General features: G+C 45.2%; 1 long non-coding RNA gene across 1 annotated transcript; it reads left to right on the top strand.

Moving 5' to 3' along the window:
• The first annotated feature begins 50,280 nt into the window (after positions 1-50,280).
• Positions 50,281-60,344, top strand: LOC137221391 (uncharacterized). Its single transcript, XR_010941987.1, has 3 exons — positions 50,281-50,582; positions 51,957-52,138; positions 56,554-60,344. It is a non-coding gene; the product is annotated as an uncharacterized lncRNA (long non-coding RNA).
• The last annotated feature ends 11,745 nt before the right edge of the window (positions 60,345-72,089 follow it).

Genomic DNA, 72,089 nt, shown 5'->3' with positions numbered 1-72,089 from the left:
GCACCCTTCAAGGCCATATGGTTTTTGGCTGCATGGGGCCTCATTCTTTGTTCCGCCCATGATCCTGTAACTGAATATCAGTTAATAACTCTTCATAAGAATGTAGCTTGGATCAGCTTCGAGGTCCAGAGCTCTGTCTTTTCCAGACTCCTGCTGCCTCTCTGGCGCACCTGCTGGGAGAGGCGGGGGTAGGGGGCCCGTGGCGGTCCCCAGGGCAATAACAACAGCCCCGCTCATGGAGGGCCAGCTGCAGGCCAGCAGGTGGAGAGGCCAGGGCACAGAGCTCACTCTTCTGCAGTAACTTGTCTCCCTCGGGATCTGCCAGGAGGGTTGGGGTCCTGTGACGTAAAAAAGAAAGGGGCAGAACTTTTGACTGGAAAATGTTTTAAGGCAGTTTCCAACACACAGGCAGTGTCTGGCTTACGTGAGTTGATTTGCAGGCAGTCCTGAGAGGCTGGAGATCACTTGGGATCTTGAGAATGGCTGGGGCAGCCCTGTGACCAAAGGCATTCTCCACCCTCCCCATCAGCTGTGGGATTTCCTCCTCTATCTTCCTCCCCATGTACCCCACCATCTGCTTAAAGGGGTCCTGCCACCTTTCCTGCTGTCCCCTCTCCCCGGTGGCCTTGACCGAGGGGACGGACGGGAGGAAGGCCCTCGCGGCTGTGGTCTGCCTGGCTTCACTCTGCGCACACCTGTGGTGGTGGTGTCCTCGGACTGCAGGGCCCAGCGGTCTCAGGGAGCTGGGCGTCCCTCTGAGCCTACTAGAATCTGTCTGATCATCAGAATCGCCAGGGATCTTCTGAAAAATGCTTTTGCCTGGGCCTCATTGCAGACCCACCGCAGCTTGGCGGGGGTGAGGGCAATGAGGAGAAGGCTTTCGTGAGCCTGGGAGTGTGCCCTTTTTGTTGTTACCAAGCAGAAAAACATCTCTTGAACACTGCCTGCCAGAGACAGGGGAGTGAGGGGAAGCAGGAGACTCTGTTTAACTTGACAATCACCCAGGAAGGGAGAGGTGGGCCTAGACTAAGCAACAGGGAGATGGGCAGATGCACCCGGAAGCCCTGAGTAGGAAACAAAGTGATGGAGAGTCAGTCTAGGACATAGAGGTGTCCAGGAGCTGGCCTGACAGAAGGTCCTCACCCCTTAAATGTTCTCATCCACTCGCCTGGACCCGTACCAACCAGACATCCCTGCACCCAAGGCCTGAGAGGCAGCAGAGCAAGGGAGAGGGTTTTGATTTTTCATCTTCGCTCACACCATATCCCAGCACCCAGCACAGTGCCTGGCCATGCTCAATCAATACTTGTTGAATATTAAAGTATCAAAATCCTTTAAGTATTTACAGTGACTTAGGAACCATGCTAACCATTTTACTCGTGGTATCTCATTTAATCTGCACAATGACCCGAGGTGGTCGATCCTATTATTATCCTCATTTTAGGGATAAAGCTGGGACAGAGTGAGATCAGGTTTTGGGACCAGGGTCTCACTGCTAACAAGCAAAGAGCTGGGGTTAGAACCCAGGCCATGGTGGTCCTGCTTTCACTCTGTCCTGTCCATGTGGCTGGCAGGTTTTGTTCCAAGAGTCAGCCTCCAAGCTAAAAAGCATCCCAAATTACATAGGCTTTTGTGTGTCCTCGGCACCTGACCCTAACATATGACACCATCCCTATGGAAAAATGTCCTCATCATTCCAAACATGAGGCTTAGGAGAATCCAACTGGAGCCTGGCCAAATGGAAGAAGGGCAGAGCACAATTTGGGGTTCTCCGGATTCCTAAATGCTATGGTCTCAGATGACAATCCTGAGAAATAAAGCCAAAAAAACAAAAAGCTTTGATTAAATACTGTGCTGATTCTTAGAATATCTGCCCTCCATCCCTCCCCACCTGCCGCCCTTCTCTCTCCTTGAGATAACTGTAGGAGCAGCTCAGAGGTTGGATGGGTTCTGGCTAAGAACTGGGTGTGCTAGGACAGAGGTCAAAGGGAGACTGCCCCCTGCCAGCCCTGGCAGCTCTGCTATTTCCTGAATGATCCAGCCACCTTTGGGGCTGAGTTTCCCCCAACTGGCCTCTTAGACCCTTCCAGTGGGGGTCCAGATCCTCACGGAGGCACTGGATCCGGCCAGCACCATTGCCTTGGGGCCCTTCCAATAGGGACATGGGAGCATCCGCCATGATTCTTGCGGACCTGGGAAAAGTTGGCGGGCCAATGCCAGAGGGAGAAGATTGTCCGCCTTGCTCCTTCCCAACTCATCCATCTTCTTCATTCTCCTCCGGGCCAGTGGGAGGGAGACACCCTGGAGAAACCACTAACCAAGCGCTGCTCTTAAGCAAACTGACTTGACAGACATATTGTAAGGGAGGGATGGCTCAGCCTTCAGAAATATTTTACAGCAGGATGTGAGAGGGAGTGAATCCAAAAGTGTGTATGTGGCGTGGGGGAGTAGAGATTCAGGAAGGCGCTGAACCATCTTCACGGTCAGCAGGGGCGACCTTTTGCTCCCTAAGAAGCATAACACAAGCTGAAGAAACAGTGACTCCCTGGCGACACTCTTCTCCTCTTATATTCACCTAAAACCATTTCTCTGTTCTCGTTAGTAACTATGAGTGAATGTTGATTGGTCCCAGGGCTATCCACTAGCTTAAAAATGTTGGAAGAGTCATTGGTTTATGACGGAGACAAATAGAATCTTCAAATGAGAAGCAAGTGTGTGCGTGTGCAGTGTGTATGGTGTGGTGTGGCATGTGTGTAGCATGGGCTGGGGTAGGGGTGGTGGTGATGGTGGTGAATGTGTGTGTGGCGCATGTGTGTATGTGGTGTGACAGTAGGTATTGTGAACATCATGGAGGGAAAACTTCTCGCTTCCACTTAACCAAGTGAAACAGCCCCTTACAGGTGAATAGCGAGCATCCCTCCTGATACACATTTTCCATCACAGATGAAATCCAGCAGACATCCTAAGTTGAAGAAAGAAACTGCTAGATGACACAGGTTCTTGGGATTTATTTGTAAGGAAACAATGAGTGTGTTCATTATGGTTCCGTGGAGACACAATTGGCCTTTTGTGCAGGCAGGATCGTGTAGTGTTACGTAACTGATCTGTGGGAGGGGACACTGTCGGGGGCTGGCCAGCACGCCTGTGCTGGCTCTTCTCCATTTCCGTCAGCTACCCCGCGATGTTGCCGTGGTGCTGCCCCGTCACCCCCAACGGATGCAGCTGGCATTGGGCTGAGGTTGACGCTTCTTGTCCCACAGGGGCAGTAAGGTAGGCATTGAGCTGCCCAAGGCAAAGTGGGATCACAGAAAGAGCAAACACTAGGATTCCTGCCCTGTGGGTGATTCCCAGTCTCTCTGCCAAATCCTCAGTCCAGACCCAACCATCGTGTACCTCTCCACGGGTTTCTCTTTGGTTTTATGTTAGGCTCTGGGGTCCTGGATTTTCCTGTCACTTCCCAGCATTTTCCAGAATTGAGTTTACTTTGCCATATTGTCCAGAACAGGAAAAGATATTTTTTTTTTTTTTTGCGGTACGTGGGCCTCTCACTGTTGTGGCCTCTCCCATTGTGGAGCACAGCCTCCGGACGCGCAGGCTCAGCGGCCATGGCTCACGGGCCCAGCCGCTCCGCGGCATGCGGGATCTTCCCGGATCAGGGCACGAACCTGCGTCCCCTGCATCGGCAGGCGGACTCTCAACCACTGCGCCACCAGGGAAGCCCAAGATATTTATTTTTGATGATTCATTTTGTAAGCAACCACATTATCAAGTTACCCTATTTGTTCTAATTATTTGTCAGAATTCAGAGCCTTTATATGACTCTCTTAACGTTTGTGGTTTAGTACTACAGGAAACTCTGATACTCTAATTTATTTTGAAGGTAATTTATTTTTTATAGCTATGTATACATTTGTGGGTTTCCATAGTTTTTAAATTCAAAGTTTGAGTGTTTACAACGTCACCAGGGTACGCCTATGTGTGGATCTTCTTTTCCCAAATAATTTGTAACCTTTTGATTAGAAGTCTCAAGTCATTCTGCAGGAACATGATTACTGTTCTTTCCTGGACAAAAATTTTCTTCCTCCACTTCTCCTCTGTGTCTCTTATAGGTGGCCCAATGTGTAATTTTCTTTATCCTTTCCCTGTGAATAGTGGACAAATTGCTCCTAATTCTCAGTTATTATTTCAGTATCTGGGTGGCTGTGTATTACCTCTGTTGCCTCCACTGCATCTGAATTTGCTAATTTTTGAAAATCCATAAGCACTTCTTAATCTCAGACTATGTCTTCTCAGATCTCTGCCTAGGGGTCTCATATTTTTTCCAAGTGCTTCCCAGTTTCTTGGAGATGGGGGTCGTCTTTGCTCTGAATCTAAGAACAGCCGTTTTTTTTTGTTTTGTTTTGCAGCACGCGGGCCTCTCACTGTTGTGGCCTCTCCCATTGCGGAGCACAGGCTCCAGACGCGCAGGCTCAGCGGCCATGGCTCACGGGCCCAGCCACTCCGCGGCATGTGGGATCTTCCCGGACCGGGGCACGAACCCGCGTCCCCTGCATCGGCAGGCGGACTTTCAACCACTGCGCCGCCAGGGAAGCCCCACTCCTTGGCTTTAGATGGCCGTCTCCTCCCTGTGTCTTCATGATCTTCCTTCTGTGCATGTGTCCTAATCTCCTCTTCTTACAAGGACACCAGTCATATTGGATTAGGTACTGCAGGTTAGGGCTTCAACATAGTAATTTTGAGGAGACACAGTTCAGCCCATAACACACACCTATCCTAAAAAGGTGTTTTGAGATATTGTAAAATAAAATTCCTGGTACACAGTACAGATGCTAAAAATGTTAGCTCTCGTTCTTCCTTCTCTCAATTCGAGATTCCTTTGTCCTTGGTAGAAAGGAATGTATTTCCTTTACCCTCAATTTAACTTTCCCTCTTTTTCTTCCCAGGAAATTATTTGTGAGAAATCATGGGAAGATGATCTATCTTAATGTTTTTCTTTTTCAAAGATACTACTTCATTAGTCGCAAAAGGAATTCCAACAATTTTCTTCCTCTCTTCTGGAATGTCAACATGATGACTGGAATGAGACTAGGAGATGACCTTGACGTTGGAAGCCCCATATAAGGTAAAGGTGTGAGAAACAGAAGACACCCAGGGCATGGGTGACATTACGTGGATGCCCATCAGCTTTAGATTGCCTACCTCAGGACTTCATGTTACATGAGAGAGAAAAAACCCTGTATATTATTTATGCTCCTGTTATTTTAGCCCCAAATAATTCCTAACTGGTGTGGAATTTGAGATCAGTTGCAAAATTTAACATGTATGTTCATAAACTAATGAGTTTCAAAATAAATTGGCTTCCTGTCCTTCAAAGCTTACATTTCGTGTCTTACCACTGACTGCAGTTGAGAACACTGCTGTGTGGGCACATGCACATAAATCTGTTCCAGAAAGTAGGAGGGGAAGAGTGGACAGGACTGGAGCGAGCATGGAGGCAAGTGCTATGAGATAAAGTCAGACGAGTAGGTAGGAGTTGGCTCATGCCCAGTTTAGCAATTCACTGTAAGAATTTGGGAATTATTCTAAGTGAAATAGGGAGCCATGATCTGCTCTGCATTTTTAAAATCCTGGTGTTGCTTAAAGAGAGGATTGTAGAGGTAGCAGCAAGTGTAGAAGAAGAAAGCCCATTTGGGGACAACGGATTTAGTAAAGGAAGGAGTGACTGGGCTGAAGGGGGTGGCAGTGGTGGTAGAGAGGCAAGAAAGACATATTTTGGAAAGAGGACCAACAAGGTTTGTTGCTTGTTTGGATGTACAGGGTGAGGGGTGGGAGGAGTCAGGGATGTCATGCAATCATCTGGTTTTAATAACTGAGCCGATGGGTGGTGGTGATTAAGGAAATGGGGATGGCAGAGGGAGATCTGGTATTTTGGAGAGAGGAGATGGGATTAAGAGGTCTGTTTTAGATATGGAAAGTTTGAGATGGCTGAGATATACAAGTGTTAATATCAGTTAAGAGGTTGGCTATCGGAGTCCAGACTTCGGAGGAAAAGTTCAAGGCAGAAACATAAATTTTGGAGCCACTTAAAACGGCATCAGAAGCCATGAGATTAGATGAGAACACCTAAGGAAATAAACATGGGTAGACGAGATGTTCTGAGGTGAACCCCAAGGAACGCTATTCTTTAAAAGGCAGATGGAGAAGAAAGATTCAGGAAAGCAGCCTGGTAAGGAGTGGCCAGTGAGGTAAGAGGAAAAACAGGAGACTGGTGCCCTGGAAGCCAAGGAAAGACACAAAAGGGAGTGGCTAACCACGTGCAATGCTGTTGAGAGTTTAAAAACAGGAATGTAAAGAGCTCGTTGGACTTGGAGAGATGGCGTTCACGTTGACAGGAGAGAGCAAGTGAATTCATGGGAGGCGAGGACGTGAAGGGAGTGGGTGGGGATAATTCTTTTGAGTTTCCCTCTGAAGGGAAGCAGAGGAATGGAGTTGTAGCAGATGGAGATGTGGGGACAAAAAAGGATTTAAAAATTCGAGAGATACTGAGCGTATTGGTATGCTGATGGGATATATCCACTGGAGAGAGACTGATGATAAAGGAGAGAGAGAGAATAATCGAAGCAATGAAAGCCCCAGGGAGTTGGGCCAGTGTAAGTTCTAGAGCACAGGTGAACTGTGATGGGAGAAGAGACGGGGTGTTTTGTTTTTGTTTTTTTTGTTTTAATTCTACTGCAGATACTGCTGCACAGATCACCTATTTATATCAATATCTTCCCACATCTCTAGCATGTTCTTAGGACAGAGTTGCCAAGGTCAAGACCATGGACATTTTTTAAGGCTCTTGACACATTTGGAAAGCTACATCCAGAAAAGTTATATCAATTAACATATCTCATTTTCATCTTATGTACGTTCCTTTGAATATTTTAATATATTTTTCAGTCATTATAATTTTTCTTTTGGGAATGTTCTACCACTCTTTTAAAAATTGGAACATTAATGATTTTTAAAAATATGCGTAAGTTTTTAATATGTTAATAACTGTTCCTTTTGCTATATTTGCTGCATATCTATTTCTCAGTTTGCTGTTTGCCTTTTAAATGTTTTGCACGATGCTTTTCTATCAATTTTTCCTTTGTGATTCCTTCTGTTCGTTTTATGCTTAAAAAGTATTTTTTTCTCCCAAGAAACAATACTTTAAAGAATGGTTTGGAAAGCACGAGAATGTTGTGATCAAGGTTGCCCTGGCCCTCAGTACTATGAACACATGGCTCAGAAATGGAGCAGTTCCCCTAAGCCCGCTGCACTTCCAGCGCCAGGAAATGAAACATTCCCCGAGAAAATGCATCATATTTCATGTCTGCTAAACAGCAAACAACAAAACTCAAGTAATCTACATCAAAACAGTTGCCCATAGAAACGTTCACAAATGAAAATTTTGCAACATCGGAAGCTAAGCCGGGTAGTAACCAACCCACCACACAAAGCCCAAAATGCTGCATCAAGTTACCAATTGTCTGTGTAATCTTGCTTTTCAGTTGTTTATCTAATGAAATGCTCCTTTGTCTCACCCAGAGAAACTTCTGGTCTGTGATCATAACTTCCTTCCTCCCTTGCCCCCAGTGTGCAGTATAGGAAATTATTATGGATCTACAGTTATCATCACAGGAAAATTAGGTGTCCCTAGTCTCTGAGAAGTAATGGAGGTGGGGGAATAAAACACGAATCAGGCACGGGCACTCACTTTTCTCCACGGTGTGGGTGGTTCCTTCAGTCTAGAGGAAGACTCGTAGCTTGATACCCAGAAGAATACCTGGTCCCTCATATATGGGTAACAGTAAAAGCCACTTTTTGAGGGATGTCTTCTAAGTCTTTATCACCTGCTATTTCCTCCCTTCTCCCTCCTCTTTCCTCTCTGTCACATCCTTAGCCCTGAGCAAGACGGCCCCTGTCCTGGTCCCATGCTTCCAGGGACCTGCTATTGTTTTCCTACCCCTCCCCAAGGGATGAAGAATTCACCAGCCAAGGGGTCACGCACACCTAGAGCCTGCACTTCAAGACCTGGCTCTAAGAAGTCAGGCAGAATTCTCTGCCCCAAAGACCCTGAGTCTTTCCAGAGCCCTTATGGGCATCTTCCCTGGATCCAGCCTCTGTTGCTGAGGTGCTCCCCTTAGGTGGGAGTGGTAGCCAAGAAGAGCTATTTACAGGGGGGTGTGGATGGGGCCAGGACTCACTGGCAGCTTATCTGTGTGTATGAATGAAGCCCCTGGTGGTCTGGGGACTGAGCCAGGATGGGAAGAGAAAGGGAGTGGAGTCGTGGACCAGAGGCCAGGATGGGCACCCATTCTCCTTGCATGATTGCATTCGAGAGCTCTGAAGAATCCAAGAATACTGAATTTACCAGCCCTGGGCTTTCAGTTTGCTAAGAAGACATGTCTGTCAAAGTAGGAGGATATTACATGTTTTACTTAATAGTCTGTTCACTTGATATACAATTAATTTATAACTTTCAAAAATTCAGACGTACAGTGTATGAATCTCTGTTTGTCCTTTGGCCCCTGGCCCTGCCGTGTTGGGGTGGGATCGTTCACATGCAGTCCTCTTTCTATTTTATTTCTGTGCTCCTCTTCCCTTTTCAGCCCATCTTCTCTTCTCCTCTGAACCGTATCACTGGGATTTGCTGGCTTCTGGTACTGACCTCCAGGACTGGTGGTGTCGATGATCTCTCTGCTTCCTTGCCTGTCCTGGATCATTTCCCCACCTTGCTAGTTTGAGAATCCTGTGCATGACGATGGCTATTTCTGAAGGATAAACAGAACCCTTTAATATGCCACTGAAAAGATTAATTAATAAATGAGCAACTGAAAACAGACACTAACCACCACTCACATAGGCTCAGGTGTGTCCCCCTCGTCTATTTGCTCTGTTCAAAACGTCTCCTACCTCCACATGCCTCTCCTTTCTTATATCATTATGGGGGAAATGGTAGGTGGGAATTAGTACAGGCATACCTGTCTCGCCACACTTTGGTTCTCATAACACTCTAGAATGGTTTGCTTCACTCCCATCGCCGGGGTTTGCAGAAGCCGGTGGTTCTCAACTATAACATGTGTCAGAATCACCTGGAGGGCTTTCTAAACCACTTCTGGGGCCGAATCCTCAGAGTTTCTCAGTCAGTAGACGGGAATGGGGTGGGGTCCAAGAATTGGCTTGCTAACCCTTTCCCGGGTAATGCCAGCGCCACGAGTCCAGGTGGGACTCTGAGAACGGCTGCTACAGGTCATCAGGTTTTATTGGATTTTCCCTCTTTGAATCTCTGTTGCTAATGTGAAATCACTTTCAACTTCGGGTCCACGAGCAGACTCTGGCTGTGCTCAGAACATCGCGCAGAGGCCAGAAAAGTGACTTGGGACTCTAGCGCCCCATTCCACACCCCCTGCCCCGTGGACAGGCAGCTGGCTTGGTTAGCAACGGCAGGGGAATTCTCCCACAGGGGCAACTCGAGCCTCAACTTGGCAGAATATGAAACAGCCTTGGCCATCCCCTTCTCTGTGAGTTTATCTTTAATTGCAGAAACCTGGGTGGCCTTCACACGAGTTGTTTGTACAGCCAAGGAGAAGAGATAAGTTTGGTAACCTTGGAGAACCGAATCCCTTTTTTTCCCAGCCTCCTGAGAAGCAATGCTCAGAGGAACAAACACTGTGTGTGGGAAACCAGACAGGGGCTCTGGAAGGGGGACGGGAGAGGCCAAAGAGGGGGTGGCTTTTCTTAAGAGTAAATGTCTCCCTATCTGTCTAAACCGTGTCCTGCTGGGTGAGAGTTCGTTAGCTGGAATTCCATAAATGACAACAGTCTAAATCTCCTCAGCTAGACTCCAGGCCATGATTCTTTTTACTGAGCTATCATCACACAGAAAAACAATCTTGGCTCCAAATGCTGTGTTACAGCAGCCAGTCCAAAAATGACTCTTAAAGGGAACCTCTTGGGGATTTGCATCTTATAGGGACAAGGAATTCTCTTCTCTGTCAACAGTGAACCACATGGGCTTCGGGGCACTGACTCAGGCAGCGTGAGCTCAGTCACCAGCCAGGGTGCCCAGGAACTAGTCATTACTTGTCCACTTTCTCTTGTGCAAATCTCTAGGCCAATCGTTGGCTTTGTTTTCCAACCCCACCTTCTCCAAGTGACTTTTGTTGTGGGTTGCTCTGAGTCTATCCCTGATCGTCATGCTGTGAGAGGCTCCTCGGCAGTGACACGGTTTCAGTTCCATAATAATAACAGCAATAATAGATGCTACTTAGTGAGCATGAATTCTACGTCAGGATCCATGCCAAACATTCTGTGTCCGGGGCCTCACATAATGCCCACGATAATCCTAGGAAATGGGGCTTATCGTCCCAATCTATAGGTGAGGAAACCAAGCCTCGGGAGTTAAGTAACTTCCCCCAAGATCATGCAGCCAACAACATGTACAGCCTTGATGGAAACCCAAGCTTGTGCCAACGCCCAAGCTTTTGTATTTTGTACTTGATAAATGTTTATTAATTTAAGTCAATCTATATGTCTGCATATGCATAAAGGAGATTTCAGACACAGGTTCTAACCTCTTAAATGATTTAGAAAGAGGAAACTCACTTAACCAATGGTTCCATCTTCCAGCCAGATCAGTTAACTGAATTGTTATTGTGCAATCAGTACTCAATCACCACTCAGTTACTTGCGTCATAGGAGGTAGCATGAGTGGAGATGGAAACTGTGGACAATCCAGCTGTGTCTGTGATGAAATTCTGCTGCCAGGTACATGGCAATTTGGTGTAAAGAACATGATGGCCTACCTGAGGACTGTGGCAGGTAAAGGGCAAAAGTCCCCTCTTTCTAGGAGTGTCTGTGGCTCCTGTTTTTTCCTGCAGCCTGTTTCTGCAGACATTCCAGGTTGCGTGACAAGCTTCACTTCTTCCCAAAGCAAAGCCCATGCTCATAACATCGTCTTATTGGCTTTGCCCTGGGGATGTGTGTGTTTATGTTCACCGGCAGATGGGGGGAGATGATCTGTATATGAGAATCAGCACCTGCACGAAGTGATTCCTTCTTGCTATGGCCAGAAAGGACATGGGGATTACCAGGCTGGGCTAGACCCCTGTTCACACAGCTGCCTCCAATGCCAGGTTCAGAAGGTCAGGAGCAGCCTCTAGAATATCCTAATTGACTGCAGAGTTTCATTCCGTGCGGTTTTCTAAAACCTTCTCAAATGTATGGTTTTAACTTATAATAGCTTTGGGGCGTAATCATTCCATGAGTTTACTTCTATTCTTTGTTAAAATTCACTTTGGCTAGGTCTTTCAACCTCGTTGAGATGCTCTGGAAGAAATGTGTTAAAATAAAAAATTACCCCTGGTTTTAGGTTCAGGATACCTAGGTTTGAAACCCAGCTTTGTCGCTTATTAGATGACAAGGGCTTTCAATGAAGACGGTACACTGAGCTTACATGGGAATCCTCCGTCCCATTCTGAATGCATACAAATGCTTTAAAACTTAAGGAATTTAACATACCTGGTTGAATTCAAAAGCAAGAGAGGGGAATGTCAAGAAGCCGTGATAAAGAAGGAACCATAGTGGGGAAAGAGCTGAGGCCACATGGCCTGTGGTGACACACACAGCAGATATGTGGCTCAGAGGAAAAGGTTTTATAACTGACATGGGAACGGCGATTGTTTGGTCTCATGAGTCAGAGGGAGACAGGACTGGCTTCTCTGGACAAAGCTGAGAACCATTAAGATTCTCTTGAATGGGGACAAGAAAGTCTCCACCCCATCCCAAGAATGGTACAGACTTGGGCTCCTTGCCCCGGACCATGGGTGGAAACGGAGTTAACTGAGAGAGAGTCATACCCCAGTTCTGTGGCGCATGATGACCCCTGGGGCCTGAATGCTTGTGTCACGTGTAGTGTGGAAATCCTAGAGTGTGGGAACCCAGAGACCCACCTAAAAACCTGTCCTGGACTGGCGAACTCTGTGAGTTCCAGGCACAGAAACCATAGGGACCCTTCTAAATCATCCACTGATTAGCTCAGGGACCAGTGGGAGAGCACCCTCTCCCAGTCTTGCTCCGCCACTGCATAAACTCACAGGTGCTTTGGGGGAAGCCTGCAGGGTCTATGGAGATGTGTAGCCTCTGAGGTCTTGGATCGCTACCCACCCTCCTTCCCCATCCCTCCCTCCACGGCCCCCACCCCTGCCCGGCCATGCCCAGGAAAATGGCCACAGCCCACTAGTCATCCCCATTTCTCCTGATAGTAACACATTTCCTATTCTCTTTCCTAGATGTGGGAACAAGTATATTCAGATACCCAATCCTTTGTTCCCAGAGTTGCTATGACCACAGAGACATATGCTGTGGAATGACCACGTCCAGCTTCCTCTGGTGTCAGTCACTGGAGGCGCTCTGCCCCAAGGTTCTATAGTCCGCAATCCCCCTACTTTGCCCCCAAATATTCCTTTGGTTCTGCTCTTTTTATTTATTTATTTATTTTTGCGGTACGCGGGCCTCTCACTGTTGCGGCCTCTCCCGTTGCGGAGCACAGGCTCCGGACGCGCAGGCTCAGTGGCCATGGTTCACGGGCCCAGCCGCTCCGCAGCATGTGGGATCCTCCTGGACCGGGGCACGAACCCGCGTCGCCTGCATTGGCAGGCAGACTCCCAACCACTGCGCCACCAGGGAAGCCCTGGTTCTGCTCTTTATCATGATATCCTCCTTGTTTATTTCCCATATGGAAGTAGTATTTTCCTCCTCCAAGGTCCCACGCCTCTTTGTCCTCCCCTTAGAACATTTGACATTTTCCTGTTGTGTGGTTCTCTTTATGCCCTTGTCTCTTCCTCTTCCTAAAAAGAAGCTTCTTGACTCCAAGTCCGAGGAAAAGGAAAGCTACTGCCCCATACTCTGTCTTCAAGTCTTCAAATTCTGTAGAGGTATGAAAACGACACAAACAAAAACCACAGCTTTTTTCCCTTTCCACTTTGAAATCACCCTCTTCCTTCTCTTTGGTGCCCTAGGTCCCTTTTGGGGTGGTATTTATTCATGAATGCTTCTGTTTATTCTTTAGGGAAGACTTTATTAATTACCTACTGTGGTTAAACACCATAGAGATTTGTTATCTAGTCAAGCAAAGAAAATAATATGTGTGTGTGTGTGTGTGTGTATACACATGGGGGTCGATTGCTGTCAGTCTTCCTCTCAGAATAAAGGAACGGGGCCGGGTCATAGGAACTCCTTTAGTTCTTACTCCAAATGTTATGGAAACAACCAAAGACCTACACAAGGCAGATATGAAAAGACAACCTACATTTCAAAGGCCGTTGCGGTGCCCCATCTTCTTGTTTAGGGCAGGACAGAACTTTGATCTTCTCTTCAGTGCTACTCACTGTTTACATAAGTTTCTGTGTCTGCCGCCTTCCTGTTTCTCATCAACAACCAGCACAGCTTCTACCGGTTGGGCACTCCCTAAGCTGAAAAGTTATTGACGCCTCTGGGAGACTAGGGCAGGGAGATGCTTAGTTCAAAATAACCTGCCAGAGTGGCTAGAGAATGTTTTAGCCAGGGTGCTTTTGGTTTCTGGGAATTGAAATCCTTTCAAGGAAGCTCAAGTGAATAGGAGGTTTATTACAGGATGCAAAGGAATCCTACAGAAACACATGTATAGGAAGGACAGCCGGGCCTCCTAGGAATAGGAAAATCACTGGAAGATTGCATCTTTTTTTCCTTGTCTTCTCCTGTTCATTTCATCTTCTCTATCTGCAGACCCTTTTTCTGGTTCACTCATCAACTTAGAGGCAGTTACCATGGCCACCGGCAATAGCCGCCTCATTCTCTGAATCTATTTGATCTTCTACTTCCTGTCCCCGTAGCTAATTGGCCCAATCTCTAGGTCCCAACTCCAAGCCCCTGGAAGAGCAGATCTGATCTACTCGCTTGGATCAAGTGTCATCCTGGTCTAATACTGTGGCCACAGTTGGGAGCTGGGAAGATGAGAGAGGGGAGGAGAAATCTATGATGTGTATGCGTTGGAAAATCTCTTTAGAAAGACATAGATGGGAAAAATTTTTGAGTATAGGTGGAAAGATACAAGTCCAGAAAGCACTCTGGACCAGTTTGGATATGAATCAAAATCACACCTCCATTTGAACCCAGTATGGCCAGCCTGTCAATGATCCTGACTGGCCCGGGACAGTGTCTGTGTTGAGTGATGAGCCACTGGGAATAGACTGAGAAGGACAACGTCTTTGGAATGACCCTGTCAGCAACCTATTGAAGATGGTCACTACATCAAGGGTCTTTGCCTTGAAAGGAAGCAACTCATTCCTGTGCATGATTCACAGATCCTCCATCTGGAAATGTTTTGAATTACAGTTTCTTACTCAGTTTAGGTTTAAGAAAACACTTTGCGTTTCTGAGCACCCTCCCTTCTCAAAGCGTATCTCTTGAGGTTTAACAGCTGTTCTCTTAGTCTTTAGGGACTAGTAACAGGAGAATGGAATTGAGGACTTTTGACCACACAAAATATGAGAAAGAAAGTCTTGCAGCGTTTGTGTGTTCCTGACTGGTTTTCTGGACCATGGTCCCTTTTAGAGCAGTGATTCTGTCTTGCCCTATGACATCCTCCCAAAGAACCTGAATCATTGCATGCACCATACTGCTGGGTGGCTTAGGTGACTGAATGAGGGCTGTGAGGTGATTACAATAGACGGAGAAATAGTAGTAAAATAGCAACCACAACCATTTCAGTGGCTACTTAGGAGAACTCTATATCATTTTCTATCCATTACCTTATTTAATCCTCCCTACAAAAGCCTGAGTATGGCATCATTTTATTACACAGAGAAAAACTTAGATGATTTGATTATCTTTATTCTTTCATCCTAACAAGACAGTGGACTTAGGTTTTATCTATACAATGCCCAGTGGCTAGTTAAATCAAAGCAATTTGGGAGTCTTACGTATGTAAAGTTGGTCACAGAACTAGTTTTCATCTGTGTTAGAGTGTCTTTGCTTAAATATTCCAGTGGTTATTTTTCACTGTCATTATTTACAAATGGGCATCTTCCCACCTCTGCTCAAAATAGAGACTTTAATATGAGCCTTGTTGTGGAGGAGGTACCCTACCAGCTACTTCAAAAAAATACATAACATTTAGTCCATTAAACTACAGGCATGATCAGTGTCCCATAAAAGCAAGAAAAGAAGAAAAATACTTTGTGGCTAGTTATACATAAAAATCAATGTGTGAGTTCCAGTGAGTTGCATAAAAAGAGTAATAGTGAGGCCATTTCTTCCTCCACACGGTGTACCCTTTAAGACCAGCGTTCCAAAGTGCTCAAGTCATTCTTTAATGGATTTAAATAATAAAAGAAATTTCTCACTACTAATAAAAATATTATTTATGATTGCCCATTCATCGAAGCTGCATTATTGATCACTGTATTCTAGTAAATACTTTACATTTCATTAATATTTACGGTGGCACTAACAGCGTTCTCCATTTGAGACTTGAGTTAAGAATACTTTCATTGAGCATTACACTCACCTTGTTTAAAATTTTCCAAGTCTATTGTTCACATCAGATCTCTGCAAAATGTTTAAATCGATATGACAAAAGAAAGTTGGGAACTTAGAGTTTTGAGTTTTTATTGATGTCACTTGGGACTTCTAGTAGAACCTTAATCTTCTGTGCTTTGGGTGTCTATAGCTTTGAAATGGAACTAAAACTTGTTTTCTAAATACTGAATTTGTTCTCCTTCCCTCTTAATGCTAGTGTTAATGGCAATCTCATTGTACAGGAAACGTTTCTTCCCTTACTTCAGAGTAAGGGATGCTACAGAAAGCACAAGGACTTTGGGGTCAAATAGAACTGGCTTTAAATCTGGGGTCCATCACTTCCTAGTTTGTGACCTTGGTCAAAACACTTAATCTCTTTGAGCTTCAATTTCCTCATCTATGCAATAGAGATAACAATAATCTCCCCGGGAATTGATGAGAAATAAAGTAATCTAAGCAAAATGCCTGGCATAACAGGCTCTCAGGAAATAGTTTTCCTTCCCTACTATACTATGTAAAATGTTGTTATCAACAGTTTCTGAGGGGTTGGAGAAAAAAAATCTACGCTGTTTCATGGAAATATTTCAAGAACATACAAAAGATTATTGCTTTCTTTGTTCATGCATAGTGACTAGAGTGATTCTTTTTATATTTCCTATGTTTCTTCTATTCACTCTTTAATTTCTTCACTAGACATATATTGATTGCCCATTAAGTTTTAGGAAGAGTTGAGAAAAACTGATGCAGGGAGATAGGTGGGGATGAGAGTATCTCTTGATGCTGTAATAACATCAGGGAATTTAGCTTTTCCTTTATTAAATAAACATGAAAGTAAATATAAATTTTAAATGTCTAGGCAACACTGGCACAAATCTGGGCAGGTGACCTGGATTGTTGGGGGGAGGGCAGGTGCATTAGCTTAAAACCCTCACTTTCAAGAATGAGTTTTGTTACCTTTGGTCCGTTATCAGTGTTCTTTGAATCTTTGAATTCCTGGTTGGTGGGAAATTTTTGGTGCTGAGTGTCAAATTTTAAAAAGTGGTTAGAGCAAAGAGTAGGGAAGGAGAGTCTGTTATGACCACTGCAGCAGCTGCCAGTGTTAATTATCAGGACAGTAACTTCCTATAATTCCTAAGTCGTCGTTAGAATAAACGTGATCCCTCCAGCTATAGAACCGTGTCATTTAACTTATTAATTAATACTCTGGAGTGCTGTTGAGTCATTTTGAAGATGACCCTACTGAAATTGATCAAGGCTTGTTTTGGGAGAATGGCTGAAATGGCCAATGAGAAACAAAAGTCACCAGGGTGCACAGGTAAAACTGGTCCTTAGCTACACATCTGTAACCACTGTTCCTGAGTGTTGGAAATGATCTAATAGAAGAAATCCTTAGGATTAGAAGGGAGTAGAAGAAGGACTTTATTTGTTATTTATTGCTGTCTGCTGTCCTCTCAAGCCAAGCCCTTGGTTGTCAAGTTTTTAGGTCAGAGAAGGGCCAACAGAGCCTTTGCTTAAGCCTTTAAGAATGTCCCAGCCGCCCTCTTTTGTACTCTGAAGAAACAGCTTCAAGGCATCTATGTTTAAAAGGACAGATCAGTTCTCCCATAACTGAGAACATGCTTAGAACCATTCAAGTCACAGGGCCAATTTTGGCTGAGATGTGAGACAAAACAATCCTCTCTGTGGGAACCAGTTCTGTTGTCCTTCTTGCCTTTTAGGGTCATGAATAGCACACTAAGCAATTTGGAATGTCCTACCAGGGATTCAGCTAGGTTTTATTGTTTTGTTTATACACTTCAGTTCCAGAAAAACAAACTAGAAAAAGTTTCCTTAATTTGAGCAAGATCCATCTGACCATTTGTCTATATACTTGCCTATCTGTAAGTGGGCATGTTTCTGTACGTTGGGTCACACACACTCCACTGAACTTGGAGGTGGATCACTCCCCAAGCAGACAGACATTATATTAGAAATGACAGGAAACATGGGAAAGAGTCCACAACCTTTAAAGTTTTGATATCTGTCTTTGGTTCCTGAGTGTTAGGATCTATCAAACCATCAGGATGGGACAAACTGGTTGGGCATGAGTGATGGTGAGGAATACAAGTCAAGGCGGAAAAAGCAGGACTTAAGTCTTAAGGACTAGCCGGCCGGGAGGCCCAGGTCCTGAGCTCAGCACTGCCATTAATTATCAGGGTGAACAGGAACGCATCGCTTCTGGGGCCCATTGTCCTCATTTGTAGGAGAGAATTGGTCTAGATTGGGTGTTGACCCACTACAGTCTGTGGGTCCAATTAGCCTACTACCTCTCGCTGTAAGTCACGTTGTATTGGTACACAGCCACGGCCATTTATGTAGGTGTTGTCTGTAACTGCTTTCCCACTACAAAGGCAGAGGTGAGTAGCTGCAAAATAGACCTTATGGCCTGCAAAGCTCAAGGTATTTAGTATCTGGTCTTTTACTGGAAACCTTTGTTCAACCAGGTCTAAAGGAGTCTTATTATTCAAACTCTAAACCCTACAATTCCTCTATATTTTGAACTAATCTTTTTCTTTAAGTGTTTCTCTGTGTCTCACAATTGGATAAGTACTTATTTTCCCTCTGAAGGCCAAGACATGCCCACTTGACAGTAAGTAGGACTTGAAAGCAAAGAATCAGACCCTCAAGGAAAAGGAAGACAAGATGGAAGATGGTGGAAAAGCTGAGTTTGGTGAGATGGGAAGTAGACGCAGCACTGGGCTGCATCACAGTTGTGTAATAGGAAAGTTCCCACTCGGGAATGTTCATGGAATGAGGCTGGACCAGCTGCTTGGCAGAGGGGGTTTCCCCTTTGGGAGATGCTACTGATGATTCACTCACATGTGGGTTGACTGCAGAAAAGTTTTTAATTGGAGGAGGAGGGGACAGAGAGAGAAAGAGATAGAGGGAGGCGGGAAAGGGATGGGCAAGTGAAGATGCCAAGACGCCTAAGCATTTACCGTGACTCAGGCTTTGTGCTAGGTACTCTGGGTATACAAAGGATGACAGGACATGTTCCCCACACCGAGAAGCTTAGCTTTAAACCAGAGCTTAAGGACAAGGGCACGGCTTCTGGTAGAATGAGAAAAACTGCCACGAGGAAGAGCAGAGCAAGATGGATAGAATTAGTTTTTGAGAAAAATATATAGGAAAATGCTTAGACTATCCAAGTCCCACATTTTATATCTAAATCCTAGCAAAGCTTGGGAATGTTAATGTTAAAAATTCCTGCTGTAAATAGGCACATTTTCCCATACTTCTCAGCCTAGTAAACAAAGTCCTTCATGATCTATTCATTTCTTACTTCTCCAGCTTCATCCCTCTTCTCTGTACCATTCCTGGTCCATGTCTCAGCCTCACTGAATCTCTTCCATTTCTTTTAATACATCAGACTTGCTCTTGCCTCCAGGTCTTTGCCATGCTGATCCCTCTGACTAGAATTCCCTCCAACCTGAGTCTGTCCCTGCTACTCCTATTCCTACTTGCTCTTCAGACCTTCACTCAATCCCTGCATCATCTCTGACCCCCAGGGCTAGGTCAGGTTCCCATCTGCGTTATCTCAATATCAGATATTTTCCCTGTCATGCGCATGATAATTTCCTGTCACTTAAAACATGAGTTTGGGTCCCCTCAGAAGCAGACTCTGAGACAGAGATATGAGTGCAGGTAATTTACTTGGGAGGTGATCCTAGATAAAACAAAAACCCAAAATGTCAGGGGAGTAGGGAGCCGGAAAAGAAAGGTGGGAAATAAAGGAGTCTTTATGAAGTAAGTTATCATGGTGGGTAACCAGAATGTGACCCTTCTGGGGAATCTGTGGGCTGGTTTAGAATATGCACTGCAGTTATCCAACCTGAGGGTGAGGGAGCTTGGGTATTGATACACCATGTGCACTAGCCATTGGTTGAGGGCTAATCTCAGCGAGAGGGATGGAATGAATTCCTGGCACTTCTGGTCCACTGAATGGGCATGTAGAGTGGGCTTTGGGGGTCAGAGACAGTCCCTTAGTTGGAAGATGCAGGTGCTAGCAGTTGGAAGTAAGGTTGGTGTGCCCTCAAGTGGGAAGGGAAGAAGCTGGGGGAGGAGTACTGGTAGTTCCATTTTTCATATCTGTTAGACTCTCAGATTTGAAACGAGCTGGGGCTGGAACAGCCTGGGGTGGGGAGAGAGCTGCTAAAGCAGCTGGAGGCTGGCTGTGTATCTCTCCTTCATGGAGTTTTACTTGGGGTCTCTCCCTGTGGTCTCTCCACCTGGGCTGGTTTGAGCTTTCTCTCCCAGGGTGGCTTCAGAGCCATCAGATTCTTACCTGGATGACCAGGGATTCAAAGGCAAGTGTCCCAAGAGAACCAGGAGGAAACTATGCTGCTTTTTGATAACCTAGCCTCCAAAGTCACATAGCGTTACTTCCCCTGGAATGCCAGATTCAAGGGGAAGGAACACAGACTCTACTTCCCCATGGAAGGTGGGTCAAAGTCACATGTTAGGAAGAAAATACGATCTGCCACAGTGATGATGTTTCAGTAACATTTTGGATATACATTGCAAAGCTTTTCTTCAGTGTCAAACTATACCATCTCTGGATACATTTGAATATTCCTGGGGCTCTTAACACTCAGGTTCTTTATTCTGATTCTAGAAAAAATTTCATGCCTTATTCTGCCAAGGCATATTTGGCATAGCTAGAGCTCAGCTTGGCATCTGAGCTGACTTAAGGTATGTTTTACTAGCCCACATTCCATCTATGAGATATACCATAAAATAAGCAATCTCAGTCAATATGCAGCAAAGATCACCGATGGTAGACACCATAAAGAGAAAGGCTAACAGATTTGACTAAGGCAAAATTAAAACTTCAGCACATCAAAAATACCATAAGCTAAATCAGGAAAAATGAAAACTGAGAAACTTTTGCAACATTATGAGAGACAAATAATTGGTATTCCTAACACATGAAGAACTTTTACGACTAAATTAGAAAGGATAAATAGGAAAAAAAAAGAGGCGGGAAATAAATAACTAATCCCCAAAGAAGAAAAACAAGGTATCAAAATAAATGAAAAATGTTTAGTTTCTCTAATAATTTCTTCAATAAAAAAAGATTTACCATTCTATATTTGCCTAGCAAATAAAAACAGTGAGACATTATTTTAGTTTTGCCTATCGAATTGGCGAAGACTAAAAGGAATTATAATATCACATTGGCCAGAGCGTAGGGAAATGTGCTGTTACACTGCTGAAAGGCAGTTTGGCAACAGGTGTGGGAAGCCTTTGAAAAGACATGACTTTTTGGTCCAGCAATTCCTTATCTGGGGATTTTTCCTATGAAAATGCACGGGCATTTATCTCCAGTATTGTTCATATTAGAAAAACTTATAATTGATAGTGGTGGTTAAAATAGAATACTCTGCCACCTTAAAAATTATTGTATATATATATACATCCCTAAGTAGAAAGAGGTTCATAATATATTTTTAAGCAAAAAGGCATAAGGCAGTTCAAAAGAGTAAATGAAATATAATTTTATATGTGTGTGTTTGTACATGGCTCCAGGAAAATATAGTAATCTCCCCTTATTCATGGGGGATGCGTTCCAAGATCACAATGGATGCCTGAAATCACAGATAGTACTGAACCCCATGTGTACAATGTTTCTTCCTATATATACATACCTGTGACAATGTTTAATTTATAAATTAGGCACAGTAAGAGGTTAAAAGCAATAAATAATAATAAAATAGAACCATTATAACAATATACTGTAATAAAAGTTATGTGAATGTGGTCTCTCTCTCAAAATATGTTATCGCACAAATTTAACACCTTTTCTATCTTAACTAAGTACTTATCATGCACTGTGTCCGTAACTTTGGCAGTTTGAGGTGCACCAACAAAACTAACCCAATTTTCTTTCTCTTTCTTCACAATTTCACAGACAGAAGATTGGTTTTTACCATAGATCTTAGCAACCTCAGCATACAATTGTTTTTCTTTCCTTATCAAGTTGGGAACTTTCACGTTTTCACTTAAAGGAAGCACTTTAGGGTTTCTCTTTGGCGTATTTGAATTACCAGCGTCGCTACTCTTGCGCGTTGGGGCCATTATTCAGTAAAATAAGGGTGATTTGAACACAAGCACTGCGAAACCATGACAGTTGATCTGATAACCCAGGAGACTGCCAAGTGACCAAGGGGCAGGGGACGCTGGACAAAGGGATGATTCACATCCCCAGGAAGGACAGGGTTGGGGCCACATGAAATTTTATCACCCTACTCAGAATGGCGCACAATTGAACACTTATAGTTTATTTCTTAAATTTTCCATTTAATATTTTCAGACCCCAGTTGACTGAAGGTAACTGAGACCACGGAAAGCAAAACCCTGGATAAAGGGAGACTACCACATTTCCATGTATGTATATAGTCCAGGAGAAAAAAAAAAAAGAAAGGCTATACGTCCAAGTAATTATCAGATGTTACCTCAAAAAGATATGATTACGGATGGTCTGTAATTCAGTCTTTTTATTGGTGTATCCAAAGGTTTCTTTAAAATGAGCATATTCATACTATTTTTTAAAATTCTGAAGGTAAATGTGACATTCAAGCTTCAAAAAATGTATTTTAAATGACACAAGAGTACATGGATATATTCTAATTGTAAAAACTCTAGTGATATGGTAATTATAAATAAATAGTATAAATAACAAATATATAATGTATATAATTATATATATTGTATAATATGAATATAATTATATAAAGTGAAATCCTCCTTCACCACTAAATTATTTTCCAAAGGGAAAAAAAGAAGGCAAGATTCCCTCACCTTTCACAAACACAATCCAGATATGGTTAAACACACACACCAATGGAGTTAGTATCTGAACACAGTGTAATAACTGCCTATTATCTTAGTTGAATGGGCCTAACTACAAGTCAGGAAACCATGTAGTAACAGAAGAGGCAGGCCTGGCTTACTCTGACTAGCTTGAGAAACGCCCACAGTGTGGCTGGTCACATTTTAACCCAGAACCTTGTAGTTCCACGCAGAAAGGCATAGTACTGACAGATGGGGAGGAAAATAATGTGAGGCAGAGGGAGTTCAAACAACAAGACTCAACCCTGGAATTGAAAGGCTGGCCATGGTTCTGAAGGCCCAGCCAGGAGGAACTGCTTACACGGAAGCCTTAGGAGTGAAGATCTTCTCTCCGAGGGCTGACAGGTGCAGGACTCAAGTCAAATTTCACATTACATTTGACCTGAGCTATTTTTATAACGCTCCGACAAAATCAGTACCTTTTCCAGCAGTGAGTAATGCTTTAAGAAAGCTTTTCTTGTCTCATTTATCCCCCTGCCTTTGCGTTTACAGAGCTCACCAGGAAAAAAGGCTGCCTGCGTGGGTGTCCCCTGAGAGTTTTCATTATTGTGTGAAAAGCATTTTAGTTGCGCTGATAAGAATCTGTTTGTGTAAATAATCTCTTCCTAGGAAACCTGGAATTTTTCTGCCTCTTGATCACAAAGGGATGACTTGACTCTCAAAGAAGAGACAGGTTGGATCCTCAGACTCCTCACCTGTTTCTGTCCCCTTCGTGCACATTCAGGACACGCTCAGTTTCTCTATGCTTCATTCTCCTTGAATATGAAGTGAATACAGAAGAAAGACTCTAATGATAGTATCGAGGGGGGAAAAAACAATTTTCTAGATGTTTCTATTACATGACAAGCTACTAAGAAACACTGGGGCAGTTCAAAAGAATGAAGACATATGGGGGTTATAAGTGTTTGGGGAAACGAGCTATTGGGCGGAAAGGGCTCTAGAACCACGAAGCATTTTTATTGTGTTCTGCTCATCCTAAGAGAAGAGTCTGTTCTTGCTGATGCCGTTATAGGTACTTTAATCTGTTGCTTTAGTTTATGTCTTCTGGCACCACCTGCCAGACTATAATATTAGTTTTCAAGAATCAATTACATTTTGGCATTTTAAGCACGTCTATGGTAGATATATGTCAGCCCTAGCACAGCCCAAAAGAACGTTGGCCCTGCAGTCCTGCACACCACGTAGACACGGACCACAGAACATTTGCAAATGCTGGGCTGACATCTGCGCCGCCACCCCTGCACCCCTGCATCAGAAAGCAGCGCAGCGTGAATACGGAGAGCCTGGGCTTTGGTGCAGGCTGGCACTTGGGCGATGTGTTTCCTTTTTGCAGGCTCCCTGCCTCTCTGTTTTCTCATGCATAAAATGGGGTGATGGTAATAACACATCTCATAGAACTGTGTGATGATTAAATAAAAGCGTGCATGTGAAGTTCTCAGTGCGGGGCCAGGTAGGTAGAAAATATCCTATAATGTTAGGTCCTAAACCTTTTTGCCAGACCGTAAGGCAACGGCCTCCCTCTCCATGGTCTGCAGTGCTGCCTCCCACTCATCTTTGCTTCTTGCCATCCCTCTGCAGCTCTGTGGAATATTCCTTCAGAACACAACCCAGTCAGTCCATCTGCCCTCTTTGGTTTTGCCCTGCTATGTGTCTTATATCCATTCTCCTTCCCAGATAGTAAAACCCACGAGGGCAGAGAATTGTGTGCCAGCTTTGTGCACAGAAATATTGGGGAGCAATGTTGGGACTTCTCAGGGGACAGAATGGGGTGGTGTAGAATCCATTTTATATAAATATCAAAGGGCAGGCTTTCAAACGGAGATGGAAACTGGGGCCAAAGAGGGAGGATAACCCTCCTGCGGATACAGAGCCTCCTTTTGCTGAGGCTGGAACAGATGCCCCTCTGTGTGACAGTGGGATCTCATTTTGCCTTTCTGAGCCCTTCCTCAAATGCTATCTCTGACCCCAAGGCTCTTCCTCACGCATCCAGTCCACTGGCTGGTTAGTGCTTCCACGTATGTTCACTTACCCCTGCTTTGGGGTTTGACCCAGGAGAACTGGTCTCCGTAAGGGGGAGCTGGCCCCATCCCAGGACCCCAACAAAATGATTCTGGCCGGTCACTTGGTGCCTGCAGGCTTCTTATGTGATGCTGATGAATGGCGCAAGCAGCTAGATGTGCAGGATGCTCTGTGTCCAAGTTCCCTAGCCATGTATCAGCCCTTGGCAAACGTTTGGCCTGGCCCGCAGCTTGATTCCACATTGGTGCCATGTTTTGTTTGCCAGTCTCCCAAATAAAGAAAGATGCAGGACAGCTTCTGGTACTGCCATCCAGGCCTTAAACTTTCCACCCCGTATGAGCGAGCTTTGGTCTCACGGCTCCCTTATAAATGAAAGCAGTCGAGTGGTTAAATATTCATGCTTTACTTATTTCAGTATATTTAATTTATTGCGTATCACTTTTCCTGGGTTTTATATAAACTTGTCCGAGGACTTTTTTTTTCAGTGTAAATCCTGGCAGAGTGCTCCCTTTTCCTTGGCAGAACGTTGATGAGTTAAAGAATATAAAATGTCTGCCTAGCTAAGAAGGTGATATCTTTTTTTTTTTTTTTACAGATTGCTCTTGTACTTTAATAAAAATAATACTCCAGTCATTATCACCATCATTAATTAATCTTTAGTGATTATTAATGTGGTGCTTCACATAAGGTGCCGTTAAAACATCTGCTTCGTTTTATTCCCAAGGCTGGAAACCACTGCCTCAGCTTGTCTGCCCAGCATTTTCTATTCCGTTAGGTGTTGAAAATGAAGTGGAGATTGTGTTTTTTTTCCTTCTCATTTCTCCCCCTGGTAAAAATGGAATCATATCTTCCCCTTCTCTCTCTTTTTGCAGAGCAAGTCTTCACGAAACTCTATCTTACAACTGTCTTGGTCTGGAAGATGTGATGAGAGGGCTATTTCTTAGACCTGAATAGTAGGCTATAACTCTTCTCCTTCGAAAGCCTTCCTCACCCTCACACCCAGGGTTTTGGGAAGCCAAAGCGTTATGCAGATACAAACGTGATTGTGGCTAGACTGAGGTTCAGAACTCTGTGGATGCATATCTAAAACAAAGGGCTGACAACAATCAATGAGAATTTAAGGTCTTTATAGGAGAGCTTCTAACTATGGCCCTTGGAGGCATATTTTCCTTTTTTTAAGAAGTCATAAGGCCCTGTCGTACCCAGTTTTCAAATATGTGAAGAATGATCCCTTGATTGTGGGGAGCTAATTGAAACTGAACAGGCGCTGCTGTGGCCTGCACACTGCACGCCCCACTGCCCCAGCATAACACAGACATCATCACTTGCACCGCCTCTTGCCACCCACAAGGCATCTGTTAGAACCTAAGTCACAGTATTAGCCAAAGAGAATAACAAAACAAAGTTAGACATTTAAATTAACTGCCAAAGAAGAAATCATATGTCACTTTTCTGTTTAAGAACATTATATAAGCAGCAACAGAAGAAAGGGGAAAAAAAGGAAAAAGGAAGGAGGAAGCCAGGAAGGGATGGAGAGGGAGTGTGAAGGGAGGGAGGATGGGAAGGGAGGGATGGAGGGAGGAAGGACAGAAAAACTAAGTAGAAACTTAAGAAATGTACAAGAACTATAGGAAGGAAATTTGGGGAGTTATTGTAGGACATAAAACAAGATTTTTATAACAAGAGAATGGGGATGGGAACAAGTAATATTTTAAAAAGGCAATTTCCAAATTAATCTGTGAATTTAATGCATTTGATCTTAAATGAAATTTTTTAAGGAACTTGAAAAGTTATTCTTAATTCTATTACCTGAAAGACTAATTTGTTAGTAAAGGGATACTTGTATTGCCTGATATGAAATTTAAAAGACGTGATATTTAAAAGTGTTTACCAACGTAAGAGTAGACTAATGAATAGAAAGAATAAAACCCAAACATATACATAGATAAAAATATTTTATATGTGATAGAGATGACATTTCAGACAAGTGAGAAAATGATATTGTTTTAGGAAAACTCTTTGGTGGGGTGTTGTGTTAGTTTCCTAGGGCTGCTGTAATTAATTACCACAAAGTTGGGGGCTTAGAACAACAGAAATTTTTTCTCTCAGATTTGAAAGCCAGAAGTTGGACATCAGTTTTACTGAGTCGAAAGCAAGGTGTTGTCAGGGCCTCCCTCCCTCTGGAGGCGTTAGGGGAGAATCTGTTCCCTGCCTCTCCAAGTTTCTGGTCGCTGTTGGCATTCCTTGTCTTGTGGCTGCATCACCCCACACCCTGCCTTCGTCTGCCATCACCTTCTCCTGGTCTCTGTGTGTCAAATCTCCCTCTGTCTCTCTCTCATAAGGACACTTGTGATTGGATTTAGGGACCATCCAGTTAATCTAGAATAATCTCCCCATGTCAAAATCCTTAAATTAATCTCAATCATCAAGATCCTTTTTACTTACACGGGAGCACATGTTCCAGGGATTAGGACCTCATCTCTTTGGGTGGCCATTAGTCAGCCTACTACAGCGGTAAATTAGATTCTCATCTCACCTTATACATCAGGTAAATTGATAATGTGTTAAATTCTTAAATAGAAGAATATGAAGGCAAATAGTCATCTGATCTCAGAAGGGGAATGGCCCTTTTAAGCATAAAAGAAAAGATTAATGGTTCTGCTTATGTGGAAATGTAAAAGCTTGCTTAGGTCTAAAATGACCACACACAAAATTACAAAGAATTGACAAATTGGAAAAAGCATTTGCAACAAAGTTTCTATCATTAATGTATGAGAAGCTTTTATAAATCAGAAAAAGACATCTCCTAATAGAAAAATAGTCCAAGAATAGGAATAGGCATTTCACAAAAGAAGAAAAATCAAAAGGTCAATGAACATTAAAAAAAAAAAAAGTACCCTTGTAGTAATCAAAAGCAAGTTAAATGTTGATGATGTATTCGTTTGGGCCAACAAATTGACAAAAATTATAAAAATTGCAAGAACCCATAATGCAAGAAGAGGAGGAAATTTCCTCATTTAATTCCTCACATGAAGTTATTGGTGCAGCCTTTCTCAAGAACTATTTTGCAATAAATACATAAGGCCTTAAAATGTGTATTCACTTTGAGTCATAAATTGTGATTTTAAATTATGGCAATAAATGAGCAACTAAACAAACAGAATTGTACCTGCATGCTCCTCATAGCTTCATTAAAACAAGGCGAAATTACAACTGGTCTAATATCCCATAATGGAAAGTGAAAAATGTTTACAGTATGTGGTTAAATGAAAAGAACAAGTTACAAGGCCATCTGTACATCTGGTCCCTTGACTGTGTGTGTATCTGAAATACTGAGTGAAAATGTTAACAGCTGTCCTCATTGGAGATATAGAACTATGGGTGATTCTTCCCACCATTTAAAAATTCTTCAAGTTTTACACTGAGTATGTATTACTTTTGTAATTTGGAAAGAAAGGATAAATGCATATATTTAAAAACGATCCATACAGAAAAAAGTCATATCTTCTAAATGTGGCAAATACTATTTTCATCTTCCTTTCCATTTTCACCTCCCTTGATTACCCAACACCTGCCCAGTGTTGCTGCAGCAGAAGAGAATCTCAGCCTGCTCTGAGCTGGATCCTGTGTTCTCATAAGCTTATGTCTTTATACATGTTGTTCCTTCTGCCCCAAGTCCCCAGAGAGTCCTACCACTCATAGAAAACCCAGTCCTCTAAGGAGGGCAGAGAATCTTCACAATGCCTCTAAGAAGAATAAATTACTTCCTCATCCTTGCTGTCACAGTTCAGCACACTTCAATATGCCGTGATTGTATTTCTCTTCTGTTTAGGTGCCATGGCTCTATTTCCCTCCTGGATTGCGACCTTAGTGCAGGTGAGTCAGAATCACATGGGAACCTCCAGTCCCCGGCACAGGACGTGGGGTAGGGGGTTAGATTGGCCCACGAAGAATGTAAAGAGAAAAAGGCTACCCCCAGCCATGGTGCTAGGAGGGAAAGTAAGGTACAAGGTGCCCAAAGATGAGAGTCAAACCTGATCTTTTTAGATTGGTCAAATGGGCATTTTTAAATTGGACATAATTCTTTCAACCTACTGATTGATATTGGTTGAAATCAATACATTTCAGATTTGGTTTGAGTTGCCTGCATATTTTGGATTTTTTTAGTGTGAAGAAAGCTGTCTCATTGTTGCTTCTCCTTAACTTTTAATTAACGTTAAATGTTAAATGCTGCAGTAGGCTGGTGGTGTTTCCAAACAGGCTCACCTTTTTACAAAATCAGATTCCTGAGCCGTGCTGAATCATTGACTCTGAGTGAGTCTTTGAAGATAATTAGAAACAGCTGGGGAGCAGAGAGGCCTCAGCACATACCTTTCCATAAAAAGAAGAGAACAGGTGAGAAAAAGGAGTCAGAGATTAATAAGCCTGGGGCTGGTCAGGTCACCTCTCAGAGTCATAACTCTGTTTTTATTAAATAAGGAAAGGAGCTTCCTTGGCATTTGGTTGATAGCAGCTGCTGGATCTGAGACGTTAGGAAGGAAAGAGCAGGTGTCTTTAAGGAGCAGCTGGGGCGGGTTGTAAAGCTGAGCTCTCAGCCAGGGAGTCAAGGAAAGATGCCATTTACTTCCAGGTTGTCACTGGACTAAGTAGGGAATTGTCTGAAGAAGATCACGGTTGAGTTTAGAATTAAGTAAACAAATATATAGACTCAAATTTTATTGCTCTGGGAGTAAAATTAAATGTGCTGGATTTTGGTGCACTTTTTCTTTCTAGTAGCGGGTGTTCCATTTTGTATGGTGGCATTTGTATATATTAGATGTAGTAGTTGTGGAATAGTTTTACTCTAGGTTTTAATTTTTTTTCCTCACATTCCCAGTGAAAGCCTAAACTGCCCACTCCCAGATAGGGAGCAGAGCACAGGATGGATCGGAAATATTTGTGTGTCCAGAGGCAGAAACGTGTACCTAGGGCTGGTGCTGGCTCGAGAACTAAGCAGCTCGAGCTTGGGTGAATCACAACCTCCAGGGCTCAGTTTATCTCTCGATAGGGTGAGGGACACAGACTAAATCATTGTTATTGATGAAATTGATTTTTAAAAAATGGAGTGTAGTGATTGTGGCTGAGATAGAGGAGGACCCAGACTCTGTCTGCTAGCCTTACCCTGCTCCCTCTCTATCCGGACACCCCAAGGAAGCCCATGGAGTTTGAAACGGAATGAAACCTTAATAAAATTACCTTGTCACTCATCTGAACTCACTCCCTCATTTGAAGACATCCACCCAATCTGCAAATTAATTGAAACATGATTTAAGTACTTCCCTGGTGGCACAGTGGTAAGAATCTCCTGCCAATGCAGGGGACACGGGTTCGAGCCCTGGTCCAGGAAGACCCCACATGCCGCGGAGCAACTAAGCCCGCGAGCCACAACTACTGAGCCCGTGTGGCACAACTACTGAAGCCCCTGCGCCTAGAGGCCATGCTCCACAACAAGAGAAGCCACCGCAACGAGAAGCCCGCGCACCGCAAGGAAGAGTAGCCCCCGCTCACCGCAACTAGAGAAAGCCTGCTCGCAGTAATGAAGACCCAATGCAGCCAAAGATAAATGAAATAAATTTTTTAAAAAAGAAAAAGGATTTAACTGTTTACTGAGGTTTTAAACAATGAAACAAATCAAACAAACAAAAAACTATGAGAAGGATATTCAATTCATCACCAGAGCATAATTTCTCTCTGGGTCTCCCTCCCCACTCCACTCTCAAGTCCCACCTCCCCTTCCTGCTTCCAAAGTCCTGCCCTTCCTCCCTTCCACTCACTACATGCAGACTCCTGAACTCAGCTTCTGGAGTGTGATTCCCACCCTCCTTCCTCCCCCTCCCCGCTCCTTAGCTCCTTAGCAGACCTGTCCATTTCTCCTTCAGTCCCTTTCTGTCCTGTCCAATGGGAATCTCAGCTTCTCATTATACTCCAGTTTTATCTCATTCTGCCCCCCTAAAACTCCATTAACTCTGTGAACAGTCCCAGGCAGGTAACAGCAGCCCAGTGTGAGATTCATGAATTTCTTCTGTTTAGAGTGGGGAGTGGGGAGGGGTTGGGAGGAGATCAAAAATGCTTATAGCTAAGTATATTCTTTACCAGTTCTCTCCTCACGGGGGATACTAATGTCCCATTCTTAGAACTCCCACCCTGCCTCCTGCTGTAACACAAATCACTAAAAACAGTGTGTGACTGGGACACCTGGGTCAGAAGCACCGTGCGAGGTTTGCATTTTGGGAGGTGTTTTTTAATGCTCGTTTCCTCTTCCTTCTGTGTTTCTTTTGTTCTTTTTTCCTAACCAGTAGCCATTCCTAGGACCACTTCCCACTGCCCCAGCATTTCTGTGCCGGGACAGATGGTCCAGAATGGAAGGTCTCCCTGGCTCTTTAAGGAAGCCTTGGGGTCTTTCCAAGTGAGTTGCCCCATAGGATTCATCAGGCTTTGTGTGGACACAGGGGCACCCGAGGGGGCAGCAGTCCGAGGGGGCGGGTGCCAGCTAATAACTGAGGTCCTTCAATTATCATCAGGGTGTAGATCAGCTCTGCAGCTAGAAGTATAGCACTTCCTGCTTTGGTCACACTCACCTGTGTCCCTGTGGCTGGGGCTTTCTCAGACACAGTCAACATAAGTTTAAGGGTTTTTTTGCTCCACATGAAAGAGAACCGCAATCTCCGTCCCCGTGTCAGAATGACTGTGTTTTCCTAATCACTGTGCACATGTTTCCTGCCTTTGATATGTGTGGATCCATTTCCTTATGTGTTACTCACTACTCTGGTGCCATAGTCCCTGCTGTGACCCCCGCACGCACACGCACACACACATTCACCCTCACACCCCTGTGGAGAAAACGCCCTGTTGCCCGGCTTTGGACAATGCCAGGACCCCACAGAGTGTGCACTCTATTCAGTGCTTGCCAACCAACCTGTCCCTTTGGCAGCTGCAAACCAACCACATCTACAGATCTTTGCTTTTTTCTTCCTCCACTGGCAGGGCCACTTGTAAAGGTAGGTGATGGAGGAAATTTTAATACGCAGCAGGTGAGTGTGAGTGTGTGTGAGTGTGTGAGAGAGAAGGAGAGACAAAGAGACAGAGAGCAGGAGTCTCCCAGGCATCACTCAGCTGGGTCTGTATTTGTATAACATTAGTTTCCTGCTATAACATTAGTTTCCTGCAGAGTCATCGGGCTGGGGAACCAGTTCTGCCTCATTGTAGAGCTGTGCACCTGTTGCAGATTGCATTCACCCAACATACTTTCTCCTCCCTTTGTGTGCTCATCCCCTTGGACTGGAGCCCGGGCTTTGCACTGGCCCAAAGAGACATGAGGGAGCCCAGGACTTAGACTCAGATGATCTTGTCCGAATCTGGCACTGCCAGGAGAGGCAGAGAGAGGATCATGACGGAGCGGTTAATGGCATATGGTCGGTGGACCCAGGCTGTCTGGATGTGAATCCTGAAGCTGCCTCCTACCAGGTCTGTGACCTTGAACAAGCTACTTAATACCACTATGCCTCAGTCTCCTCTTGTGTAAAATGGGGATGATAAGACTAGCACCCCGCTCATGGGGTTTTTGTGAGGGCTGAGTTAACTCAACATAAGTCTCCTTCACAGTAAGCTCTAGATAAGCACACTATTTGTTATTCATAGAAGCAATGGGAATAATCCTGTGCTGTTGCACAAAGCAAAGGCCCTGCTATTATTACTAGTTGTGTGAGTTTGGGGTGAATTAACCTCTCTGAATCTCATTTTCCCCATCTGTAAAATGGGGATGAAATCAGAACCCCCTCCCCCTCCCCCTGCCCCAACAAGACTGTGCCTTATTGTTAAGCACAAGTTTGTTTGTTGGAAATGGAAATCTGTAGTCGATCATGTCTTTGCTGCTGAAGATTGTGCCAGGCTCCACATGCCCTGCTCTAGGAAGTTTGAAGTCGTGGACCAAAACATCTCAAATATTTAAAATCCAAGAAGGACCAAAAAAATAAAGGCAAGTCATGACTCATTCTTTGGGGTCACATGTCTCATATCCCAAAGGGTTTAGGAGGAACTTGCTTTTCCTGAATCCACATGTGATTGCTCCAGAGGGACCTCCTTTGACTACACCAGGAGAGCTAAAGGGCTGATGGGTTCTGAAGAGCGGAGGAATGCTGTACAGATCTGGGATGTGTGATGGAGCAGAGCTACTGATTCTATTATTCCCGATTCTGCCACTTCTTTGCTGTGTAACCTTTGGCATGTTAGTTAACCTCTCTGAATCTGAGCTTTCTTCTCAAAAGGAAGATTAATAAGGTATCATAAAAGAATCTGCAAATGTTTGTTCCTTTCTCTTGGAAAAAACTTAGCATCTGGGTTTATCAGGCCAACCTTTGGAACTGGGTTGATGCATGGGACATGGTTTATGAGCTATAAGAAGTGAAAATGCAGTGTGATTTTAAAGTTCCGAAGGTACTTATTATAAAACAATAGGTGTTTTTTTTGTTTGTTTGTTTGTTTTGCAGTACGTGGGCCTCTCACTGTTGTGGCCTCTCCCGTTGTGGAGCACAGGCTCCGGACGCGCAGGCTCAGCGGCCATGGCTCACGGGCCCAGCCGCTCCGCAGCATGTGGGATCTTCCCAGACCAGGGCATGAACCCGTGTCCCCTGCATCGGCAGGTGGACTCTCAACAACTGCACCACCAAGGAAGCCCCAGTAGGTGTTTTTTAAAACCCAGCTGAGCTGATAGTGGGCTTTCTGGATCTGGCCCTTGATAACTCTCCAAACAGTTTGCTCTTCAATCTAAGAGTAGTTCAGCATCTTAAATCATGAAGCAAATTACTGTGTATACTAATCTCTTTACCATGTTAGATAGGATGACCATGTAAAGGGTAAGGAATAGCCTTAGGATGGGTGCTTGTCTGTGCATAGCTCGGACAGATCAGATAAAGAGAAAGCTGAAAGGACCATAATGAACAGCCTGGGGATGAAATGAAGATGGTCTGACATGGCTTCTCCTGGTGTCCTCTGGGAATTGCTGTGGGGTTATGGCTGGAGTCACAGGAGGTAATCCTTCCCAAACTCCCACTGCCCAAGCTCTGAAAAATCCTGCCCTGGAGGCATTTTCAAATGCTGGTCACAATCCTTGAAAATCGGCCTACTTTGGCCATCTCCTCTGGGGTATCTATTGATACATTGGGCTGTACCTCCAAACTGTTCTGAAATCTGACCACTTCTCACCACTTCCACTATTATTCTCTGATCCAAGTCATCATTATCTCTCAGCTGAGTTATTGTATATAATCTCCTAAGTGATACCCTTGCTTCTGCCCTTGACGTCGACTGAAGCCAGAGCACTGCACTCTGTTTGGAATCATCTACTGACTCCCCATCTCACTCAGAGTGAAAAAAAAAAAAAGCCAGTATATTGACCTAAAAGCCCTAGTCTCCCTGTGTTCCTTGCTCTGTGCTGCCCCTAAGGCCTCCGTAGGAACTATTCTTCCAACAGATGCCTGTGTCCAGAATTCCAGATCATTCTCTCTTCAAACCTTACTCACTGGTTGTTATTTTTACTGGACACACAGGTCCTAAAACTTGGAGATCATGTTTTTAATAATCCCCCAAAGGACAGAGCTCAAACTCTGTTCCTCCAGCCTGCATGGGTTGTTCCTTTCTCTGAATTCCTAGAGCATTTTTATTCCAGGAATCTCATAGTTTGATGACTTATTTATACTTTGCCTGGACTGATCCTTACTTATAACCCGTTTTAAATTTGGGTTATTTGTATTTTTATTAGTGAATTATAAGAGGTTTTAATATATTCTAGACACAAGCCCATTATTAAATATATGATTTGCAAATATTTTCTCCCATTCAGTAGAGTTCTCTTAATTTTCATGATGGTATCTCTTGAAGCACAAAAGTCTTAAATTTCGATGTAGTACAATTTATCTAATTTTTCTTTTTGCCACTGGTGCTTTTGATATCATATCTAAGAAGGCTTTGCCTAACCCAAGGTCACAGAGATCTTCTCCAATATTTCCTTCTAAGAGTTTTATAGTTTTAGCTTTTAAATTTAGGTCTGTGATCCATTTTGAGTTAATTTTTTGTGTATGGTATGAGGAAGGGGATTTAACATCATTCTTTTGCATACGAATATCCAGTTTTCTCAGCAATATTTGTTGAAAAGACTATTCTTTTCCCAGTGAATCATCTTGGCACTCTTGTCAAAAGATAATTGACTGTAAATGTGAAGGTGTTATTTCTTGACTCTCAATTCTGTCCCACTGATGAGTATGTCTATCTTTATGCCATAACCACACTGTTTTGTAGCTTTGTAGTGAGTTTCAAAATCAGAAAGTATGAGTCTTTCCACTTTGTTCTTCTTTTTCAAGATTGTTTTGGCTATTCTGAGTCCCTTGAATTTCCATGTGAATTTTAAGACTGGCTTGTCAATTTCTGCAGAGAAGCCAGCTGGGATTTTGATAGAGGCTGCCTTGAATTTGTAGATTGATTTGGGGAGTATTGCCATTTTAATGATATTAAGTTTTCAGGTCCTTCAACGTGTGATGTCTTTCCATTTATTTAGTTCTTTAATTTCTTTCAATAATGTGTAGTTTTCAGAGTATAAGTTTTGTACTTTTGTTAAATTTATTATTAAGTATTTTATTTTATTTTACGTTGCTATATAACTGGGTCAAGGATTTTCTTTAAAAAGCAATGGAAGTCATTGAAGGGTTTTAAGCAGGAATGGGCATGACCATGATTGAATTTTTAAAGATCCCTCTGGCCTCTGTGTTGAAAATTCATTTAAGGGGGTAAGAGTAGATGATGGAAGACCAATTAAGAGGCTGCTGCAGTGGTCCAAGTGAGAGATGGTGGTAGCTAGACAAGGATGGTGAATCAGACATGGTAAAATGTAGACAGACTCAAGATGCCTTTAAAGGAAATTCAATAGAATATAGTGATGGATTGGATTTGAGGGCATGAGAAAGGGAAGTATCAAGGCTTTTATCTTGTGTAACAGAATGGGTGGTGGGGCCATTCATTATGATAAGGAAAACAGGAAAAGAACCAATATATGGTCTTTAAATACCACTTTACCTTAGAGATAATTCAATCCAACCCACATATTATCTCAGTTGATTTTTCTAAGACTTTTATGAGGTAGGTAGGATAAGCATTAATGTCCTCAAGTGCTGAGTGATAAAACTGAGGCCACCATGGGAAAGAGCACTGATTAGAAGTCAGAAAGCATGGGATTTGGCCCAGGCTATGTTCAATATTGCTGGGTTCCCTTGGTCATAACAGTTAACTTCTGGAGTGGTTGGCTTCTTTATCTATCAAATGTGGGACTTGGTGAAGTTATCCCTAAACTCCCTTCTGATCTGCCTTCGTTCACTGTTACCATTCATTCAGAAATACATGTGGAGTTGAGGTACATGGGCAGAAACACATCTGATGATGGAATTGGGATGTGAACTCATCTCCCAATTTCTAGTCCTCTCATTTATTTTTTTCCCCCACTCATATTTTATGAGAAAAATGGATGTCTCCACCTTGCTCTGGGCAAGATACTGGGCAGTGTGGTTTATACTTGGGTCAATACATCTAATTTTAAGCTTTGGCAACAGGGACACATTAGTTAAGAATCCCTTGAAGCTGTGATTGTGTTTATGATCGTCTTTAATGTGTTTGTAAGACTTGTGCTTCAGGCATTTACACTTCTATTCCCACTGTGACTTTAAGCCCTTGCCAAATTTAGAAGTACTCTCTTTTCTCTCCTCCTGTGGTGCCCACTCAGAAACTTTCTCAATCAAGAATGACTCATGGGTTGCTGCCCACAGACCAGACCTTAGGTATTCACTCTGGAGTGTGTCAGGAGTAGTTCTTAATCTCTTATGAAATCTGGTACACGGTAGCAGAAGTCCACCTATGGGGTGGGAAAAGTAAATACCAAAAAAGTGTTGCTGTACTTGAAAAAGGATCCGTGAGTTTTCCCAGGCGATGAAGAGGGAGATTATTGCCCCCAAACCCAGGCCCTCACCACCAAGCACCACCCGCTCAGGACTCTGAGAGGGTGAGGAGAAGACTCGCTCTGTGCTCAGCTGGTTCTAGGCTCAGGCTTCCTCCTCGGTGGCCTTTGTAACCTGAATAAGGAAGAGGGAGGAGGGATTCTCTTCAGGACCAGCCTTTGAATTGGCCGCCTGGATGAAGGCCCAGGACACACCTGATCTAGTCAGTTTCCAGCAGCTTCTTTCAAACAACAAACAAGCTCAGCATTTACGCAGTGTATATACATTTCCATCACAATAGCTGCCCTGCTTTTATGGAACCAGGAACAATTTGATAGTGCAGATAAAGGGGGAACGCTTTGAAAGAGGATACCCACTGAAATAACACCTCTGTCAAAGGGGCACGTTTCCTCCACACATGATCCCTTTGGACGAGTGTCACGTCGCAGAGAAACAGGATAGCGACTCCAAACGGTCATTTCTGCACATTTTGATGACGACTTTTACAGAGTTGACTGCAGAGCTGTCGGGCTGACAGAACTTGCCCACCAGCTGGGCGATGAGCCCCGTCCTTGGCTGTGAACAGGGACGCGGAGGTGGAACGTGTGCAGCCGAGCGGGGGAGACATCTCAACGTGTCACTTCCCTTCGGAGGGAAAACAAGGCTTCCAGAGAGTCTGAGAGTCCACAAGTTTTAAGAAAACCAGCTCCTGTCTGAAATGGGAAGAAAAGCTAATTATATGCTCTGGAGCGATGAGTCCCCAATGTGACTACATAGCAGAATTGCCAGGAACACTTGGAGAAAGATAAATTCCTAAGCACCTGCCTGGACTTACTGAATCAGAGTCACCCTCCTTCCCCTACTCCCCCATGAGGGAATGGGGGAGCAGGAATCTGAATAAGTTCACACCCCAAACCATTCGGACGAGGTGACTGACGAAACTCCACTCTGAGAGCATTCATCCACAGGGCAACCTTGAATCACTGCTCTCGCCACAGTCAGAGGAGGGCCATGGCCAGCACTTTGCTGTCTGTGAGGCGAATATGTTAACAGGACAATAAAGGTCACGATTTCAGAGGAATTGAGAGGACAATCTGAATGAGAGAGGATTTTGAAAAATAAAATGAGTAAAAGTACAGCTTCCTGTTTTTTTAAAATTATTTAACGTCTTTATTGGAGTATAATTGCTTTACAATGGTGTGTTAGTTTCTGCTTTATAACAGAGTGAATCAGCTATACATATACATATATCCCCATATCTCCTCCCTCTTGCGTCTCCCTCCCACCCTCCCTATCCCACCCCTCTAGCTGGTCACAAAGCACCGAGCTGATCTCCCTGTGCTATGCGGCTGCTTCCCACTAGCTATCTATTTTACATTTGGTAGTGTATATATGTCCATGCCACTCTCTCACTTCATCCCAGCTTACCCTTCCCCCTTCCCATGTCCTCAAGTCCATACTCTAGTAGGTCTGTGTCTTTATTCCTGTCCTGCCCCTAGGTTCTTCAGAACCCTTTTTTTTTTTTTTTAGGTTCCATATATATGTGTTAGCATACGGTATTTATTTTTCTCTTTCTGACTTACTTCACTCTGTAGAACAGTCTCTAGGTCCATCCACCTCACTACAAATAACTCAATTTTGTTTCTTTTTATGGCTGAGTAATATTCCATCGTATATATGTGCCACATCTCCTTTATCCGTTCATCTGTTGGTGGACACTTAGGTTACTCCCATGTCCTGCTATTGTAAATAGAGCTGCAATGAACACTGTGGTATGTCTCATTATATGTATATATGCCACATCTCCTTTATCCGTTCATCTGTTGGTGGACACTGAGGTTGCCTCCACGTCCTGGCTACTGTAAATAGAGCTGCAATGAACTGGAACTGCTTGCCAGCTCTTCGTAGCTGAGCAATACCAAGCCTGCTGGGTGAGTCACTAACATTTGAGGTCCTGCATTCCCAGAGGAGAAGCGATGGGACTGATAAAGTGGACCACCAGAGTAAACTGGAAGCACTCTCCCCTCTCCTGGTGGGGCTTCTGCCATCTTTGCTGCTGCTGCTTCTGCTGCTTTTCTAATGTTTCCGTGTCAGGCGGGGATTGGGGAGGAGGCTGAGATGGGTACAGGCAGGGGACTCCAAGCTTTGGGTGAGGGGAATGGAGAGGGCAGGAGTTGGGGGCTGGGGTGGAAGGACGAAGAAGCCTTATAGAAGATCAGTTCACCGAGAAGGGAAAAGAGTTGGTGATTTACTCTGTTCTGAAGGTTCTCTTCTGAGATCCGAGGGCAGAGCTCACATACAAGGGACAAGGATGCACGCTGGCCCCCGTGTCAGCCTCCCAGCCCCTCGAGCTTTACAGCAGCTTTCAGCCACCGGAGGCTAGGGCTCAGAGTTTGCCTCCGCTGGGTCTGTATGGAGACTGGTACACAGTTCTGCTTCCTTCAACAAGGTCTCTCACCCTTGAGCTCCCACCCAGAGCTCCTTTGCCTCTTGTCTAAATGTATGTTTCTACTGTACCTTAGAAGAAGTTCTCTCCTTTAGAGTTAGGAATTTCCACTTCCCTTAGTACCTTAGGTGGTTGAGATGATAATTCTATGTGATCTCTTTATAAAGCTGGCCGAATTGGGCTTCCCTCTAGCCTGAGGGTCCTCTGTGACTTATTGTTAACCTCTAGGTCTACCCCTCTGCCCCCCACCTCTACCTCAAATGTATGGACTGTTTACCCCACTGGACCATAACCTTCCGGAGGGCAGGGAATAGGGATCGTTCATCTTTGGATCCCAGCACCCAGAATGCGGCTCGGCACTCAGGGGCTAGTGGCTCATGCTGGATAAAATTGAAGTTAAGTTAATCTGATAATGTGTTATGTGTTCCGTAACACATACACCACCTTGTCAGCCCGTGTCAGAAAGATCTAGGTCAAAAGATCTTGTTCTGCCGATATTAGGGATGTGTTAAAAAATTCTTTTTTGGACAGTTCAGATATTCAGCAAAAGTCTGCAGATCATTGCCATAAACAATGTCAAATGCACTCTTGCATTCCCCTCAAAATGCCCGGCCCCCTCGGCCTCTGAGGACTGAGGCAGCTCCCCATGAGGTGGGCGTGAAGAGTGAGGCCCACAGCCCTGGTCATGCTGCTGGGGCGTCCCAAGCTGGAGGTTCCCAGGCTGCTGCAGGATGGGCTCCGTGCTGGCTTCCAACCTCCAGCAGCTCAGGTTGCCGGCTCAACCCCTCCAGATTCAAAGGCCTTTGGCCTCATCTGGAACTGTCCCCTATGGCCCATGGGTCTTTAGGATGCTTTATCGTTTCATTTCCTGAGCGAGTGGTACCTTCCTGCGCTTCCACTCTGCCTCCTGAGGAGTGTATGGTTGGTGGTCATTTGCATACACGGGGGACATCCTTCTTCTGAGCCTGACATCTTGGTGGCTTTTTTTCTCTGTCCAGGAAGGTGGCTGCCCCACTGCTGTGTGTCACCACTGCTTCCTTGGGAGCTCATTCAGGGTCTGAGAGGCTCAGCCTCCCTCTTATATCAAGGTTTCCAATATGTTAAATAAAAATGCCGAAACAGGCTAACAAGAACTGTGACTTTCTTTTTATAGTTATGTTCAAGAAAATGATGCTTTTAATACGAAATGTCACATTTTGTTCATTTTTATACATGACAAAAGTGTGGTTTAAAAATATCTGACTGATGTGAAATATCAGAAGTTTTATAGCAAAACAATGTAACTTTAAACATTGATAATCATGACTATTAGAAGGATGTCGTGACTTATGAGAATGTCATGACTGTCATGATTTAAATCATTGCTACATTCTATTCATAATCTATTGATTACATTCTAAAAAGAGACAAAAATGTCCCATCACAGAAGGAAGTGTCACATAATATAAAGTTGCTAATTACAAGATAATTATAGGAAATATAGAAAATATTAATTTATAGTGCCTTAGAGACAGCCTGGGTCTGGGAAATTAAAATTAAATGATGATATCTTTCCGCTGTCTCACTTTATCTTTGCTAGAAGCAAAAGTTTAAAATTGAGGCTCTTTATGACTGTGTGACATAAGATAAATGCACTCCCCGACTCCCCTCTCCTCCTCTCTGCCAGCACCCCGCCTGGTCCCCTACAGTGCTGCAGCCGAGGCCCAGTTGGGCAGTCCCTGGATGCAGAAGGCCTATAGCTTTATGACTGTGTCTGTGGCAGGGGTATGTCCCAGTGGAGAAGCCTGGGCACCACATCGTCTCTGGGTCTCCACCATTTGCAGGCACGTGGCTCTCAGTCTGCTTTCTTCCCAGCAGCCAATCCCTGTTTCTCTTTGCTTTCCCTCAGACTAATGGAACAATTTGCTAGCAGAGCGGGGGGATAGCTGGGAATTTACATCTCCCTTGGGGGGCAATCCCTGGGGGGCCAGTGAACTGACTGGTTCAGAGGTATAAATACCCCAGCTCTCTTGCCCCTGATTGGATCAACTCTGAGACTAATATTGTCTTCAGGGCTTACTTTCCTTGACATCCCACCTTTACTTGGCCTACTTTCCTTCCTGGTCCCACTTCTCTACTCTATTACCACCTTGCCTAAGAATCTCTCCTAATAAAGTACGTTCACCTGCATCTTCTCACTGCTTCTGGAGATCTCAATCTACGACAGGAACTTCACCTCATAAATGACTGTGTGACTTTGGACAAGTTACTCGTCCCATATGAATCTCTTTCTTTATCTGCAAAATTGAGATAGACACACCAACCTTATAGTGCCATTGGAAGCATTAGAGACCATGTATATAAAGTATCCGGCACAGAGGCAGTTCCAGTAGATGCCAGCACTATCATGGCCATTAGGCTCGTTCCCCCCGGACATTGACAATATTCTCTATGGTTGGAGCAAGCTGGGACTATAAGAAGTGAGTCCAGTTAATTATTGTCCTAGGACTGAGCCCACGTCCCCCGTCAGCTTAAATGGATCTGAGCAATTCAGCTGTATGCTTTGAAAACCCTTAGCACAAAAGAACATGATTTGGAGTGTGGATGCTGGGAGAGGATTCAGGGTTTGATCTTAATCCCTCTCAGGGTTGTATCCTGACCATGGAAATCTTGAGGGGTTTTGATACAGGGTTTACTCTGATGAGAGAGATCCTGCCTCATTTAGGTCTACTGCTGTGTTTTGGAGCCCGTTTGGAGCTGGGCGTTGGTGCCAGGCTGTCTGGGCAGGGTTCCCTCCAGGGATGCTAGGCCAGAATGAGAATCAAATGATCCCATATACAGGAAGTTATCAGCACTTCCATGTTATGTGCACTATCAGGTAGGCAAATTCGAGTAAGTCATTTCCTTTGTCAAGCCAGAGAGTTGTAGGGACCTAATACTGTGACATCCACTCTCATGCTCCTGTCCCCTGCTGTTTCGTTTTCTCTACTTCATTTCCCTCACCTCATTCTTCCTAAACATAGACTATAATTCTCGCAGGTTAACTGCCCGGAAGCGTCTATTCCCTGAGGTCTTACACATCCGCTTTGGGTGGCTGCCCCAACTCCCAAAGAAGTCCCCTTTGCTGTTAACTGTAAACGCACATGACATAAACAACAATTTAAAATGAGTCAGAGATTGGGACTTCCCGGGCAGTCTAGCGGTTAAGACTCCGCGTTTCCACGGCAAAGGGCGTGGGTTCAATCCCTAGTAGGGGAACTAAGACCCTGTATGCCGCGTGGCATGGCCAAAAAATAAAATAAAATGAAATGAGTCAGAGATGGCCTGATAAAATCATATGCACTGGCCCGAGGAGATGGTGCTCAGGAAGGAGGCTGGCTGGGGTGGGGAGGGTTCCCTGGGCGTGAGAGGTGAGGACGGCAGGGCAGTGTGCCTGAGCGTAGAGAATTGTCTCAGCGACAGTCCTGGCTGGATTCTGGGGGCAGAGCCTGGAGAGCACACGCACACTTTGTGGCCTTGCACGCAAAGCTTAGGGGAGATGGCCCTTGCTGGCCTGCGAGTGAGCAGTGAGGAGCAGCAGTAGTGGGAAGTGGGGTCTGACTCCAAGACTGTCACCGTGAACAAGGGGTCCTCTGCCAGCACAGCTTCCTCTTGGGAACAAAGTTCCATGTTTTAGAAGTCTCCTGGGAGGAAGTTTCTAGGTAAACAGGAGTTGGGGGGGGATGGTACAGCGAACTCCTCCCACCTAGAATTCTCCTTTTAGGAAGTGCTCTGTGAGAAGTTGTAATGACTGTATTGTGAGCCCCCCAAATTCCCCTCACCCTAGTAAGGTAGGTTTGTCCTCCAAGGAGGGGTATGCCGGATGATGCCCTGTGGCAAAGGGAACCTGCAGAGGAGTGTAGGGATAGAGCTTCATTCAAAGTCTAAGCAGAGCATGCCGAGGACCAACGCACCGGGAGCCATTTGTTTAGAGCAGCGAGGACGTGCCCCCATTCCCCAGCCCTCGACATCTGAGGCTCCGCCTCCCGAGACAGGTTACAACCCGCGGCGTGCGGCTCCTTCCTGCGCTCCACGAAGATGAAGCATTCAGTTTCAGGTCATAACTGCGAAAGTGCACCCGAGATACGCACCACCTTGCCATGATTGACTTGGGGCAAAGGGTCAATGAAAGCAGTCAAAACCAGGAGAGGACTCCTATTTCCTCCAGGGACATTAATAAAGGGAGCGCTGTTGCCAAAGGATATAATAACGAACGCCAATCAGTCCTGGAAGCACATCTCAGGTTACCAAGCCTGAAGCGGATGGAGGCCATCACAGCCCCGTCCACACGACACGCACCACACCTGTCCAGTCACCCTGTTTGCCCAAAACACTAACTGGCCCTTCCTTGGTTCCTCTTCCTCATGCCTAATCCTGTGCATTGCACATGTACAGTCAGGCCCTGCCCTGCTTTATCTCCAGGGGCACGTGTTTGTTGTTACTAAATCGTGTTTTTCATGGAAACATGGGCAGGCACGGATTACTTCCTGTTTCCCAAACTTCCATGCATCCACCTGGCAGTGCTGGTTCTGCTCTGAGCCCCCTTCTTCTCACTCACATGAAGCCACCAGATTGGTTAACAGCATGTCTGGGCAAATCATTCTTATCCATTAGCTGAGCGTTTTCAGACGCACCCTTGTTGTCCTCAGACTGAGGGACTGGTTACCTTTAGGAGGGAGGTACAGCTGCCGAACAACAGGGTCTCTACAAAGAGGCCCCATTGTTTATTTTATGCCCAGGTCCACAGTGAGCAGAAAGCTGGCACAGTACGGTGCTGCGAAATCAGTGTCTCCGTTAGTTACCCTGGGGCGGAGGCTGCTACTGGGCAGAGTTCTTTCCTTCGGCATCCTCTGGAGAAGGCCTGGGCTCTCTCTGACATTTGCTGGGATGTGGCCCTCAGGGCAGGAAGTGGACAGCCCTGCTCCAGCGTCCACTCCATGAGCACTCGTCCTACAGCTGCTGGTGGAGGCCAAGGCGATGGGATGGGTTCCGTGGGATGCTGTTCAGGGAAAATCTTCGGGGATGAGCTGGTCTGTATTCTGAGGTGTCAGCATGAGCTCAGTTCAGGGCAAAGACAGTCTCAAAATGACTTGGCGTCCCTTTTAAAGTCTCTCCATCGTGGACTCTCCCGGTGTTGCTGTGTTGGATTGGCTGACTGTGGCCTTTTCCCAAATCTGTTCTGCTGGGGCTGCTGGCCGTCTTTGAGGACGGGGTTTGGGGAGTTGTCCAGGGGCCTCCATGGCCCTTCCTTGGCCACTTTGTGATAGTCCTATGCTGGGTTTACAGAAACCAGACGGGGAAAGATGAAGGAATGTGCTGTGCGAGCATCTCCCAGGCCAGGCCTTTGTGGCTACTGCTGCTTCCTGGGAACTTGCAGCTCTGGCAATGGTGTCTGCAAGAGCGGGTGCTGAGGGACCCCTACAGCATCTTATCAAACCCATGCTAGACTCTATAGGGTCCCTTTATGAGATGGGAAAATGGGTGGGAAATATATACAGTGTGTGCTTTACACCTAAACTGACTCCTAGAAATGGCATCCTAAGACATCCTGGCACCAACTGATGGAATGGAAATCCGCTTCCCACGAGAGCAGCGTTATTTTCGAGAGGTATATCCCTGAATAAAGACTTGGATACAGTGCAGCTCTAGTGACCTGTGTGTCTTGCAACACCCTTTGAAATCAGCACTCACTTGTTCCTAGTGCCATCTTCCTACTTTGCTCTGTTGCTCCTCACACCAGCACCTGGCCTGACCCCCTTTTCTTTATCCTACAGATTCTGCTTACTCATGACTTTCATTTATTTACTCTCATTTCATTTACTCTCATTCATCTGAGAACCATCTCAGATGGTTCTTACTATCTCAGGACTTCTATGTATTGTTTTCTCTGTGTGTCTTTACATATTTACCAACTACTGTCAACTCCCAAGTCTTCTCTCTCTTTCTCTCTCTCTTGAGTCTAGATGTTCCCAGAGAATCTCCTGGGACCAGTTAGCCATCATCTTTCTTCTTGACATGTCTAGTTTAGAGACTGTCAGCCAATTTAAAGTTTGCTGTTAGCTATTCTTAGGTCAGGTTCCTGATTTATTACTATTGGTTAAAACAGTGGAACTCCTTTGGGGTGATTTTGGCTGAAGTAACCCATTAGAAGGATATTGTGGGCATGTCAGGCCTCTGAGGTTTGGTGTGACCGATACACTAATTCCTCCTTTCAACAGGCTGACTCAAAGCCTTATTAACATGCTTTTAGCACAGTACACACTTCACTGGAAACCGATGCAGTCAAATTGCCCTTTGAGAGGATTGTTACATGAGACAATGGCCAGGACAGGCATAGTTGACTAGGACCCGAAAAAATTAATAGCGCAGAGAATGCAAAACTTGGGAAACTAGAGGAAGGCAGGTAGCTAAATCATGTGTGTAACCCAACTGTTCTGGTTATATATTGCTACCACACAAATCATCCCGAAAGTCAGTGGCATCCAGCAACCCCCATTTTATGATACTCACAGATTCTGTGGGGCAGGAATTTGGATAGGAGACAGTGGGGCATGGCTTGTATCTGCTCTATAATATCTGGGGCCTCATTGGAGATTGATTAACACAGCTGGGGATAGGAATCACCTGGAGATTTCATGTAAATGACTGGTGCCTGGGCTGGGATGACTGGAAGGATGGGCTCAGCTGGGACTGTCAACCAGAGCACTTATGCAAGGCTTGCCTCTCTGCAAGGCTCAGGGTTCCAAGAGTAAGCCAGCAAGCAAGGCAGAATCCCATGACATTGCATGACCTAACCTTGGAAGTCATGTAACATCCCTTCCACCATACTCTATTGGTCAGAGCAGCACAAGCCCACTCAGATTCATGGGGAGGGGACATAAACCCCACTTCTCAATGGGAGGAATGTCAAGAATTTGGTGGCCTTGTCTTAAGAAGGCCACACCAAGGATCGATTTTCTCTTTCCCTTAAGGATTGCCTCCCTCTGGTATTCTTGAGAAAGGGAAGTTCTCTCAATTCAGGTCCCCAATTGTCCACAAAACAACCAGCTGCTCCTCCATAAAGTGTGTCTTTTCCAGCTCCCCTGAAGGTCACTGCTCCCCTTGCTGAGGATCTTGGTGTCCAATAATGGATTGAGGTTTCAATGTTGTAATTCCGCTACCTCCACAATGGCCTATGTGGAGAGGGAAGGCAATGTAAGGTAGGCCCTGTCTCCTACATCCCTTGGCAAAAGCATGATCCACATTTGTGTGGATTCATCATATTTTGTGAAACACTGAGAGAACCAAAAGGAACGACGATATATGAAGAAAGTCATTTAAAACTACATTATGGGCCTGACTCAGCCCAGATTACAAAGGAAAAGTCTCCAAAGGGATAACAGGGAGTAGATCACATGTGTCTGCCCTCATGTCTTCCCTCATCTCTCTGAGAACCTCCTTTATAAAATCTGCGTTATAATCTTCATTCGCTTTTTGAGAAATTCCAACTCTACCCATGAAGTTGTTTTGAGTTTGAACTCAAACTGAAGAGATTGAGTTCTCTTTCTCTAATGGTATATTTCCTTAAGTTGGAGTTATTCAGTCCATAGTGATACCCCAGGGAACTCCAGAGGGCTAGTCCACCACTATCACCAGAGTGGGCTTGGGCTCTCCAGATTCCTTCCATTGGTGTTCTGAGGCTCAGAGACACGTTCGGGAGTGATTCATCCAGTCTACATGGAGGCATCCCCATCGGTGTGAGTTAGAGATCCATCTCGTATTTTTCTTATTGTCTTGCTGGTAATTGTTTGAACACACACATAGGTCTTTCAAGAATAAATATTTATTCTTAAAAGCATTTGAGGTTAAAAGCCTAAGAAGAGGAAATATTGCCCTAATTGTCCCAGAATTTGCATGACCTCTCTGAGTATAGGGATTAGATTTCATTTCCTATCCTTTCCTCACTCTCCTTTCCAAGTTGTGTTCTCCGAGCCTCCAGGAAATTAGAAATTGACCTGTTGCTGACCATGTACAGTTTTATACATAAGACCTGGCTGAAACTTTGAAATTATGCTTTTGAAGTCTCAAATAAACCCTCAGAAAAGGGCAAATTCTCAGTCAGCTTCTGTTAGGGAGCAGGGAGTGGAGAAGGTTCGAGGTGAGGCTGGCTTCATTCCTTAGAGTCTGAAGGAGTTAGCTTGCAGCAGTGCCAGGGGCCTCGCAGTTCAGCTCTGTAGCATGAAGCCGGCTGGTGGCAACAGATTTCGGCCCAGATTCATAGCCTGACCTTCTGAAAAGCCAGTTCTGCTCTAGGCAAGAAGGCCATTCATGAGCAGATTCAACAGCCCTGTTCTTCCAGAAATATTGACTTTATATGTCACCAACCCAAGAGTCCAACCCTACAGACCCTAGTGTTTAGGAGAGTAGTATAGGTTCTCCTAACCCTGCTCTTTGTTCCCCTTAGGCACAGCAGACCCCAGCCTCCCCAGTGAGAATTCCTCTCCTTTCTCAGTGCTTTTATTTCTCTCTGTCTGCCTGGAGACAGTCCCTGGCCAGAGCAGCTGGGTTTGAGCCTCCCCATGTCTGTGTCCTCCCAAGTCACCTCCCTCTGTGGTCTTGTCAATTCAGTTCTGATTTGCCATTTGTCTCCTCCCTTTCCACTTCCTAAAACATAACTTCTGTATTTGCTGCTTGCTTCAACTCTGTTCTTCTAGTACTTAAGCCAATACTTTGAGTTCCATTCCAAGTCTCCAAACTCCATTCCTTCCATCCAAGTCTCCAGAGTCACATGTTCTCCGGCTTTTAGAATGTTTTTAGCACATAATCAGTGTTATCATTCATTTATTAGACTTTGAAGTTTCTAGTTGGCTATTGAACCAGCATGAACATTAATGGTCAAAAGCAACTATAATTACTGAGATTCCCACTATGGCCCTAGCAAGATGTCCCAAGTTGTTAGGTTGTAAGAACCATACTGACTTCGTAATGAATTGAATACGTTACAGTATGTTCAAGGTAAACCTCCTGAGATTAATTTACTCATTAACTTATTTTCATTTCATGCTTAAACCATAAATAATGTCAATCTTAGAGAACCACATTTTGATAGTTAGAGCTTTTGTTGGAAATGAAAGAGCTTTCATCTTCAGTAAATGGGATAGACTTCCATGTGAATATAAAATGTGATAATCATATTTATATATATTTTTGACATGCTAACACTCTCAATCATTTTTATTATAGCTTAGGTGTAGTAAAAAAAATAAACGTTCCCCAAAATGAGCTTGAAGAAACATTCTTCAGTGACTCTCTTCTGAAATCTGAATCATGCTGCACTCCTGCTTGTTTTCCAGCTTCTGGAAGAGTCTGTTCCCCTTTGGAGACTGCTTTTTTCCATCTCTCTTTGCCTGGCCAACTCCTGGCCATCTCCTGGGACTCAAGATACCTGACATTCTCAGGTAGACTTTTCTGACTTACCCCACTCCTCCCCTAAGGCTTGATATCATAATACCTTGTACGTTATAGCAACGATTATGGTTGTGATTGAACATGAGGGCAAGGACTGTGCCTGCTGCTGCTGCTCAGCCCTGTATTCCCAGTGCCTAGACCAGCACCTGGAAAAAAGCACAAACAAATATATATTGAATGATTTAGATGAATAATTAAATGACCCAGCTGATATTTGAATGAATGAGTGCATAGACGGGAACTGTAAGAAATGATTATAAGAAAGGTCATGGCTTAAACCAATTCTCATTGAAAACATGCTTATCTCATTTGCTGCACATAATCATTATAATGAACATCATTTGATTTGTTTTTTTTAAAATAAGATATTTGGTTGATAACTTATGTAACTTTCAATTTGTAACCATGAAATTGGGTCTTCAACTTTAGGCTACATAACAGTGTCCCATACAAAACCCACAAATAATACTGAACTTCCCTACTGACCTTTAACAGTCCAGATTTCTACTTTTATTTCTACCTATGTGGGTGCAAATCTCTGTCCTCCATGTGGGCAGTAGCAGAGGTCCTAGGTGAGGTTGCAGGCCTCGTCACCTAGAGCTGACTTAACTGCTGCTCTTGCTTGGGTCAATGGCATTTCTGCTAATGGATTCCCTGTTGACCCAACCTCATTCCCAAGACCCTTCTCTCCCACCCATCTCCATGCTAAAGAATGGAAAAGCTATCTACCTGCTTTCTCAGCCTCCCTCAAAGCTAGTCTTTGCTTTGAGGCTGAGCTGGGAGAATGAGATACAAGAAGACCTTTTGTTGGTTGTTAGCATTCCTGACAAAAGGGACCAATGTTTCTAATGGCAACATCTTTTTTTTTTTGCCTTGAATGTGGACATGACAGGTAGAGACGTAGCAAACATCTTGCAATAGTGGGGCAATAAGCTAACGCTCTAAGGATAGTGGAGCAGATGGTAAAAAGAGCCTGGGTTCTTAACATAGTGACCAGCTCTGGACATTATCACAAAATAAGAAATCCTAAGGTAGGCAAGGTAAATCGCTGCTTGTTTAAGCCTGCATTAGTTGGTCTTGCTATTAATTGCAGCCCAAAGCATACCTCACTGTTAGAGCTAAATAGGCTACTTTTAGTCTGCTTCTTAATCTAAATCTAGCTATACCCTTTATCTAAATCTAATCTTAGTCTAAATCTAAACTTAATTTAAATATAAATACTTTAAGAAGGGGCCCTTCTGATGAGATCACAAACAGCCATTTATGAAGACACTATTCGAGATATTTATAAATCTAAGAATGACTTGGCCCTTTCATCTTACTTCGTGGCAAAAAAATAAGCCTCCTGCTATGTCTCTCAGATTTTATCACATAAAAAACTTTCAGGAATGTGACTCATTTTTCAGAAAAGGAGAAATAACTCTTTTCTCAACTTCTAGTTGGTCTAAAACCTAGGCACTACCTCCACTTTAATGTCCAAGTTATTTTGGAATTAACTAATTAATAACATATATATCAGCAAACAATGTTTAACATTCAGGCACCTATGCTGTGATTATATAACACGTGGGATGTGTAGAACAGCAAATCTTTTGGCCCGTTATACAACTTTAAATGAACTCATTCAGACTATGGTTATTAAATACTAAATGAAAATGCAGAAATACTTCCAAATTCACCTTATGCAAAGCCTCCGAAACGCTTAGCTCTTTTCATCTCTAGGAATTAGGGGAGCCTACAGCTTAGACTCAAACTCACAGAGTGAGTCCTTCCTCCTCAGTCTCTTCTCTCTCCTTGCCTTTTCCCTCAAAGCCCAATGTTAATAGGTTGCACATGCCATTAACTGAGCCTCCGTTCCTACCCAGTCAGCACTGCCAAGATGCCTTGACTTTCAGCGTGTCTCCCCAGTTCCTGGCTTTGGTTTCACGTGCTCTGCTCTGAAGCACTCTCACATGAAACCAGGATGATCTGCAGGGCAGCACTGTGGAAAATGTGAAACATCAGGCATACGGTAGATTTTTCAAATCTGGACTCAAATCAAAACTTGGCTTGTTTGCTGTCTGGCTGATAAGGATGGATGAGAGATGAAGACTTTGCTTTGCTGTTTCCACCGCAGAATCTGAGCATTCATCTTAAAAGGGACATTTCAGATGAAAGAGGTAATTAAGCTGGACAGTCTTTTGTTTTCTACCCTGCTGGGAATCACTGCTAATGTAGGAGCTGCCTGGATGATTAGATGGGCCAGGGGCTGGAGATGGGGAGGAGGCAGGCGCAGAGCAGCTGGATCTCAGTCTCCAAACCTGTCAAGGCCTTGGGAAAGTACTGACTGCACTCTGTCTGTGGCAGGGAAACCGTGCCTGTCAGTGGTGGCTGCCTCCCTCGAGAGGGAAGGGAGTGATTCAGCTGAAAACTGGCCTCATCTGTCTTGAGCAAGCCTACTGTTCTTAGGCCACTCACAGCTGGTTTTTTGGTCAGAAAAATTCTTGCTTTTGAACTTTCAAGATGTGTAGGGTTGTATAGGGTATTTTCATGAGTTTGTGGTGTGTCTGCTTTGCCTCTGCAGAGGCAAGATGTCACATCTGTCATGTCTGTTTAGGGTTTTACAGTCTCTTATTGATTATTCTTTACAGACCCCAGGAGGGAACTGGGCTCTCTAAGCATGAACTGGCAAGCTCACGCTCATTTAGCTCACCTGAGTGCATTGGGGCTTTTTTGATTCTGACATTCTTTCCTTTGTATAGTTTGGGGGTGACTGATTTTACCAGATTCTGTTTTGGTGGCCCATTCATATTTAATAGTATTTTGGAAATCACTAATTCTGACCATGACCCTTAAAAAGAGATACAATTTATATCACAACCTAGAACCTCTTCTAAACCTTTTTACGGGCAGTGTACTCTGATAGTTTCTGCTTTATTCCATTTTATTTTTTTAAAATGCTGATCGTGACTACTAAATTTATTTCATGACTAAGTTACACGTTGCAGTTTATTTATTTTTTATTTTAATTTTTGTTGGCTTAGAGTTGATTTACAGTGCTGTGTTACTTTCAGCTGTACAGCAAAGTGAATCAGTTATACATCTCCACATCTCCACTCTTTTTGAGATTCTTTTCCCATATAGGTCATTACACAGTATTGAGTAGAGTTCCCTGTGCTCTACCGTAGGTCCTTATTAGTTATCTATTTTATATATAGTAGCAACTTGCAGTTTAAAAAACGTTGGGATATCATAACCAATTTCAAAGGACAAATGGCATCTACCATGCTGAAAGGAATGGTGTAACTCTAAATTCATGGGTGTTAAAAATTATCCATGCTACCTGTGGTAGACAAAGCTCTAGGATGGCCCCCAGTGATTCCTGCCTCCTGGTAGTCTGAATATAGACTGGGCCCACTGACTTGAAACTGCTTAATAGAATACGGTAAAAGTGACGGGATGTCATTTTTGTGGTTGGCTTACAGAAGACTGTGACTACCTTCTTGCTCACCCTTACTCTCGTGCTAGCACTCTCTCTCTGGCTCTTCCCACAGGCTTTCTCTAATCAATTAAGTTGGAGAGGTCCATGCGGCAAGGAACTGAGGTGGCTTCTGACCAGTTGCAGATCATGCCCCAGTTGAACCTTTAGATGAGACCACAGTCCCAACCCACACCTTGATTGCAGTCTTGTGTGAGACCCAGCTAAAAGTACCTGAATTCCTGGCCTGCAGGAACTGTAAGATAATGAATAGTTGTGTAAGTTTGGGGGGCAATTTGTTAGGCAGCTATAGATAACTAATACACTATCTCTTAGTGAAACATAAGATTGGCGTCTGCACTCTTGGTTTTGAAACAGTGTCCAGTTGCCATCATGTACACAATGAAAAAGACATTCAGAGCTCTGTCTTTGCTTTGATATACAACACTAGCCTAGTCATTGACAAAGAAGCTTTTGAAACTTGCTTCTGAAAGCCAGTGATTAAAGACTCCTTCAGCACCAACAAGATGGAAAACTTTAGAGTTATTGTCATCTTAGTGTTAAGCACTATTTTATTACAGGAGCACTCTAGTTGAGAATATTTGGAGAAAGACCATGTTAAATTGCTTGATTTGACAAAAGAGGGTTTTCTGAACTATGCAGGACGAGACATTTACGAATAACCCCATTGTCCAGAGTCGCATCGTGTACATACTTCCAAATGCTAAAAAATGCCACAGGGCTCAGTCCTCAGGTACCTTCTCTTTTCCACCTACGTTCACTACCTGAGTGATCTCAGTCAGTCTCATGGGTCTAAATATCATTGAAATGCTGATAAAAACCTAAAAATATGTCTCAAGCTTCAACTTTTCCCTTGAATCCCAGATTTCTCTCTCCAACTGCCTACTCAACATCTCCATTTGGACGTCTAATAGGCATCTCACACTTAACACATCCATCTTCAAATCCTCACCCCCTTCTCACTTTCTTTCCTCTCAAAAAATGACAGTTCCACCCTTTGGTTCTTATGCCAAAAAATCTTAGAGTTATTCTTGTCTCTTGTCTTTCTCTCACAACCTACATCTAATCCTTTAGCAAGTTCCATTAGTTCTTCCTTGAAAATAATCCAGGACCTGGCTGCTTCTCAGACCTCCGGTCCAAGTCTTTAAAGAGCCTTCCTAGATGGTTTTCCCACTTCTGCCTTTGCCCCATATAGCCCGTTCTTAACATGGCATCCAAGGGGATGTAATTAAAACAGAAGTTGGGTCCTGCACCCCTGCTCAAAACATGGCAATGGCTCTATCTCACTTGGAGTAGAAGCCCAAGTCCTTACAAATGGCCCGTGGTGCCTGATTTAAACTGCCCCTCCTTTCTCTCAGGCCTTAACTGCTGCCACTCTGCCCTCTCCCTAGCTGCAGTCATGCTGGCCTCTTCTTTGCAAGTTTCCATTGTTGCCGTGAATGCTTTTTTCTTCAGATATCCACATGGATCGTATTTTCAGTTCTTTCGGGTCTTTGCTCAAATACTAGTAGGTCTACCTTGACCACCTTTTTATAAATTGTAGTCACCTGTCCTGTGCTCCCAGAAACCGCTATCCGTCTTCCTCATTGTATTTTATTTTTCCATATCACGTCCACCTGCCATAACACACACTTTACCTTCAAACGCCATACACACCTACATTATTGTCTGTTTCCCAGCACTACAACCTGAGCTCCATGCGGGCAAACATTGTCTGTATGCTCAGAGCCTAGAAGAGTACTTGGTTCAGACTAGACATCACTAACTGTTCGCTGAATGAATGGATGAAGCTCTTTTCTCCCAGCCATTCTTTGCTTTTCTATTCACATTACAGGTATTCATCTGGTACTCCCTGAGCACCAAATGCTCAAGGGAATCCAGCGTAGAGACTGGTCATGGAGAGAACAGTTACACATTTTGTCTTTAATTGCACATCACACTTGTGTGAAGTCTGATTTCCTGTAGGCATGGCCTTATTTATTTCAGCTTTGGCCTTATACACTGGTGATAGTTTAAGCAACTGTAAGGGGAAAAAAAACACATCTGGGGTCACAATGGTCTAAAAGAAGAATATTGAATTCAATGGAGATCTAGTCCGTGATTAATAAGAGCAATATTTCTGCATGCAGGAGGCATGAATACACATTAGAAGCAAGTTAGTCAGAATAAGGAATAATAAACCGTTGAGAACTGGGATTTAGAATCTTTTTCGTTTCTGACTCATCCTTAGACTTTGAACAAAAATCTCATGACACCCCATCATTAGCACATAGTGACAGTCTTAAAATATGTATATGCCTTTTCCCCCTAGACAGGACTGTTTATAAATACTAGAATTGATTAATATCAAAAGACCTGCCCACATAATGGAAAGGAATGCTGCAGAGAGAAGCCAGAAGCCATGGACACTGCAGCTTGCATTCTTTTCTGAAGGCATCATGCTTTAGGGGAGGAACAAAGGCCCGTTTGCTGAATTAGGGTTGGGGTGGCAGTCAGAACTTCAAATTTCTTGGCATTCGCTAGTTTGAGGCGTAACTTTCTGAATACTTGAACGCAATTACATGTGGTTTCTTAAAAGAGCTTCAAACAAAGCAAATTATTTAAGGAATGTCTGTCCTAAAGGACATATCATTTAGACAAACTATGCTTTAGTCCCTCCAGACCTGAATATACCTGATGCTTTAGTCCCTCCAGACCTGAATATGCCATGAAAGAGACTTTTTCATGAATTGCTGGAATTTTCAACAACACAAAAGACAATAATCCTGGGAACTCAAATTTCTGCTGACTCATGGTATCCAAACTGCCCCAAATGTTCCTTACCAATAGTTCTCTTAAATGCATCATTTCAAAGCAAAAATCGGCTTTGAAAACATGCAACCAGACCTCATTTACCAGGGAGTCTGAGAGAAAGCACGTGGGGCCAGTGTGCAGGCGTGGTGAGCATATTTTAGGAATTTTCGTAAAAAGAGATGTGTAATAGTACAGTATTTCATGTATGTAATCACCTGGAAAGGGGCTAATTTGGGTGTTTAGAAATGTATAGATTTTCTTTTCCAACCTGTGCCTCATTCTTAATAATATTAATATCTAATATCTATTGAGCACTTTATACATCTAGGTAAAGTGCTTTAGACAGATTACCTCACTAATTCTTACGGCAGCTCTATGAGATAGAAATATTATTATTCCTATTTTGCATGAGGAAAATGGGGAGTAGAAGATTAAGTCATTGCCCAATTTAGTCTACTTTGTAGTCTGTGGGACCAGTTCGTACTCTGGTCTATATGACTGGAGTCCCTGCTGCTCAAGTCCCAGCAAGCCCCCTTGGGCCCACTGCCCTCTCTGTCATCCAAGATAATTGCGTTGAGCTACTTAATAGCACTGCTGCAGCCCCCTCTCTCCCAGGAGGGTCTGGCTGGAGCCAATTCTGTGAGGTTCCACCGTCAGGAAATTGTTGGTGGTCCATCTCCAAGTGCACCTCTTTGCTGTACCTTTAACCTGATGATATGGCCGGCAGCCGGCTTTAAAAAGTGGGGCCGGAGCCAACACTTGTCAGAGGCCTATATGGTTTGGGAATACTGTTTCTGAGGATGAGATTAGATCCTTAAGGATTTATTCTAATACTTTGCTTTCCCAAAGCACAGTCCTGTGGTTTCATACCCCTTTCTACTTCCCCAGAGGTCATTCCTTTTCTACTGTTTGTGGCCCACATGGGTTATGGGCTGACTCGGGGGCTTAGAACAGTAGTGGAAGGCCGGCTGGGTGGGTCCACGTGGCTGGACGGAGTGTGGCCTGAACCTCTCTGACTACAGGAAGGAGGAACAGAGGAGAGAGTGGCTTTCTACCTCTAGCTCCACCCTCTCGGCCCACACCCTCTCCAGAGCTGTCATTGCCGTGGCTTTTCTCTCCCCTCTGAAGTTGTGGTCACTCTGACGCGCAGTTAAGGGCAGCCAACAGGAGCCCCAAAATTTAGCCAAACCAATTCTGTCTCCTTCAGAAAATTAGCTACTGGCAGTTTCAAAGCTGCACTCCTTCTCTTACAGAGCTCTGATTTATTCCCGAGTGTCTCTTCCAACCAGCTATAGGAAATACCTCTTCTTTCAAGTCATGGTCTGCGTGGAGGACAAGAGGCCAGGGATGCCCTCCGGGAGAATTGGAGGGCTCCGGCGAGGGGTCAGCCTCTTTCCCTGTGACACAGAGGGCTGCCGAGGCATTTACACAGTTCTCTGGGGTGGTTCCATCTGAGTTAGAATGCCTTGACAGGGCAGGTGGCAAAAGCATTTCTTGCTTCAAGAAATATTCAATCCAGATAAGGTAGAAGGAACTACCCCCAGAAGCAAAATATAAGCAGGTGAGAAAACGCAGTGCCTCTTCCCAATCTATCCCACGTGGGAGCCAGGGAGCAGAGGACACTCTCTCCCCTCATTTACAAGCCTTCAGACGCACAAGGATTAAAGGCCTGGCTGACAAAAGCAGAGGGATTAGGTGCTTCCTCGGGAATCCTTCTTTGAGCATTTAACAGCCAATCTGGTTTTATTTTCCCATGATGGGGCTTAAATGCAATACAGAAGGCAAGGCTGCAGTCCACAGACCTCCACCTATGGCTCCTCTCACATCTGAGGCATTACTTGCTTGTGTGTTACACCTAGATCTCACGTCAGCAGAAGAAAGTACATCTCTGAGGCAAGACTCAGATGGTGCACTGAATGACTGAGCCGGCCCCGCACCCATCAACGTCACCCTTATCCTCTCTCAGCCTGGGTGACCACGCTTCGAGCAGAGCCAGCCCTCGCAGACACGGAAGCATGAGGAGCTTAAGGCCAGCTGGGTGGGGCAGTCCTCAGAAAGGGCATGGCCAATGACAAAGAAACGCCACACGCCTCCACTTCCAGAAGAGAGAAACAACACAGCCTGCAACTGATGTCCTAGTAGAACCGTATGCAAAAACATCAACGTCAAAGGGGGAAATAACGTCCTTCTATGTCTTCTTTAGGTGGGAAAGAAGACCACCATTACTGTACCCTTGTGACTTGTGACCTGCCCCTCACTGAGTGGTGGTGCTGGGACGTGAGGGAAGGTCCGCAGCATGGCACTCTCTTGCCGCCGCACAGATTCCTGGCTTCAGGTTCAAACTCTGGAACATCCACCTCGACCTTCCTCTTTTTTGGCAGAAACAATTGGGCCTCTCTTTTCTGGCATAACAAGTTCCACGCTCCCCTTTTCACCCCAATCCCTGCCCTTGGAGGGAGTCCCTGCAGACTTCCTGACTCCAGTGGTACCAGGACTGGACTAAAGGGCCCCTCCCTTGGCAGCCTCAGGGACTCCCTCAGCTAGGCGGGGTCCCTTCATTTCTCGAAGCGTCTCCATCAGTGAGGGCCAACTGGGCTGGAGCTGCACTGAGGGGTGGAGATCCAGTCTTTCTGGGTCATCACCTCATTGCTTCAGGTGAGGAGTTACTTCATGGGTCTGCAACCCAAGGCTGCACATTGGAGTAGCCTGGGGAGCTTTTCAAAGCTACCATTGCCTGAGCCCCGGCCAGCCCTTTTCAATCAGAATATCTGGAGCTCCAGCTGGGAAAGGTGGTTTGTAAATGCTCTCCCGGTGATTCTAAAGTTCAGCCAGCGTTGAGAACCAATGATTTACTCTCTTCTCATCCACACCATCTTGTTCAATCTGTTAGGACACAGGGCTTGAGCTTACTCATCCACTCTCTGGCTTCAGATGCTAAAATAAGTAATAAATTTACCAAGGGGGAGCCCAGCCAGGAGACACAGTAAGGTGGGAAGGGAGGAAGAGTTATGCTCCCACAGCTTCACCCTCCCGTGGCCAGACCTACGTAACTGAGAGGGTCTGCTCCTGTAGGCATTTTCTTTTATCCTGGAAATATCTGACGTTTGCAGGATATCCTCCAACCTCATGCATTCAGTTCTCCCTGCAAACCCTTTGAAAAATCAATCTTCTTAAAAAGAAAAAAGCCACCCCACTTGGACTAGCTTCTTACCCCGTGACTCATCCAGAGGGACAGGCACCCATCAGTTCAGGAGACTGGGCAGGAGCTGCCACGGGTAAAGTGACATCAGGGTCGCCTCTTCCTTTGCTCACAAGCTGCTTGGATCGAACAGATTCTCCCAGAAGACATCCGGAGGGGTGGGCCATGGTCCCCGGAGTGGTTCTAGCCTTAACCTCTGCTGTGACATCTCCAGGAGTGTCTCCAATCTAGCGCAGGGGAGGAAAGCATCCTTCTTTTAAACAGTATAAGAGGCACAGTGAGAACCCGATTCCAATAATGCAAAGAATCAAATTGGTTGAAACTCGGATCGGTGCTCATTAAACTTGCTCCGACTCTTAGACAACCACAGATAATATCAGACCAACGTTACTCTGTTTTTCTTTATCCTCCTCAACCCCAAGTCTCTTCGCTGAGACAACTGTTCCCAAGAAATAAGGTCATGCTGAATTTCAGATGGAGCATTTAGATTCTGTGGGCTTTAAAAGTGCCCCCAGATCTCTTGAATGAATCCAGTTTATTTGGCCACATGTTTTCGGGCTGAGTTCGTGAAATCACAGCAAACTTCATCCTGAATTCTGTAATCTCGTTGTCTGGAGCTTCCAGTTCTGATAAAGCTCATCGCTGTCATTCGCTAGCAATGCTGGTGCCGGGTCACAGCAATTATGGGCAAATGTCAGTTTCCAAGTCTGCCAGCGCGGGTTAAATTGTACGTGGTTGAAAATAACAGCAAGGCACCTGTTCTGTCCCTTGGGGTGGGGACCCACCCACAGGGGCATGTGTGGCTGCAGGGAAGTGGGTGCTGCCTGATGGGGTCTGACCCCAGAAACGCTCACCCGGCTAAAGGTGCTGGAAGAGCCGCAGTCCCTTGAAGCCAGGGACTGAGGCACCCACTTCTGGCAGGTGTTCTCACTCAAAACTTCGTCAGAAAGGACTAGTTTCAGAATTTAAGAATGGACTGTGTGTTAGTTTGCTAGGGCTGCCATAACAAAGTACCATGGATTGGGTGGCTTCAACAACAGAAACAGTCTTGCAGTTCTAGAGGCCAGAGGTCCAAGTTCTAGGTCTCCACGGGCTCGTTTCCTTCTGAGGGCTGTGAGGGGGCATCTGTTCCAGGTCACTCTCCTTGGCCTTAGATGGACGCTTCCTCCTATGTTTCTTCACATCCCTTTTCTCTATGGGTGTCTGTCCCTGTGTCCAGATTTCCCCTTTTTATAAGGACACCAGTCGTATTGGACTAGGGCCCACCCTCATGACCTCATTTTAACCTGATGACCTCTGTAAGGACTATCTCCAAATAGGGTCATATTCTGAGGTGCTGGGATTAAGGCTACAACACATCTTTTTGGTGTGTGTAAGGGTGGGGGGCACAATTCAACCCATCACAGACAACAACTAAACTGGAATCCAATAAGAAAAGCTCACATTCCCTGAGCATTTCTGCTCTGCATGCGGCATTGCTCCGAGCGCTTTATGCCGATTAATTATAGGGCCGTGAGAATTCAATTCAGTACCATTTGAATCCAAATTTTAGAACTGAAGAAACTGAGTCATGACAGAGTTCAGCACTGTGCCCAAGCTGGCACTGCTCAAAGCAGAGGCAGAACTCAAAAACTGGTTCCAGGCTGGGTCCTGGCAACTACTCCTGTGCAGCCACCGTGTTTGGTGTTCGTGGTGGCCAGGAGAACGTGCCTCACTGACCTCCCTCTGGAGGGAATGTAACTGACCAAGGGCCCAGCTGCTGCCCTCTGAGATCCTGCCCCACCTTTGCACTGAGGTCACGCTTCCCCCTGGCGCCCTGGTCAGTGCCCATTCCCTGGCGTCGTTTGACTCCTGTGGCAGCCAGAGTGGGGCTTGTGGCCTCCCCACCAGACCTTCCTTATGCCACCTGCCCCCTGCCTGCCCCTCTCCTGCCCTCAGGGTCAGGCCTGCATCATCGTCTGACAGCGGTGTTCCCAGCTGTCTCCAGCTACCCCCTCATACATCCTGGCGTGTCTGGTCCTGTCTTGGAGGTCCTGGATGAACACAATATTCTATCTAATTCAAAAGCTTCAGAAAGTATAGCTTCAAATTCATTTAGCTCGTCTGTGTTTTTAAAACTATAACATTAATTATGTATAGCTGATTCACTTTGTTATACAGCAGAAACTAACACACCATTGTAAAGCAATTATACTCAATAAAGATGTTAAAAAAAAAAAATAATCCAATAGAGGGACTTCCCTGTGGTGCAGTGGATTAGACCCCGTGCTCCCAATGCAGGGGCCCGGGTTTGATCCCTGATCGGGGAACTAGATCCCACATGCATGCTGCAACTAAGAGTCCACACACGACAACTAAGAGTTCACATGCCACAACTAAGGAGCCAGTGAGCCACAACTAAGGAGCCCGCCTGCTGTGACTAAGACCCAGCACAACCAAATAAATATTAAAAAAAAACCTATAACACAAAAAAATCAATAAACCCACTGTGTTTTTCACAGTTAGTGATGCTGTCAGATGCATTTCTGTTTAGGGTTCAGGAAATTGATGTCATTTATGCAGTTTTAATGTGGTTCCATTTTGTCCTTGCCGAAACACAGAGTCCCCAGGACCCAGCACAGAGTAAGCCCTCAGCAGTGGACTGACAGACTGACCTCAGGGGTAGAAGACCTTTTTGTCCCCTGACATTCTCTACAATGAGCTTGGCTGCAGGAGGGAAGCAGACCCTCCAAGGCAGGAGGTGGGAGGAGAAAGCAGACCAGGGTGACGGTGAGGCCCTGACTGTGTTACCTGCACACCTGCCCCTTCCTGAAAGCCGGGCACCAGCCCAATGTGTCTGGTTGCACTTGGAGATGGCAGAGGTTCTTGTGGATTCAGAAGGAGGTCGGTTAAGTCTTAGAGGCAGGAACACTGGTCCCTGGTAACCTTTTAGCCTGGGTGGTTATATTATTAAATAATGAATCACACCCCTTTCCTCTTTTCTTTTTACCAGCTGAACCATTCACCTTGCTAGTAACCCCCTCATGCTAGGTCAGGGCCTTTGGTTAGCTAGTTAGCTGTCCAGCGGGCATTGAATTTCTCTAGGCCTCAGGCTCCCCTTTTGCAGTTAAACTGAACTGAATTCCAGATGAGAAGGTAGGGATGAGTGATCTCTAGGGTCCTTCTCTGGGCGAATGGTCTCTGAAGTGCCCATCTTGGCACGAATACTGATCAGCCCAGATAAATCTATAGGGTGTCCACAGGATAGAGAATGTCTTCCAGCAGTGCATCATTTCTGCTATTTTCTACCCCAGAAAAATCACACAGTGAACCCCTTACTCTCTGGGCTATTCCCACCACAAGTGGGGATATTTGACCCAGAGAAGAGAGGTAATATCCATTTCTTTATGAGCTTTGTGGCGGATCTCACCTTACTGGCTGGTTGGGCTAATGCAGGTGTTTATCATAAATACTGTTGTTTAAAATTTCAGAAGGAATACCTTGAGGAGCAGTATATCTGAAACTCTAGATTCATATAATCTGTTATTATAGTGTCCTGTTGAATCTTCCCTCTGTGTGTTTTTTTTTTTTTTTTTTTTTTTTTTTTTTTTTGCGGTACGCGGGCCTCTCACTGTTGTGGCCTCTCCCGTTGCAGAACACAGGCTCCAGACGCGCAGGCTCAGCGGCCATGACTCACGGGCCCAGCCGCTCCGTGGCATGTGGGATCTTCCCAGACCGGGACACGAACCCGTGTCCCCTGCATCAGCAGGTGGACTCTCAACCACTGCGCCACCAGGGAAGCCCTTCCCTCTGTGTTTAAAAACTTAATCTAGCAGTGGCTTTTTGAGTTCATGAGACCATCTCAGGAGTTTTTAAAGCAGGGCACGAAGCTGCTAGAAACTGGCTCCCTGACCAGCATGAACATATGTGGGGCAGCTTTGATGTGACTGATGGGATAGTGTTTGCTGATAGGGCCTGCTAATGATCCAGAGAGATGATGTCATTCTTGGCAGGGCCCAGAAAGAGCAACAAGAGGCCAACAGCTCCCCTTGGCTGCGAAAAGCCCCTTTAGGGCTCCTTGACTTCGCTGTTGCTGAGCAGATGAGATTGCAAAGTTCTGTGAGCCCAGCTGAGACACCTTACAGCCTGGGGATGGGAGTTTTTGTCAGGAAAGCTTGGGTCACTAGCTGGTTTACATAAATCCCTGAGAAAGGTTTACACTGCCTTTGAAACTACTCCCTGGAGTGGAGGTTTAGCATAGAGCTCGGAGAGAATTAACTCCTGGGGAGACAGTCCTTTGAGCTAGAATTGCCTCACCCCCGTGGGGAGAGATTGAAGCTCTTCTAACTCTTCAAGTCTCTCCTGATTTTGGATGGCCAAGGAAGGGGTAGGCACAGCACTCGGGGAGGGGAAGAGGAAACGTCATGGTACTTTCTAGAACTATAAAACAAACTCTACGCTCTTTCATAGAATGCATCCTTTTTTCCCCCTTTAATTTCTTGGATTCGCTTAAGCCAACCACCCAGGGAATCCTCATGTTTCCAAGTGAAGATACTAACCAGTGGTCTCCCCTAACACAGTCTGGTCCTGGTGATACATGCCACCAGGGTCAGCAGACAACCCCCCAACTGGTCTGGCACCTCCCGTGTGCCTGCAGCCCAAACTCTTTGACCCTTTAAGGCAGATGCTTGCCCTGCTGTAATAACCCCATAGAGCCCTATCTGTGCTTGCTGGGGAAGCCCCGAGGAAAATTTGGTTCCTTGATGAACAGCATTCACCACAGAATGGAGGACCCAGTCTGCAAGGAACTTGGTGAAAGCTGGGCTACTTTGACCATGATATTGCAAGTTGTTGGACTTTCTTCGAGGGGGTAGTAGTCTCTATGTTGGCTCCAAAAAGTGACTTATTTACCAAATTGCCTAGGAATGCAGGCCACTTGTACAATGACAAAACACACTCTTTACAGAATCGCTGGAGCATAAGAGGCTTTTATGTAGCTGGCGACATGCTTAGTGATTATTCTGCAGAAATTTTGCCAGTAAGGATACTTTTTTTTTTTTTTTTTTTTGCCGTATGCGGGCCTCTCACTATTGTGGCCTCTCCTGTTGTGGAGCACAGGCTCCGGACGCACAGGCTCAGCGGCCATGGCTCACGGGCCCAGCCGCTCCACGGCATGTGGGATCCTCCCGGACCGGGGCACGAACCCGTGTCCCCTGCATCGGCAGGCGGACTCTCAACCACTGCGCCACCAGAGAAGCCCAAGGATACTTCTTGATTGATGGAATAGATGCTGTTTAGCAGGCTTGGAAGTAGAGCAAATGCTGGTAAAGCAGATGATGTTTTCCAGTTGACTTTTATGATAATCAAGGCTCTGTTGCCATGGAAAAAATCCACCGGGATGCTGCCGTTGAAAACCTTTGGGGAGAAGACTGATGGTTAGTTCCAGCTCCATAGAGAGCAGCATTCATCCAGTCCCCACATACTCAGGGAGAGGCTACCATGTGCCCCACAGTGTCTTAGGAGCAGTGAGCACAGAGAACACAATTCTCTACTCTCACATTTTGGGAGGGAGAGATAGGCAATGACAGAAAATAGATAAACTATAGACTATGTCAGTTGGTGACAAATGCTACGGGGAAAACTAAAGCAGGGAATGGGGAGAGGGAGAGCTGAGGGGAGGTAGGAGAGGGCAGGGAAGTCTTCTCTGAAGGTGCCATTCAGACAAGGACCTGAAGGAAGGGAGGGCATATCCTCGTGGATACTGGGGATGGATAATCTGGGAAGAGATAGCAGCAAGTGCAAAGGCCCTGAGACAAACGTCTGGGGAGGGGGAGAAAGTATATAGGCCGGTGGGGCTGGCCTGTGATAAGCAATGGAGAGACGGGTGGGGAAGAGGTCAGAGGCAGCCAGACGCCAGGTTGTACAGGCCTCCTAGGGCCAGGCACCATCTACTTCCCCTTCCCTTCCCTTTGTGGTACAAACATCCATAATCCACCATCCTATAGACCCAGCTTCTCTTTCAAGCCATTGCTGACTCCTTTGGCCACAGCCATTCCTGAAGCCCCTTCCTGACATGGAGCCCTCATTACTTCCTAATTCTTCTGGTGCCGCCGCAATGAATTGTATCGTTTCCTGTGTATGTCTTCACCTCCCATCTAGATTCTTGCTCAGTCATGGTAAAGCCATGGGTAGCATTTTCCTTTATTTCCTATAACAGTTGGCACAGTCTTAGGTACCTTGGCAAGTGCAAAGAAAATACTTGTGACATGGAAACTCTGGCTCTACATTCAGAGCTTCAAGAACTTAAGTAGTGTTTTTCCTTTTTCCTGTCTGACTCAGAGAATGCTGTTTAGGGATTGTTTCTTCTTGTCTCCTAATCAATATTCTTGTTTTAAGTACAGTGGTCTAACACAAGGAATATTTCACCCTCAAATCCCAATATTACAGAGTTTTCAAAGTTTGCTACATTTGCCCTTCCTTGCTAAGTTATCATTGGAAAACAGTGCAAGTTTTTTCAAATAGTTCTCAATTTTCTCTGTGCTTAAAATATGAAATAGATTTTTACTCTACAAGTAGCTTTCCAACCAAAAAGATAATATTCTAAAGTTCTTGGGTACTGACTCTTAGTTTAGTGCAAGAGTGGGCAACTTTTCTGACGTGGAGTACCACATTCTGTACAGAGACCTCTTTTTTTTTTTTTTTACATCTTTATTGGAGTATAATTGCTTTCCAATGGTGTGTTAGTTTCTGCTTTATAACAAAGTGAATCAGCTATACGTATACATATATCCCGATATCCCCTCCCTCTTGCGTCTCCCTCCCACCCTCCCTATCCCACCCCTCTAGGTGGTCACAAAGCACCGAGCTGATCTCCCTGTGCTATGCGGCAGCTTCCCACTAGCTATCTATTTTACGTTTGGTAGTGTATATATGTCCATGCCTCTCTCTAGCTTTGTCACAGGTTACCCTTCCCCCTCCCCATATCCTCAAGTCCATTCTCTAGTAGGTGTACGGAGACCTCTTGACAAGCTTCCTGAAGGCAAGCATCTCACCTTGTTCACTGGGGATCCCCACTGTTCAGAGACCCAGGAAGGGCCCAGTAAGTGTCACTCTATACGTTCTTATTATCACCCCCATTTTGTAGGTGAGAAAGTTATAATTTAAGGTTGTAATTTGCTGAAGGTCACACAGATAATTAGTGGCAGATTCGAGACAATGGGTGACAAAAGTTGATTTGAATCAGTGTTCAGATTTACTGTTGGCAATCAGCATTTTGAACTGCAGAACAGGAGGTAAGACATTGTATCTAAACAACACGGCTCTTTGCCCTTTGTAAATTTGTCACATAACTCTGAGGGGGCAAATGGGGAAGCTTTGTGGCTCCCTGTCTGGTGGAGATCCTGAGCAGAGAGCAAGAGGGAGCGTACTGGACCGGATCTGGTACTGGGAAAGCACAGTAATGGCAATTAGAGAAAGTGCCTGGGAGGAGGGCAGGTGATGTGGGGCAGGGGGCTTATTTTTCCTGTGGTCAACAAAGTTGCCAGTTACTTCTTTCCTGAGTCCTATAATTTACAAGTTTGGATGAATCCTGCTAGATGGTAGGATAAAATCTGGATACAAATCAGCCACTTTGGGCTTCCCTGGTGGCCCAGTGGTTGAGAGTCTGCCTGCCGATGCAGGGGACACGGGTTCGTGCCCCGGTCCGGGAAGATCCCACATGCCGCGGAGTGGCTGGGCCTGTGAGCCATGGCCGCTGGGCCTGCGCGTCCGGAGCCTGTGCTCCGCAACGGGAGAGGCCACAGCAGTGATAGGTCCGCGTACCACAAAAAAAAAAAAAAAAAAAAAAAATCAGGCATTTTGGTCGAGGCGTAAGTGATTTCTGGTTACTGAGCACTAGGAGAGCACATCGTTACCCAGTCAGGAGCCAGGAGGAGAGATGAGTAGGGAGAAATAGTCCAGAAAGTCCTGCTTCGGGAGCAGCCTTCTCCTGGGAGAGAAGCTGTGTGATCTGGTCTTTGACTGAGGATGGGTAGGTAAGTGATCTTGGTCTTCCTCTCCTAGGAATGGCGACTGGGAAGAGAGGAGGTTTAACATTGGGGTGGTGAGCTCAGCCTGCCATATCCAGTTCCCACCCTGACAAGCCAGTGCCTCACTTTTGGCTGTGCCCTCCTGGGTAGACCATAGGGAAGCTGGAGTATGCAGAGCTGAGTTCTAGCCCTAACTCGGATGCCCTTTCTATGGCCTTGGGCAAACTTTCTACTTCTCTTGCCTTCCGCTTTGTAAAAAGTGGTTTCTTAACAAATGGTTGCTCAGATCTTTCAGCTGAACGCTATGATGCTCTTCCCTAGGGTCACTAATCTTTGTTTGCTGAAGATGAATTTGGATAGCGGAGTAAGAAAGGATGCGTAATTTTGGAAAAGCTGGCATGGGAGGCCAAGGAGTGGGTCTCGAGGTAACTTTAGCATCTCTGCCACAGCAGGTGTTGGATCAGGTAATTTGGGAGCATCTCTTCCTTTAGACCTAGATCCACTGGGGAGAGAAATCTCTCCCCATGGCTTGGAAAGGGATCCAAGCCATGCTGGGAAATGAAGTTCTCTTCCCTTGCCACTAATTAAAACCTACATCCAGGTGACATTTGGTTGTACTTGCACAGCTAACTCGGGCCTCCAACCCACATACCCTTGCCCAGCCTAGAGTTTCCCAATCTTTCACCCCCATTTTAAGGACGAATGGTCCAAGCACTCAGCTGGAATTATCCTGCCCAATACTGCCCACTCTTTGACTCAGAAACCACAATCAAACAAAAGCAACCCAGAATGATGGAAAGGCAAACATACCAGTGGAAAAGTCATGGCCTCCTCCTTAAATAGCCTTTTTGAAACCTCTTCAGCTTATAAGTAGACTAATTTAACTCCATAAAAAAATTAATTGGCTCTGGGTCAGATCATGTGTGTGTGTCTGCCTGCTGAAGATGAATTGCATAACAGATCCAGCCAAATATTTTAGCCTAGGTATTGGCCCTATTAGAACTGTTGAGCTGAATTTTTCAGAACACAATTCATAACATTCCCCCCACTCCTCTGCTTCTTTTACTGTACAGAACATGCCTTTTTTTTTTCCTGTTTCTTAAAATCCAGACAGGAGCCCCCAGAGTGACCTAACCCTCTTTGTCGTATGCAGTTTTCTGATTTATGGGAATCATGAAAGATTACTGTACTCCCTCTGAATGAAGGTCCTCACTGTGAAAGCCTCACAAAGACCACAGGCATGGACACTTGTCTGCTGCAGCTGGACCTCCTGGCCTTTGCCAGGAGCCATGCAACGTGCAGGCAGCAGGCAGCTTGGGCACACCTGGAACTCAGTGGGCTTTTTTTTTGCTAGGACACTTTTCTGGATTAGGGAGCTTTTCTGGGCTCTGTGTAAAGTTCACTGTAAACATTTGCTCTGTCTGTGTATGGTAAACATTTACAAACTCTTAGAGCTGGAGCATGGGAACTGAACAGAGATAGTCCAGAGATGAAGCAGCAGGACGCTCTTGGCAGCCCCCAGTAACTAGGGAGGGGCTGCAACCAACGCTAGGACTTTAACAGCTCAGCTGGAGCCGACTGGGCTCCATGCAGTTCATACGAGAGACACCAGAGCCAGACTCGGTCTGAACCCCCAGTCTGACCACGGCTGGAGTCGAGGCAAATAAAGGTCCAGGCAGAGACCTAATGAGTGTGTACAGGCATGGGGTGTGTTCCCTTGGATGCAATGTTTGCTTCTCCTGGGGGAAGAGAATTTCCTCCTCAGCTTTCTTTTGTTGTCTCTCCATTTCCCTGCTGAGCTTGGAGAGGGAGGGAAAGGAAGCAAGCAGTATGGGGTAGTGGTTCAGAGCACACGCTGTGAGTCCGGCAAGACAGGTGCTTTATTCCACGTCCACCATGGCGTTAACGAGCTTTCGTGGTCACAGGCAATGAGTACTCCTGGCCTCCCTGGGCTAGAGCCTACCCCAGGTTGAACCAGAGGACTTAATTGTTTTCCTTACTACACTTACAGAACCTTGGCTTTTTTAGGCAGTCCAGAACAAGTGACAAAGCAGAATGGAGAAGAAGGTTCTCAGGAGACAGAAGCTTTAGGACAGGGAGGCTGAGCTGAAAAACAGTGTGGTTCACTTGAGGTCTCTTGTATTTGACATTTTTTTCTTGGACTTTTTTTTCTGCATTGTAATTCCCTTCTCCCCCCACCCACCCCCAGAACTTTAGCAGTGTCTGCTTTTCAGGATACCTTAGTGAGTGGTGTCTTGAGGGATGAAGGAAGAGTAGATGGGTTCAGAGTTGGCAGAAGTGGTACCAAGTGAGGACAGCAGCTTCAGGAGACAAGAATGATGCCTGGGAGCCAGGAGACAGCAAAGAACGAGGGCACGGTGTGAACTATCTCAGGACCGAGTGGGATATCAACCCCCTTCTAGAAAGGATATTGGAGAAAATAAGGAAGGGGTTACGGGGTGGATCTGGGCTGCCACAGTAAGTTAGGTGTGGAAAGATCAAGCCAATGCATCTGAACATTAAGGACCTCAGAAAACTAGACGACCTGGCAGTTATCAGGGAGGCAGATACTTGGGTTGCATTATTAGCACATGACCTGGTGATTAGATGTTCTTAGAGCTTCTCCTTAGGATGTTGGGTCAAAGGTTATGGAAATTCCTTGCATCTTTTTCGTGCCTGCCCAAGGAAGGGCGTGGCCCCCGAGATCCGTGTAGTCTTTTCAAGGTCCTCAGGGGCAGTCACGCTGTCAGAGTCCATTCTGAGCCATTCCCAGCCACTCCTCCCGGGCCTCCCCCAACTACTCAACCACTGTCATCTCTTCCTCAAGCCGCTATACCTGGTTCTAGAACACGTTAAGTGGAGCATATGGTGTATCCCAGGGAACCCCCATTCCCACATCCTGGTCCAGCTCCCAAGTTTGCCCCATGGCATTTTGAAACTCCAACCACTCTATGTCTGCACTCTCCGAGACAGAGCATGAAGTGGATCAAGGGAGAGGTATGCGAGGACCAAACAAAAGGCTCCCTGAGGAGAGCTTGCCTCCGCACCCTGCCTGTGTCGTTCTGATCGCTTCACATGGAGAGAGAAGAAAAATCCAGTTCCGGGGACCTCTGGATGCTGGTTCCTTTCACAATCCTCCTTGGGAGCTAGGAGAGTTAGCAACTGCCAGGTAACGGACCTTCTGCAGCCTTGTGCTCTAGTCCGCGGCAGCAGCAGAGGTCAGCAGCGGCAAGGAAAGGCGAGGTGGTCCCCAGGAGCTACTCACTTCACTCTGCATTCCCATGGCTTAGATCTGCTCCTGGAACATATGGTAATTGCCCAGAGGGGAGGCGTGTGTACAATCACCCAGAGGAAAAAAATCAAGGCCAGCTGGGACAATCGACCTTGGTCTAGTCTAAGTGATTAGCATACAGGACCCACCTCGAAGGTGCTCCAGGCTACTTGCTTGAGTGAAAATGGACAACAAGCCTCTAACCCGGCTTAAGGTGTAGACAAGCACTGGCAAAGGTGTTCATCTCTTCTTCCTTCGGCTCGTGTGTTGTTTAACACATGGAAAAGCAGTGCCGTTCCCTGGAGAAACAAAAGCAGCTCAGCTTGCTGGGTTGACACCCAAATGGACAATTTTGTAAATTCGCTTGAAAATTGGCTCGCTCTTTCCTGACTTTTTCATAGGGATAGTGTTACAACAGGGCCATTCAACACAGAGTCAACCCTTTAAAAGGGCTTCAGGGAAGAGCCACTCATTTTCGTTTTTAATCATTACTTTATGGAGACTTAAAAGGGACAGGCCTCCTAGGGATGCTCCGGAACAACCTGTGATGAGAGCTCAGCTCCAGCACAGCCCCGTTGATTCATACTCTGGGCTCCAATCACCCTGTTGATGGACTGAAATGTGCACAAAATACAACACAAAGTGGGCTGTCAGCTGGGGTATACCCATCTTCTTGTTGTAGGCAATACATTGTATTTGCAAAGTTTGCAGCTGTAACCAAAGTTCCCCCCAAAATAAAAAGGTGAAATTATCTGAATTTCCCTCACACGCAACATCTTATCTATCCGTAGACTCTGTAGCCTTGCCTTCAAAACAGCCCCAGTCACTGTCATCGTTAGGCTGACTTTTGCAAAAGCCTCCCCGCCTCCACACTTGCCCCAACCGAATCAGTAGATTCTCCAACAGGAGCCAGAATAAACTTCGACAATGTAAGTCAGCCCGCGTCCCTCTTCTGTTCAGAACCCACCAATAGCTTCGCATCTCACTCAGTAAAATCCAAAGCCCTTAGTTGGGCCCATGAGGCCTAGCTAACTCTGACCTTCTCTCTTACTGGTCTGGCCTCATTGGCTTCCTGACAAGTCCTTGAATATGAACAAGTCTACCCCAGGGCCTTGGCACTTGCCGTGCTCTCTCACTAGCATGGCTCCATTATTTCCTTGTAGTCTCTGGTAAAATGGCATTTTTGTCACGGAGGCCTTTGATACCCCCAGTCACTCCCTATCCATCCTGCCCTGTTTTCTTTATATTATTTATCATCACTTGACATATTGCATGAGTTTGTTCATTTGTTTATTGTCAGCCTTTCTGTGTGAGCAGGGAGTTTTCTTTTGCCCACAGTGTCCCTAGTACCTAAAACAATTCCTGGCCCAGAGCTGGAGCTCACTAAATATTGATTGGATGGAGTAAATTCCTGGGTCTTCCTGTCCTTACCATCAGCTGGAAACAATGCCCAGTAAGGCGGTAAGTGATGAAGGGTTTGCTAATAAGAAGAAATGATCAAGACGGTCAGAGGTTTTTAGAGAATAAACAAACCTAAGAGAAACATTAATAAAAAATTAAGGAAAAAAGAAAATAAGCAGAAAGAGATCCTGGATCTTGTGCACCCATTGACCGGGCCAGAGCCAGGCCAGATCTGTTCACTTCGGTTGCTGAAATCTGGTTCATGTCACAAGCCAACCTAGACATCTATTTTGATACACATATTATATGTCTCTTGGCATGCAGAGTACTCATATCACTTACCAGATTTATTATGGAAAGTAGTGTGAAATGCCTCCTGCCATATGGGAAAAGAGGTGAAAATGCTGACATTTGTCTCTGAGCCAATTTCACAAAAGTTTAGAGTTTCAGACTTTTTTTTCCTCCTGGGCGTGGTGGCTCTCTCTTATCAAACTTCTATTCCCCCGAGTAGCCGTAAAGACATGTCTGTGTATCTGGAGGTATTTTAATACTCAAAGCACCATATTCTGATGTGTATCAAACTTGACATTTTGGTCCAGCTGTGACGAGAAGAATTGAAAAGGCTCTCTTTGCCCTGTTAATTGCCTGGCTTCCATAGTTCACTTTATTTAGCTTCAGTGGGCTTAGGGATGGGCTTGGGGGGAGGGGTGGGGGCCTGACCCATTCAGTATACAGTCATGGAGCCCACCATGAGCCCAGCCCAGGCCCCGCACAGGGAGGCCGTCGTAGCACTTGCTGCTTCTACCAGCCGCTGTCCTGCGACCTTAGGAAAGTCTCAGTCTCTCTAAGCCTCACCACCCACTCTGCTAGCTACCATCCTCTCACCTAAACTGCCGCAGGAGCCGTCCACCTGGCCTCCCAGTCTCCCCAGCTGCCAGTGGAGAGCTCATAGTACCTTCCGCATGGGGCCATGGAGTTTAGCGGAGATGGTCCATTAAGGTGCTTTAACGTTGTGCTAGCACAGAAGTTCTCTATAAAGTTTTACTGGGGATTATCATTACCGTTTATTATGATTAGAGCTCATGCTCCAGTGGGCCTCTTTTATTGGGAGTTGACAGATCTCTTCCGCCTAGATGTAGTTCTTCTCGAGATTCTTTTTTTTTTTTTTTTGCGATACGCGGGCCTCTCACTGTTGTGGCCTCTCCCGTTGCGGAGCACAGGCTCCAGACGCGCAGGCTCAGCGGCCATGGCTCACGGGCCCAGCCTCTCTGCGGCATGTGGGATCTTCCCGGACCGGGGCACGAACCCGCGTCCCCTGCATCGGCAGGCGGACTCTCAACCACTGCGCCACCAGGGAAGCCCGAGATTCTATTTTTGATTTAAGTGAGTCACTGTGGCTAGGGAAGTCGTCATTCTGAACTGCACGTTACATGCATCTTTTAGGTGGTGCTTGTACCCAATGCTGCCTGACAGGGATGTTGGGGAAACACATCCCCATGCTGTGCAATGGGCCTGAAT

The sequence above is a fragment of the Pseudorca crassidens genome, chromosome 3, assembly GCF_039906515.1.
Source record: "Pseudorca crassidens isolate mPseCra1 chromosome 3, mPseCra1.hap1, whole genome shotgun sequence".
Lineage (NCBI taxonomy): Eukaryota > Metazoa > Chordata > Mammalia > Artiodactyla > Delphinidae > Pseudorca > Pseudorca crassidens.
The sequence above is the reverse complement of the archived record's forward strand: the minus strand, read 5'-3'. Positions and strand labels throughout refer to the sequence as shown.